Here is a 72,089-nt window from a genome sequence, read left to right as displayed (position 1 = left end):
CAATGATTGTCACATCTTCACAAATAAGATTTAATGGTCCTATTCTAATACACATTTCTCCTAGTGCTAAGTGTTTTCTAGATTATTATGACTTGTGTCAAGGTAATGGTGACAGAAGGAATAAATCTGTTCATTTGTTTCTGCCTACCGGTTGAAAATAAAGTGAATATCAGCCAACTTAATTCGGTTGACACTATTCTAAAATATCCTTCTCCCACACAAAGCAAGATTTCACATTTGCAGAAAATATTTGTCCCAAGCTGCAAGCAATGTTATACCGGCTCTTTCAGACTACTAAATCACCATATTTAGTAGTCTGCTTAAGCCAAGTCAGGTATCTTTTCAAACAAAATGAGAAGGAGGAGTGTGGTGGGAAGTATCACATACTCTTAAAAGGACTGCATTTGGTTTCATCAATCTGTGATGGGTATCCATATCCATGGAGATGGTAACACAATGTGTATTGAATGACAACTTTTGGCCAACCAGATAGTCACCGGCATTAGCCCACTGGGTGACATCCAGTGGCCAATGTAGACCCGTGACAGTGTGGTCTGACCAAATTTCTCAAAAGAAGCTGAGAGAAGTGGGGCACTCAGTTACCTAGACTTCACATTCACTTGACTGCCAAGTGAAAACTATAGACATTTCCTTGTCTGGACTCTGATTGTGTCCTGTACTCTAGAATAATATTCAAAGTCAAATGACAATTTTCCTCTTAACTCTCATCCCATCCTGACTGTTTGAATAAAAATAATCCTTTGTCTTTTTCCTTTTAGTTTCTAATGCACTCCATAAGTAAAGCATAAAATAATTAACTAGCAAAACCCAATAAAAACAGGTCTTTTGTAGAATAATGTTTTTAAGTCATTTATTCTTTTTTAAGCATTTATTATTGACAGCTACGATGTAGCTGTCACTGAGGTAGGAAAAAGGAATGCAAATATAAACATATCTTCTCTGTTTTCAAGTAAGTTTCAATTTTTGGGGGAGATGCATAAAAATAAGTGGGATATAATAAGTGATTTTGTGGTAATATGTATAGATTTATGGAAGACAAATATAGAACACATAAATTCTTAGGGTTTAGGTGACAGCTTCAGAGAGAGTAATCTGTGCCTTTATGTGTGAATCAGAGTTCACTCAAAAAGGGGGTTTGCCTTATACAGAAGTACAGAAGCACTGAATGCCAAAAATGTCTGATCTTTCAACTTCTGCTGCTGTGGAGGAGGGTGACAGTGGCATTGGGAAGAGTGAAAAATGAGGAGACTTTTTTATTGGATCAAAGGAAAAACATAGGGAAAATGACCTTGAGCTTCCATCTCAAAAGTCATTTTTATTTCATCTTAATTTGGGGAGGTTTATAAATCTCTACACATCACAGACTTGGAATTAGAGTGTATTTGCAAACATGTCAAGACACTGAAAAGATTTTGCTCTCTTTAATGGTTAGAAGCATTACTTAGATTGAGGCAATAGCAATTATGAATCAGAAGAATTATCAAAATGATATAAGGGAAGAATTGCATTCAAGAGAGATGTACAAGATGGAGTTTGAAGAACTGCAGATGCAGACACCGAGAGTGCTCCACCGTCATCTTGAAGGATTTCATCTCGTAACACAGTCTTTTACAGACAAAGAAGCTGGAGCCATAGAATTATAATGATGAAGGAAGATGTGAATGAAAGCTCCAGTCTGGATCCCTTGTCCTGTTGCTACCAGGTAAGATTATAAATACTATGATGAGGAGGCAATTCCATTTAATAGGCTGCAATTATACCTGCATATTACTTATTATTCATTTCACATATGAGCACAATGGCTAATGGTATAGCATTTAGTTGCACCTTTCTTGGCATGTGGGCAACTCCATATATGTATTTGTACAATGAATGAATTCATTGTAAATTGGTGATTCCATAAAGTAGTTTTGTTTTCCCCATATTAATCCTTTGTTGATTATTATAAAGTCCAATTTAAAGGAATCTCTTCAGTTCTTGTTAAGTAGGGGTCTTAGAAGCCAAAGGATCTGCCAAATATGTGTAGTGACTGTTGAGTTATCTCTGTCAGCTAGACCATGGTAAATGGTGGAAAAACAAGGGTTGTTTCAATTTAGAAGATCCTCCCTATAGGCTAGCTTCCATTTTACAGTTCCTGCCTTTCTATAAATATAGCTTAAATTGACAAAAATATAACAATCTGTGTTTGGTAGGTTCTTATGGTGGATGTGAGATTAATAATTCTTTTGATGACAGAAGAGTTTATCTGAGAGCCAAAAAGCTGTTGTGGGCAATATATTTATAATGACTTTTGAAAAAAGTATGCTTCATTTTTGTTAATTACTGCTAGAAATGTTCCTCAGAGCCTGGGCCATGTAAAAGAACAAGAAAGGTATTTTAAGCTATTTTATGGAAAAGGAGAGAATTTGAAAGCTTTTAATGTTCTCCAAATACCATCAGAAGATAACTTAAATTTTCCAGTAGTCATCAAGAGCCCAGATAACCAAGAGCTACATTAATCCAATTCGGATTGGCATATCTACCGTTATTCACACCATTGCATACCATTGATTTAGGGCCAGCAATAACATCTGAGTCACAGAATAAAAACTAAATTGAGAAAAATTGTCTTGTAAGCCTATTTGATAATGTTCTCCTTATTTGAATATTGAAAAATTACATGAATATTATATATTTATCCATACACTCAAAAAAGCACTTCATTTTTAGTATTTGACAGTATGCTAGACAGTAGGGTTACAAATAAGTTGGTTTCTACCCTCAAGAAGCTTAAAATCGATTAAAGCTGGGACTTTTTGCTTGTTTTGTCATGTCACTAAGGCCCATTGACTTTCACATTCATCTATGATGATGGGTTTACAGCTATTTTGCAAAAATAGATAGAGAAAGGGGCACTGGAAAAAAATGGAAGAACAACAAAAAGACATTTACCACATCTTGATAGCAGCACTTTATTCATTTTACAAAAAAGTGTCATTTTTTTCCCCTTAAATGGAAAAACTATTAGGATATTCAGGTCAAAACTCATTAAAAAAATAACCATAGCCACACAATGGTAAAGAAAATTTAAGATTCAAGGCAACTGAAATCATAAATAGCTCATTGCTCAACTTAATTGTTCTTTCTCCTCTTAATACTGCCTGTTAACATTTTGCAATTGGAATGTTTCCCATCTGTGCCTTTACTTGAATTGTGTGAATATAGCTGATGAAAACTATTATCACTCTGTCTTTTAGTCTTCGATCTGCTTTGTGTTGACACGATCATGAGCAGAAAAATGTTAGCTCAGTCATACACTTGATGTTATATGTGCTTTATGTCCCATGTTTAAAATGTCCCATCTGTACTTCAAACTGCTTTAGTCATTCTTATTGGGAGAGAGAATACCTACGTACATACCATGGAAATATTATCCATAGGATTGATAATAATTGTGAAAGTTGTGTTGTGGTCTTTTAAATATCCAGGGTAATATTAAATGTAAAGACTCTTTTGTATCAATAAATGAAAATAAGAGAATGCATTAATTTAGCAAATGCTGGTTCTTGATATTTTTCCAATGCAGTGCTTTATTGAATCTTCTCTTTTACGTATTCTTACATGTTCTTCTCACACATTCTTTCAGCACTACAATAATGGCTAAGTACTGCTCCAGAGGGCACCATTCACCATTCACATATACACACACACACACACACACACACACACACATATATAGGGACATATATATATGGATATATATATAAGGACACATATATAGGGACATATATATGGACATATATAGGGACATATATATGGACATATATGGACATATATATATGGACATATATATATGGATTGCATCCCTACGACTGTGTAATCCACAACCTGCCTGGGTTTGAGCAGTGGCCCTGGGGTAGGAATCACATGATTGTACTGCCATGTTGGTTTCAAACCAGAGTGAGGCCAAGTGAGATCAAATTCATATTGGAAAAGTCAAAGGACATTAGAATTCGTATTTTATGCAAATTTATCAATTGTGAGGTTGGAGAAGAAAATGAACCACTGGAGTAAATGAGAAAATCAAATGCTCAGACACAAGAGAATGTGACCCAAAGGTGAACTTGAAATCTGAGAAGTGTAATGGTTGTTCTGCAGGGGGTTTACTTTGTATTTTAAATATGAAAACTGTACAAATTATTTGATTGCTTGTATATTGATATTGTCTACCTTCTTTGTAGTTAACATGATTCGAAAAAAATTGATTAGGAAAAAAATCAACAAATGCTGTTTTACATTTCTGTATCAATAAATATTAGTACACAATTTAGATGAAAGTTTCTCTAGCTTAGATGATACTCAAAAATAAGCCTGCGAAAAGTTTTATTTTTTCAGTTTCTGAGGAAATGCGATAGGATCGTGACTGTTTCCTCCTCTATGACAGATAATGCCACTATCTCTCCCTGAGCCAGTGTGAGAACTAAGTAATGAAGTCTCAAGAAGAAAGCAAGATTTCCTCGAAAATCAGAGTTCTTCATTCGATTTCAAATGGAAACCTTGGAAGCACAGTATACAATGATATACACTGCTATAAAGAACTACCTGAGATTGGGTCACTTATGAAGAAAAAAGGTTTAATTGACTCACAGGCCTGCAGGCTGCTCAGAAAGCACGGCTGGGAAGCCACAGGAAACTTACAATCATGGCAGAAGGGTGAAGGGGAAGCAAGAACCGTCTTCTCATGGCAGCAGGAGAGAGAGAGAATGAAGGGGGAGGTGCCACACACTTTTAAATCATCTGATCTAATGAGAACTCACTGTCATGACAGCAGCATGGGGAAAATCTGACCCCATGATCCAATCACCTCCCACTGGGTCTGTCCTTCAATTCAACTTGAGATTTGGGCAGGGACACAAATTCAAATCATATCAATGCTGAAAACATGACACGTTTGAAATCCAGTTTGTCTTTTTTTGAGTAATCGCATTAGAAGAAATATGCATTGGCTACTTGAGTAAATTAATTGTTATGGGAATTGTACTTGCTACAGAATGAATGTATGCATCCCCTCCCAAATGTATACATTGAAGACCCATCTACTAGTATGGCTGCATTTGAAGTAAGAAAGTAATTAATGGTAAGTGAGGTCATAGGGGTGGGGCCCTGCTGTGATGGGATTAGTGTCCTTGTTAGACGAGACATGGGAGGACTTGCTGTCTCTCTTGCCCCACAAGCCTGTGCTCACACCAAGGAAAGCCTATGTGAGGATTTAGTGAAAAGACGGATGTCGGCAAGCTAGGAAGACAGCCCCCACCAGAAAGAAATGTCTGACCCTGTCAGACATTGATCTGTGACTTGTAGCCTCCAGAAATGTGAGAAAATAAATTTCTGTTGTGTAAGCCACTTAGTCTATGGCATTTTGTTATGGTACCCAGAGCAGACTAATACAGTGTTTTACAGAACAAGCTAATTATGTTTATGGATGTCCTTTGTTAAAACCTCCCTTTCAAAAATGACTCATGGAGAGCTTTCATATACATTAGTCTTAGGTGTCCTTAATGTGGGTATTGCTCACCTATCCCCTTCATTTTTGTAATTCCCTGCCACAAAAGAAGCTATGTAAGATACCAGAAGTTACAACCAAAAAGACTGTTACATATTTGGTCCTCCCAGAATATAGCTCGGACTCCTGAGTTTCTCTTTTTAATTATTATTTTTATCCAAGGTGAGATAACAAAATGTTTACAGTGGACAGTGTAGATACTTAACTCAAATGATCCAAATATTCTACAGGAACATTTAGTGGTGTCAGTGGAACATTTGTGCCGTTCAGTCAGTGGCAGATGAGCCATTTCTATGCTTGAGTAGATTCGTAGCTGATTAAATTCATGGCACATGATACCTCTTCCTTGGAAATATGCTAATTGCACATAGCTGTTTTATGATGGTGAGGTATAAGCATGTGTATACATGTGTGTATGTGTGCTTTCAACACACCTCTTTCTCCAGGCTTACTCAGGAAAGCATTTTCCAGAGAGCCTTCTTCTAGGTTTCACATGCACATCTGCAGTTTTCAAGGTGAAAATGATTCCTCACGGATTGGTTTTAACAACAAGCCGGGTAGTGCAAAGTGAAGGGGATTAAGGCAGACAATGTGACCACACACCAATTTCCTCCCTTACAAACCTTTTATATCACTTATCAGGATTTTAATTCCATCTGCTAAGTCATGCAGGTCCCCGGAGCAGAGGTTATGCATGCAGCAGCCACAGGTTAAAAAATCTTCAGCTGCTTTTTCATTATATTGTGCACTGCAATTTCTGTGGGCTTCTTTGGTGAGGGGCGAGTGCTGTTTGAATTAAATAGTGAATTCCTTAATTCATTAATTAATTTTAATAGGAAAAGAAATCATGGACTCTAAAGAGTATTTACCCACTGCAGTACAGGGATATCCGTATAATACTTAGACCCACATATCCTCAATCTATTGATTGGCATCAAATTTACAACAGTCACTGGTTCTTTCTACGATGCTTTTTTAGAAAGATTTAAGTTCAGGCATTTAAATATAATTCTTTTCTTGGAAGAGAGAAGATCTTTCTTTAGCAAGGCTGGAGTACTCGTTGGCAGGCAGCAGAGACAGGTTGTGTTAATGTCAATTTCTTTACTTTTTATAAATGCCACCTGTGTTACCAGCATTGATTTGAAGGTGATGTAATTTTCTTGCAAATCCATTAGTTTTATAGGTTTTTGGCAAGCCCTACTGCTGTGTTGATTAGATATAGTAACTGTGTCTATTTAAACAGGATTTTAAATGCTTGGCTCAACTCTGTATTGGCTGGATAACAAGACATACAGTAGATGCTTTACCTTCAGGTTGTGCTAAGCAGTGATTTGACACACAGCTTAGTGTTTAGCCATTTGTGATAATAAACACTTTAATTGTGGAGTTAATTGCAGGTACCTGCCAGACATACCTTTAAGTGATCCTGACAAATAAGATACAGACTCTCCACCCTCTTTATGTGGATCTATTCTAACAGTGTTTTTCAAAGTGCAGTCCTCGGAACAGAAACATCAGCATCATCTAGGATCTCGTTTGACATGCAAATTGTTGGCCCCACCCCAGATCTACTGAGTTAGAGACTCTGAGCATGGGGCTCAGCAATCTGTGCTTTAACAAGCCCTCCTGATGATTCTTCCCCATGATAGTTTGAGAACCATTGGTATAAAAGAATCTCTGACACAGGGGTGCTGCTACGTTTTGGTGCAGAACAATTCGATGTGAAACACTTCTAAATTATGTTTAATGAATTAACCTTCTATATCCAAATTAGTTAATGCTGGAAAATTATTTAATAACAATGAAAAACTGTCAGACATCTCTTAATTTTTTAATACGTATTTTCACACGGATAGATTTTGGCTTATTCTGGGTGAATTAGGATTGAGGTTTAGGGTAACGGAAAGCAGCTAATCTTTTTTTCGTATCTCTCCTTGCCTCCCCATTTTCATTATCTAAAGAAGTTAACATCACATGCTCCACTAAACAAGATGCAACTTTTATTATCTTTTATCTCCTCCTGCAGCCTTTCAATAAATACTACTTGATTACTCTTGCATGTTGCAAGAGACATTTAGAATAATCAAAACATCAAGTGTGAAGCTTGGTTAATCCAGGGTAGTACGGTTTCCTCGGCACCAATAAACAAGTGGACACTGACACAAACACGTTTTATTGGGAGACCTAAAATGTTTTGTAGGAGGGGTAAGGTAAGAGAATGGCTGCTAACAATAAACAAACAAAACAGTGATAAATACATCTTCCAACAAAAAAGTGTTAAATTCTCCTAGGGAAAATACTAACCTTGATAATTTAGAGATCTGAAATTCACTGCAGTTATATCTTAAATGTGATTTAATTGTTCATGTGTGCATCTATTCATTCATCAAATTTTAATTGAGAAGTTTTCATGTGTTCTACTGTTGACTCATTTTAGCTGGGTGGGAAATACATTTCCAGAATTCCCTTCCCTGCATAGTTTCAGGTTAGTGTAGATCACAAGGCATTTTGTATGAGATCTGAATGGCAGAGTGAAGCACAGACATATTCTCTCCAGGGTGCTCCTGTCACTAATCTTTTGACTCACCATGTTGGAATAGGGCAACAGCCAGACCCACAGTGATTCTAGATGCTGTTAGATCCCCTCCTTTAACTTTCCAGGTTCCTGATCTGTGAGTGAGTTTACTTCTCTTACAAACGATACCAGCTTCTCCTTCCAATCCAACTGTTATCAAAGATAGATTCATAGAGGTTGTTTAAAAACAAATACGAAATCCAGACTATTCTGTGGATTCCAGCTTGTCTTCAGTTTCTGAATCTGTCCTTGCTCAGTCCTCCTCCCTACAATTTCATATCCATCTTTCCTTCAGAACTGGTAGCCCTGCTTAAGGTGGGTCTTCTTATCTCATACTTCAGACACACTCTTTAACCAGTTCTCACTGTTTCATAATGTCAAAGCTCCACAGTAAATCCTATGTTAGTGTCTTAGTCTGTGCTGCTGTTACAAAAATACCACAGGCTGGGTAATTCATAAGTAACAGAACTGTATTTCTGACAGTTCTGGAGGCTGGGAAGTCCAAGGTCAAGGCGCTACACATTTGGTGTCTGGTAAGGGCTGTTCTCTGCTTCCAAGATGGCACCTTCTGGCTGCATCCTCCAAAGGGGAGGAACCACACCGTGTCTTCACCTGATGGAAGGTGAAGGGCAACGAGGGCCTAGCTAGTACCCTCTAGCCTTTTTAGAAGCACTAGACCCATCTATGAGAGCAGAGCTCTCATGGTCTAATCACCTCATAAAGGCCTTTCCTCTTAATATGTTGCATTAAGGATTAAGTTTCAACATGAATTTTGGAGGTGGCACAAACATTCAAACCATAGCAGTTAGACATCACTCCTAATGGTCCTCTTTCTATTAGAGAAACATGATACAATATTTTGTACTTGAAATGGTTCCAGAGGAACTGAACCTTGATGACGGTTTCTCCAAATTGGTTCTTAGTTTTCTGGAATGAATTCTCTGCTTTGTTTATATTGAAAGGCATTGCTGGCTCTGTTTCCAGTGGTAAAGGGGCCAAGGCATATAGTAGCAAAACATTTACTTAAATTATGACTTGTAAATACTTGCAACCAAATGCATTTAGAAGGCAAGTCTTTAGTGACAAATGATGTGGTTTCAAAAGCCCCAAATCTCTGTGACACACAAGCCACAAAGATTTATTTCTGGCTCTTAATGCACAGGGGCACCTGCATGGGAGCTGCAGCTCCACTCCACCTGTCTTCCCATCTTGCATTCCATTTAGAAGGAGCAATCTAGAAAACTCCCATTCTCATGGCAGAAGGGACAAGCAACAGTGCTGGTGAGAGCCTATTCCCCTCAAAGTCTAGGCTTGGATGTGCCGTTGGTCACATGCACTGATATTCCGTCAGGCCAATATGTCACATAGCAAAACCTGAATTCCATGAGGCAGGGGTGTATTATCCTCTTACAATAAAGGTGGAGTGAATAGTGGCTGACAACAATGCAACAAATCACAGCAATTTATTAGATGACTCAAAAGGGAGATTGGTTATTATTTATGAGAGGCCCAGAAAATCATCTTAAAGCATGGAGTGAAAAGATCACGCTATAAAAATTATAGTGAATACAGAATGTAAATAAACAATAGCAGTTCCAGATAGGGGGAAAAAGCAATTATGGGAGAGAAGCATGAGTTAAACAAATAATGAAATTTTCTTGAAATAAAAAAGCTCTGATTTTGCTCCAGGTTAAATCAATTAGAAAATGATAAAACTAGGAAAATATTGGTAAAATTTCCAGCACTTAAAACTGATCATAAACAAAACAGTATACTTTCCCAATCAAAAGAATAAAATATCCCCCAAGGGAAAAAACATAAGGCCATTATCAGGCTTTTCATCTTCAATACTCGAGCTACAAAAGAATGAAGTAACAATATGAATAGCAGTGGAAGTGAAAAGGGCTGTTGTACAAGAATCCTCTACCAGCCAAGACCTTATTCACTGGTGAAAATGAAAGAGAGAGAGAGAGTAGAGCTCATGCAGGAATTCTCAGATCTTGTTTATCACAATAATCACAACTATCCAACAACCACCACAAATAAATAAAACTAGAAAAGAAACCTGAAATTTTTAAATAAGTAGAACAAGATGTAATAAAAACTTGGGAGGGCGGAGCAAGATGGCCGAATAGGAGCAGCTCCAGTCTCCAACTCCCAGCGCCAGCGACACAGAAGACCGGTGATTTCTGCATTTTCAACTGAGGTACTGGGTTCATCTCACTGGGGAGTGCCGGACGATCGGAGCTGGTCAGCTGCTGCAGCCCGACTAGCGAGAGCTGAAGCAGGGCGAGGCATTGCCTCACCTGGGAAGCGCAAGGGGGAAGGGAGTCCCTTTTCCTAGCCAGGGGAACTGAGACACACAACACCTGGAAAATCGGGTAACTCCCACCCCAATACTGCGCTTTAGGAAACAGGCACACCAGGAGATCATATCCCACACCTGGCCGGGAGGGTCCCACATACACGGAGCCTCCCTCGTTGCTAGCACAGCAGTCTGCGATATCGCGGCAAGGCAGCACCGAGGCTGGGGGAGGGGCGCCCGCCATTGCTGAGGCTTAAGTAGGTAAACAAAGCTGCTGGGAAGCTCGAACTGGGTGGAGCTCACAGCAGCTCAAGGAAACCTGCCTGTCTCTGTAGACTCCACCTCTGGGGACAGGGCACAGTAAACTAAGACACACAGACACCTCTGCACAGACGCAAACGACTCTGTCTGACAGCTTTGAAGAGAGCAGTGGATCTCCCAACACGGAGGTTGAGATCTGAGAAGGGACAGACTCCCTGCTCAAGCGGGTCCCTGACCCCTGAGTAGCCTAACTGGGAGACATCCCCCACTAGGGGCAGTCTGACACCCCACACCTCACAGGGAGGAGTACACCCCTGAGAGGAAGCTTCCAAAGCAAGAATCAGACAGGTACACTCGCTGTTCAGAAATATTCTATCTTCTGCAGCCTCTGCTGCTGATACCCAGGCAAACAGGGTCTGGAGTGGACCTCAAGCAATCTCCAACAGACCTACAGCTGAGGGTCCTGACTGTTAGAAGGAAAACTATCAAACAGGAAGGACACCTACACCAAAACCCCATCAGTACATCACCATCATCAAAGACCAGAGGCAGATAAAACCACAAAGATGGGGAAAAAGCAGGGCAGAAAAGCTGGAAATTCAAAAAATAAGAGCGCATCTCCCCCGGCAAAGGAGCGCAGCTCATCGCCAGCAACGGATCAAAGCTGGACGGAGAATGACTTTGACGAGATGAGAGAAGAAGGCTTCAGTCCATCAAATTTCTCAGAGCTAAAGGAGGAATTACGTACCCAGCGCAAAGAAACTAAAAATCTTGAAAAAAAAGTGGAAGAATTGATGGCTAGAGTAATTAATGCAGAGAAGGTCCTAAACGAAATGAAAGAGACGAAAACCATGACACGAGAAATACGTGACAAATGCACAAGCTTCAGTAACCGACTCGATCAACTGGAAGAAAGAGTATCAGCGATTGAGGATCAAATGAATGAAATGAAGCGAGAAGAGAAACCAAAAGAAAAAAGAAGAAAAAGAAACGAACAAAGCCTGCAAGAAGTATGGGATTATGTAAAAAGACCAAATCTGCGTCTGATTGGGGTGCCTGAAAGTGAGGGGGAAAATGGAACCAAGTTGGAAAACACTCTTCAGGATATCATCCAGGAGAACTTCCCCAACCTAGTAGGGCAGGCCAACATTCAAATCCAGGAAATACAGAGAACGCCACAAAGATACTCCTCGAGAAGAGCAACTCCAAGACACATAATTGCCAGATTCACCAAAGTTGAAATGAAGGAAAAAATCTTAAGGGCAGCCAGAGAGAAAGGTCGGGTTACCCACAAAGGGAAGCCCATCAGACTAACAGCAGATCTCTCAGCAGAAACTCTACAAGCCAGAAGAGAGTGGGGGCCAATATTCAACATTCTTAAAGAAAAGAATTTTCAACCCAGAATTTCATATCCAGCCAAACTAAGTTTCATAAGTGAAGGAGAAATAAAATCCTTTACAGATAAGCAAATGCTTAGAGATTTTGTCACCACTAGGCCTGCCTTACAAGAGATCCTGAAGGAAGCACTAAACATGGAAAGGAACAACCGGTACCAGCCATTGCAAAAACATGCCAAAATGTAAAGACCATTGAGGCTAGGAAGAAACTGCATCAACTAATGAGCAAAATAACCAGTTAATATCATAATGGCAGGATCAAGTTCACACATAACAATCTTAACCTTAAATGTAAATGGACTAAATGCTCCAATTAAAAGACACAGACTGGCAAACTGGATAAAGAGTCAAGACCCATCAGTCTGCTGTATTCAGGAGACCCATCTCACACGCAGAGACATACATAGGCTCAAAATAAAGGGATGGAGGAAGATTTACCAAGCAAATGGAGAACAAAAAAAAGCAGGGGTTGCAATACTAGTCTCTGATAAAACAGACTTTAAACCATCAAAGATCAAAAGAGACAAAGAAGGCCATTACATAATGGTAAAGGGATCAATTCAACAGGAAGAGCTAACTATCCTAAATATATATGCACCCAATACAGGAGCACCCAGATTCATCAAGCAAGTCCTTAGAGACTTACAAAGAGACTTAGACTCCCATACAATAATAATGGGAGACTTCAACACTCCACTGTCAACATTAGACAGATCAACGAGACAGAAAGTTAACAAGGATATCCAGGAATTGAACTCATCTCTGCAGCAAGCAGACCTAATAGACATCTATAGAACTCTCCACCCCAAATCAACAGAATATACATTCTTCTCAGCACCACATCGTACTTACTCCAAAATTGACCACGTAATTGGAAGTAAAGCACTCCTCAGCAAATGTACAAGAACAGAAATTATAACAAACTGTCTCTCAGACCACAGTGCAATCAAACTAGAACTCAGGACTAAGAAACTCAATCAAAACCACTCAACTACATGGAAACTGAACAACCTGCTCCTGAATGACTACTGGGTACATAACGAAATGAAGGCAGAAATAAAGATGTTCTTTGAAACCAATGAGAACAAAGATACAACATACCAGAATCTCTGGGACACATTTAAAGCAGTGTGTAGAGGGAAATTTATAGCACTAAATGCCCACAAGAGAAAGCAGGAAAGATCTAAAATTGACACTCTAACATCGCAATTAAAAGAACTAGAGAAGCAAGAGCAAACACATTCGAAAGCTAGCAGAAGGCAAGAAATAACTAAGATCAGAGCAGAACTGAAGGAGATAGAAACACAAAAAACCCTCCAAAAAATCAATGAATCCAGGAGTTGGTTTTTTGAAAAGATCAACAAAATTGACAGACCACTAGCAAGACTAATAAAGAAGAAAAGAGAGAAGAATCAAATCGACGCAATTAAAAATGATCAAGGGGATATCACCACCGACCCCACAGAAATACAAACTACCATCAGAGAATACTATAAACACCTCTACGCAAATAAACTGGAAAATCTAGAAGAAATGGATAATTTCCTGGACACTTACACTCTTCCAAGACTAAACCAGGAAGAAGTTGAATCCCTGAATAGACCAATAGCAGGCTCTGAAATTGAGGCAACAATTAATAGCCTACCAACCAAAAAAAGTCCAGGACCAGATGGATTCACAGCTGAATTCTACCAGAGGTACAAAGAGGAGTTGGTACCATTCCTTCTGAAACTATTCCAATCAATAGAAAAAGAGGGAATCCTCCCTAACTCATTTTATGAGGCCAACATCATCCTGATACCAAAGCCTGGCAGAGACACAACAAAAAAAGAGAATTTTAGACCAATATCCCTGATGAACATCGATGCAAAAATCCTCAATAAAATACTGGCAAACCGGATTCAGGAACACATCAAAAAGCTTATCCACCATCATCAAGTGGGCTTCATCCCTGGGATGCAAGGCTGGTTCAACATTCGCAAATCAATAAACATAATCCAGCATATAAACAGAACCAAAGACAAGAACCACATGATTATCTCAATTGATGCAGAAAAGGCTTTTGACAAAATTCAACAGCCCTTCATGCTAAAAACGCTCAATAAATTCGGTATTGATGGAACGTACCTCAAAATAATAAGAGCTATTTATGACAAACCCACAGCCAATATCATACTGAACGGGCAAAAACTGGAAAAATTCCCTTTGAAAACTGGCACAAGACAGGGATGCCCTCTCTCACCACTCCTATTCAACATAGTGTTGGAAGTTCTGGCTAGGGCAATCAGGCAAGAGAAAGAAATCAAGGGTATCCAGTTAGGAAAAGAAGAAGTCAAATTGTCCCTGTTTGAGGATGACATGATTGTATATTTAGAAAACCCCATTGTCTCAGCCCAAAATCTCCTTAAGCTGATAAGCAACTTCAGCAAAGTCTCAGGATACAAAATTAATGTGCAAAAATCACAAGCATTCTTATACACCAGTAACAGACAAACAGAGAGCCAAATCAGGAATGAACTTCCATTCACAATTGCTTCAAAGAGAATCAAATACCTAGGAATCCAACTTACAAGGGATGTAAAGGACCTCTTCAAGGAGAACTACAAACCACTGCTCAGTGAAATCAAAGAGGACACAAACAAATGGAAGAACATACCATGCTCATGGATAGGAAGAATCAATATTGTGAAAATGGCCATACTGCCCAAGGTAATTTATAGATTCAATGCCATCCCCATCAAGCTACCAATGAGTTTCTTCACAGAATTGGAAAAAACTGCTTTAAAGTTCATATGGAACCAAAAAAGAGCCCGCATCTCCAAGACAATCCTAAGCCAAAAGAACAAAGCTGGAGGCATCACGCTACCTGACTTCAAACTATACTACAAGGCTACAGTAACCAAAACAGCATGGTACTGGTACCAAAACAGAGATATAGACCAATGGAACAGAACAGAGTCCTCAGAAATAATACCACACATCTACAGCCATTTGATCTTTGACAAACCTGAGAGAAACAAGAAATGGGGAAAGGATTCCCTATTTAATAAATGGTGCTGGGAAAATTGGCTAGCCATAAGTAGAAAGCTGAAACTGGATCCTTTCCTTACTCCTTATACGAAAATTAATTCAAGATGGATTAGAGACTTAAATGTTAGACCTAATACCATAAAAATCCTAGAGGAAAACCTAGGTAGTACCATTCAGGACATAGGCATGGGCAAAGATTTCATGTCTAAAACACCAAAAGCAACAGCAGCAAAAGCCAAAATTGACAAATGGGATCTCATTAAACTAAAGAGCTTCTGCACAGCAAAAGACACTACCATCAGAGTGAACAGGCAACCTACAGAATGTGAGAAAATTTTTGCAATCTACTCATCTGACAAAGGGCTAATATCCAGAACCTACAAAGAACTCAAACAAATTTACAAGAAAAAAAAAAACAACCCCATCAAAAAGTGGGCAAAGGACATGAACAGACATTTCTCAAAAGAAGACATTCATACAGCCAACAGACACATGAAAAAATGCTCATCATCACTGGCCATCAGAGAAATGCAAATCAAAACCACCATGAGATACCATCTCACACCAGTTAGAATGGCAATCATTAAAAAGTCAGGAAACAACAGGTGCTGGAGAGGATGTGGAGAAATAGGAACACTTTTACACTGTTGGTGGGATTGTAAACTAGTTCAACCATTATGGAAAACAGTATGGCGATTCCTCAAGGATCTAGAACTAGATGTACCATATGACCCAGCCATCCCATTACTGGGTATATACCCAAAGGATTACAAATTATGCTGCTATAAAGACACATGCACTCGTATGTTTATTGCAGCACTATTCACAATAGCAAAGACTTGGAATCAACCCAAATGTCCATCAGTGACAGATTGGATTAAGAAAATGTGGCACATATACACCATGGAATACTATGCAGCCATAAAAAAGGATGAGTTTGAGTCCTTTGTAGGGACTTGGATGCAGCTGGAATCCATCATTCTTAGCAAACTATCACAAGAACAGAAAACCAAACACCGCATGTTCTCACTCATAGGTGGGAACTGAACAATGAGATCACTCGGACTCAGGAAGGGGAACATCACACACCGGGGCCTATCATGGGGAGGGGGGAGGGGGGAGGGATTGCATTGGGAGTTATACCTGATGTAAATGACGAGTTGATGGGTGCAGCACAGCAACATGGCACAAGTATACATATGTAACAAACCTGCACGTTATGCACATGTACCCTACAACTTAAAGTATAATAATAATAAATAAATTAAAAAAAAAAAATAAAAACTTGATATGCAGGTTATAAAGATAGGGATATAGTTTGCTAGCTAGATATAGGTAGATATAGAAATGTGTGTATATATAGGAATAGAACTACATTTAGCCAGTAACTATCTGTCCAACCAGATTTGCAGTTTATGAATAACATCTTTTCTGAAAGTTTAGTGTTTCAGCTGATTAGGCTGGTTTCTACGCCATACAAATTATTACATTTTAAATATCTCCCTTGAAATAGAAATAGTGGCATTTAAATTTCCTGAAAGGTTTTAAGAGAATATTTGAAATGGAAAGGATATACTGGCCTTGGCTTCTCTGCATGATTTTAACTGCAGCTTGGTGGAAAAACAGCAATTACCTTTAGTTTCAATAAATAGACTATATGTAAGTATCTAGTAATCACAATAACTATCTCGACTGGAGAATTTCAGGAGAATCCTCAAATTAACAATGAGAAAACAATGAAATGAATGGAAACTAAAAGATGAGAACAAAATAGAAAAACAACAATGTATAATGAAGCATAAGATAAAATAACAATGAATGAAATCGTTAACTGGTTTTTAAGATAAATAGGAATGGTAATTAAGAAACCTTGAGTCAACAAGAAAACCAAAAGTGAAATGACAAACTAGAAAATAACAAAAGGAACACTGCATAAGACTATCTATATGTAACACAGCAAAATAATATCCACGTATAATTTCCCTCTTTTCTTGGGTGAAATAAATAGCCTCAACAGCTTTTGATATTAAAGAAAAGAAGGAGGTCGGACGCAGGGGCTCACACCTGTAATCCCAGCACTTTGGGAGGCCAAGGTGGGCAGATCACCTGAGGTCGGGAGTTTGAGACCAGCCTGACCAACATGGAGAAACTCCGTCTCTACTAAAAATACAAAATTAGCCGGGCATGGTGGTACATGCCTGTACAAATCCCAGCTACTTAGGAGGCTGAGGCAGGAGAATCACTTGAATCCAGGAGGTGGAGGTTGTGGTGAACCGAGATTATGTCATTGCACTCCAGTTTGGGCAACAAGAGCGAAACACCATCTCAAAAAAAAAAAAAAAAAAAAGAAAAGAAGGAATTTCAATATCTATTTTAAGAAAATAGACTATAAAAATGCAAGAAGTAGAAATTAGTACAGATACATTTAAATTGAAATAAAAAATAAAATATCAAAACTTTCAAAGGATAAACAGGTCAATTATCTAGGAAAAATGGTAAAATATATAAACCCCTTGGAAGTCTGAATATATAATAAAAGAGAAACTATGAGAAAGGAGAAATAACCACAAGAAAATACTGAAAGACTAGAAAGAGCCTGCTACTTGAATAATACAATTCACAAGATATGGCAGAGTAGAAAAACTGATTAAGGTCAACTACCAGAGAAGAGTTTGGAAAGGTGAGGCACCTACAATGAAAAAAATGTCAAAACAACGGCTTGCAACCAAACATTCTATAATTTTTAAAAAACAGATAAGTAAGTTCAATATTATTTAAATTATGCAAGCCTATACAAAATAATGGAATTTTATAATTGCTTTCGTGAAATTGGCATTATTTTGATATCAACACCTGATAAAGATTCTATATAAAAGAAAACTGTGGACAAATCTTAATGGTGAGGCAAAATTCTAAATAATATCAATAGTATTCAGCTTTGTATCAAGGGATGAATACACTGACTAACCAGGGTTTATTTTAAGAATTGAAGAATCATTTATATCAGGATATTTTACCAAAGATTATTATAACCTGATAAAGGGAGAAAAGTTTGATTGTTATCAATAAATGCTAAAAAATATTTGGTAAAATTCTGCAATTGGTTCTAGTTAGAATTAAAAATAAATTGAAGACAAAAGAAAAATACTGAAACATCACAAAGGCTACTTACCAATATTAATAAGCAAATCTTGTTATAAATTATAAAAATAAAAAACACTTCATTAAAGATAAGGGACTAGGTAAGGCTGTCCACTAACACTATTTTTAACAGGTATTTTTTCAAGATTTAAACTGAAGTACTAAGATTGAAAAATAAAATAAAAAAAACATAAACCTTTGGTAATAAGCTGTTTTTGCTAAAGATATAATTGGAGGTGGGGAAATCCCAAGGGATTCTTGTTTAAATTTTTAAATAGTTAATATGATTATCTGAACCCTTTAATCTATGGCTGTTTTTTCTAATCTAGAAGCACCGAGTAGAGATGGAAAGGCCATGAATTATTGGATATACAACAGCATCAAAAACAAAAGAATGCTGAGAAAAGAAATTTAACAAGAATGCTATGTTAGCTAAATGAAGAAAATAATAAATATCATTACATGACTTCATACATGTTGAACATCTCTAATCTGAAAATACGAAATCCAAAATGCTCAAAAATTCAAAACTTTTTCAGTGCTGACATGACACTGCAAGTCAAAAATTCCACAACTGACCTTATGTGATGGGTCACTGTCAACAAGCAGCATTGCCAAGAGAAAAAACAAAAACCCTTCCCTTTTCACTTCAGTTGCACTGTATCTGTTCTATGCCCGCCCAGATTCCCCTGTGCAAGCACTCCCATGAAGGGTAATAAAATGGCACGTGTGCAGGCAAGATGCACCAATGGCAGGTTCCCCATGATGCCCTGCATGGAGCCAAGACCTATGTGCATTACACACTGAGGTTTTTGTTTTGGCTTATTCTCTGCTTGTGGTGTAAAGATATCATTGAAAGTGTCAAAAAGGCCTGCAGATACCCCTACAGGTAACTCTGGTAAGAAAAAGAAGCAGCATTTATGTTTATCTATAGTACAGAAAGTTAAGCTGTTGGAGAAACTGGAATGTGAAAGGTCTTACAGAAGGTTGGAATGACTACCATATATGACCAGAAGAAAGAAAAGGATAAACTGTTCAAATTCTACATGGCAAGTGATGAACAGAAGTTAATGAAAAACATAAAAATGCTGCATAAAACTAAAAATAAAGATCTCTGTTGTGTATTCAAAGAGTGGATCCATCAGTGTGACAGTGAGTACAAGCCACTTGATGGTATGCTGATCATGAAATGAGCAAAGATTTATTACAATGAACTGAAAAGGGAACTATGGATATTCAACAGGCTGAAGTTTTGTTTTTTTTTTTTTAATAAAGGCACAGTATTAAGTTTTTAAGAATTTGTAGTGATAAAGCATCTACTGATCAAAAAGCAGCAGATATATTCATTGATGAGTATGTCACGGTCAACACTGCTGAAAATCTGATGTCAGAACAAATCTACATTGAATAAACATTACCGTTTTACCACTATTAACCTAGAAAGACACCAACTACAGTTGATGAGACAGCTCATGCAGGAATTAAAGATGCCAAAGCCGGAATAACTGTGCTTGGATGAGCTAATGCAACAAGCACACCTTCGTGTAAACTTGCTGTGATAGGCAAAAGCTGGTGTCCTCAGTGTTTTCAAGGATTTGATTTCTGACCAGTCTGTTAGTATGCTAACAAAAAGGCATAAATCACCAAGGCCATCTTTTCTGATTGGTTTCACAAACAGTTTGTGTTTGTACCAGTGGTTTGTGCTCACTGCAGGCAAGCTGGACTGGATGTTAATTGTAAGATTTTGTGATTCCTTGACAACTGTTCTGCTCATTCTGCAGCTGAAATTCTCATCCAAAATAATGTGTATGCCATGTACTTTTTCCCAAATGTGATTTCGTTAGTTCAGCCTGTGACTACATATCCTTAGATCAATGAAAATAGATATAAAAACACTTTTTTGAACAGTATGCTACCGGCAATGAACACAGGTGTAGGTGTGGAAGATTCTCAAATGGAGTTTTGCTTTTGCCAACTCTAGAACACAGAGACTAAAGACACGGTGGTGTTGCGTGACCTGTAGGTATATTTAGTGATGATGATGAACAAGGTGGTGTTTTTGTTTTGTTTTTTAAGACAAAGTCTACCTCTGTCACCCAAGGTGGAGTGCAGTGGCACAATCTTGGCTCACTGCAACCTCTGCCTCCCAGGCTCCAGTGATTCTCATGCCTCAACCTCCTGAGTAGCTGGGACTCCAGGCATGTACCACTGAACCTGGCTAATTTTTTGTATTTTTAGTAGAAATGGGGTTTTGTCATGTTGACCACACTGGTCTTGAACTCCTGGCCTCAAGTGATCCTCCTGCCTTGGCCTCCCAAAATGCTGGAAGGTGGTGGATCTTTGAAAGACTGTATATGACAAGTCAGGAAAAAAAAAAAAAAAAAACTTGACAGCTGATCCCCTTACATGTGCGAAAAGAAACGTGTAGTCCACCAGTAAGTTGAAAGCAATGGCTATTAAAGAAGTTTTTAGCATCAATAATGAGGCCTCAGTTGTTGATTCATTGATCTATGATGAAATAGACAAAATCTCTCTGAATCAAGATGATCATGATAATAGCAATGAAGATGATGTTTTTAACATTGCAGAAAAATTGTCTACAGGCCTACAGAGGACATGATGAAAATGTGTGATGGGCTTATTGAAGGACTACAGCACTGTGCATCTGTAACTGAACAAGAAATCATGTCAGTGTGTACCATCAGACAGACTTCTAAGACAAAAGCAGGTTGATAATGAGGCAGGTGACTCTGGAGGAAACGCTGAGAAAAGCCATACAGCAGAACGCCACATCCTCTGTAGTACACCCACTTCCAGGTTCCTTAATTCCATCTGATGTTTCTTCTCACTGCCGTCCCCCACCCCCAAGTACAGTGGACAATAACTTTTTAATAAAAAACAGCATCATAAAAAAGAAAAAAAATACACCCAGCATCATAGGTGGAGATTGAAAGCCTGCTCTTGTTTGTTGTAGCTGTTGCTTAACAGCTGATTCAGGTATTTTGGTGATGATACTGTGCTGCTCAGTTACCCTGAACACATTATGTTTTCACTGTATTAGTGGTATGTCATTTTTACTGTGAAATGCTTCTGTGTGAATAAGTGCAAGAAAATGATTCCGTATTGGTAGCATATAAATTCAGAGTCAGGAATGATGATGATGACGCCAAACAATGACAGATTGCCTGCCTGGGTGGCTAAGATAGTGACACCTTTGCTTTCTGATTGCTCAATGTACACAAATTTTGTTTCATGTACCAAATGATTAAAAATATTATATAAGATTACCTTCAGGCTACAAGTATAAGGTGTGTATTAAACATAAATGAATTCTGGGTTTAGACTTGGGTCCCATATCCAAGATATCTCATTATATATATGTGAATATTCCAAATTTTGAAAAAATTTGAAATCCTAAATACTTCAAGCATTTCAGATAAGGGATATTTAATCAGTATTTGAACATATCCCATTTTCCTGGATAGGAAAATTTAATGTTGTAAAAAATTAAAATAAATGTATACATAGTTACATGCATATATTCCAATTATAATCTCTAACTTACAGGGTGAGTTTGGTGTTGGCTTATTAAAAAGAAAATGGGTAAAGGATACTAGCCTTATCGCATATCGGGCACACCTTAATATCAAATAATGCATATTGTATTGGTGTAGGAATAGGCAAATAGATTACTCAAAAAGAAATAGCATGAACATCTCAGTTTGCAGATCTACAACACAGGACAAGGCAGTAGTGAATATAATGTGAAAAGATTTTTTTTTTAAACAAATGGCACAGGTACCACCTACCAGCCATCTGAGGGGTAATAAAAATGGAACATGATCTAATATCATATTTAAAAATATATTCCAGATGGACTAAATAAGGCCTTAAGTGAAAAACAAGTGAACAAATGAACAATAAACTATGGACATTTTATTAAGAAGTTAGGAGGTTATACGTCCTTATAAATCAGTGGTTGGGTGACTATCATAGTAAGTTCTGAAAATCTGGAAGATATTACATATTACAAAAAAATGTAGTTTATTGCATATAAATCAAAACTTTTATGGAAAATACTTCATGAAATTAATAAACAATGATTCATTTACAACATGATTTCTAATCTGATGACATACATTAACTACCTGCCAATATTTACAAAGAATGAGTTCTTACATATAGAAAAATGAACAGTTTAATAGAAGTTTGGTAAAAACATGACTAAATAATTCACACAAAACTAAAACTTTAGAGGAGATAAACACATGAAAAGATGCCAAAATTTTCTAGTAATCTGAGAAATGCAAATATACAAATTAAAGTGACAAAAGAGTATATGCATTACACTAGAAACAATTAGAAGGTAAACAGCTATATATCAAAGTTGTAGGCAAAAGAGTACTCCTGGCCATAGATTGGAGAAATGTTAGACATTAGAGTGTTCCTAAGAAGCAATTTAACAGCATTGATTAAAATAAAAATACAAATGTCCCTTCAATCAAACAATCTCTCAATGCTATGGAAATGTAGCATATAAGCGACTAAGTACTAGGGTGTCAAGGGTGGCATTACTTACAGTGATCAAAACTTAAGACATTGTAAATGCCCATCAGTAAGGGAAAGAAGCCTCTGAAAGTTAGTTTTCTGTTACATCTTTAAATAATTTTTTTTAGTGTTCTTATATGCTGGGATACTTTTTATCCAGCAAAGAAATATATAGCACTCTTTTTATGCACACATGGGATACTTAAAAAAGTGAGTACATGTTAGGCTACAAAGTTGATCTCCAAATTGAAAGGGGTCAGAGAGATATTCCAGAAACAGTAAAACTCAGCAATCAGAAGATAGCCAGACAGAACGACAACAAGCACAATGATGGCAACAATAACAATAAATTATAAATAATTCTTGGATTTAAGATATAATGATAATTAAAATTAAAAATACCTATAATTTAAAAAATGATGAAAATGGTTAACCCCGTTGCCTTCTGATTTTTTGTAGCATTATTCATATTGCAATAATTTGGCAATAACAACATTCCTATTGTAATATTATGATATAAATTGTGTTCATATTGCAGTAAGATGTTATTCATGTGGCAACAAAATTAAAAATCAACAAACAAAAGATAGCCAACAACAACACTGCCTAAATAATTCATGGGTTAATGGCAAAAATAATTAAAAATTATAAAATATTTATATGTAAAAAAAGAAAGTCTTTAACCTTTTTTCACCTCTGCACCTCCTCATTTTTATGAGACATTCTTATACATGATATTAACGCATCAAGGTTTACAGTATTTTATCACATTTGCATTCTCTTATGAACCAAGCTCCTCGGTTAATTGTCCTTAGTTGTGTACTTAAATGAACTTGATGCTTGCCACTAGTTATTTTATCACAGCTTCTTTATGAATCTGTTGGTTGGTTAAATTGCAACCCCAACGAGTTTCCTCTGAACTTCCTTCCAGGCTTATGGCTACAATCTACTCTGAGATTTCATATATTTGAAAATATTTTTCTCTTACCTTCATATAGCAACAGCCAGTTGACTGTGTAGGGAAACATCTTGCTTCTCACATTCTTTCTCCAAGGACTTTGTATCTATTGATTGTTTCACTCTCTTTTATCATTTAATATTCCTATGGAGAAGGCTGAGGCCAACCTTATTGATTCTCCTTGCTGATACCTTGTTTTTTATGGCTGGATCACCAAGGAAATATTTATTTGCCTTAAAGTCTAGTTACTTTAAGGACATGACTTAGTATTAATTGCTATGTGCTAGGAAAATAGTATGTATTTTCCTAGCACATAGCATAATATTCTTATGTACAGATTCAGGTATTACTTATTTTTGAAAAGTTTACTGCTTCTATAATGGTGGACGATATAATTCAACTCCATTTTTTTCAGAAGAAGAGTTTTATTCTGACAGAAGAATAGTATGTGTGCTAGATAACTTTTATAGTTATCATTTTCTACTTAATAATTAATTTTGCTCATTTTATCATTTATACTATTGATAATGTTTTCTGTCATGTCTTTTAAATTTTTGCTTTCAATATGCCTTTCATTTTCCTCTCTGTAGTTTTTCTATTACTTTCAAGGAAAACAGTACATTAGAAACACTATATTTTTCTGAAATAGTTAACCAGAAGTACCAATTTATGATATTAAAATCCTTTGATCGTCTACACAGACAATCAAATTAATTAGGGCACATGGAAACAAAATGTCTAGCAGGCACCTATTGTATGATTTGCAGGAGAGGTGATTGGTGCTTAGAATGCAAACATCAGCTGTAATGGAGAGAAGTAGATATGATTTGGAGTAGAATACATGGGAATTGAAGATGAGTTAGATATAATAGGTGACATTTGGGAGGTGATTCTTAACTGTAATAGATTCATCCATATCATGCCTGATGACATCATTAAGATCACATTGAAATCTTCCACTCTTTACATATTTGCTCAAGATTATATAATCAACAAGAAAATCAATCAATAGCAAAAATCAGCAACACATTTTCCTAATCCAGTCATCAGTACCAGAAAAAAAATATAATCCTAATATTACACAAGCCTTCCAGAATATTGAACTACGGGGAACCTTCCTAATTAATTTTATCAAGCTTATATAATCTTGACTATAAAACCTGACAAGAACTATAGGTGAAAAGAAATTCCCAAGCTATTCTCACTTATAAACAGAGGTTCAAAAATCTTAAACAAAACTATCTGTCTGAATATATAATTACATAAACATGTACAAGATGATCAGCAAGGTGAATTTAATTCCATGATCTAAAGTTGAATTTGTGTTTCAAAATATCCTTAACTATTTTAAAAGATAAAAGAAAACATGTAATTGTCTTATTCAATGTATATACAATGCTTAATAAAATCCTTCTCTATTCATGTAAAAATTTTGTAAATTGGCAATAGAAGAAAATTTACTTAACCCGGTGTATGATATATATCAAATGAGTACAGCAAATATCCTACATCATGGGAAAACACTGATCCTGGAAAAAGACAGGGAGTATCCCTCTCACCACATTATTTGATTTTGGGAAAAAGATCTTAGAAAGGAGCATGCAGGAAAAATAAATGACTGAGATTGGAAGAAAAAAAAACTTGTTTATGGGTTATTTGATTGTTTATGAAGAAAATACAAAAGAACTTCCAAACTAATTTTGAAAATTATTAAATGACAAACATTGCTATGTTCAATATTAACATATAAAAGCAACTGCATTTCAGTAAGTAACCAACAGAGGCAGAAAATAAGACTAAAATTTACAAAAGCAACAAAAGTTTAAAGCTATGAGGAAGAAATCTTTAAAAGATGTACAAGTCCTTTAGAGAGACTATAAACAATGTTTCCTTTACAGTAAGGAGACTTAAATAAAAGGAGAGATAGATCATGTTTATACATGGGAATATTCAATATAGTTAATACAATTATCCTCAAATTCACCTTAAGATTTGTTTAAAACCCAAATCAAAATTCTAAGTTCTTCATAGAGTTTGAGAATCTAGCTATAAAATTTATCTGAAATTGCTAATGAGTCAAACATAGGCACAAAATACTCAGAAAATAAGAACACAGGGGGCGGGTCCAAGATGGCAGACTAGAAGTTGTGGAATCAAAGGCTCCCTCCAAAAGAACCAAAATAGCATGTGAATCCTGCACCAGCAACCAAGGTATCCACGTTCTCTCTTCAGAACTGACTAGGCGGCTGGCATGATCCACAGAGAGGAAGGAAGAGCAATGTGGTGTGGTGACCCACTTCAGAGCCACACAGGGCAGGGGAGCCCCCACTCCCTAGCCAAGGGAGGTGGTGAGTGAGTGTACTACCCAGTTGGGAAAACCATGCTTTTTCCACGGAAGCGTGCAACCCACAGATCGGAAGATCCCCCTCACAAACTCACATCACCAGTACCTATGGTCCCTATCCCAGAGCCACACAGATAATCAACAGCCTCTCTGCTAGAATCTCCTTAAGCCTACCGAGTTTCTGTGGGGAGGGGCAACCAGCACCACAGCTGCAGCTGCCTGCTGCTGTCTAAGCCAGTAGAGCTCCTTGGGAGAGGGGCAGCAGCCAACACTGGGGCTCATAACTGCCTAACATGCTAAGCTCCCTGGGTGGGAGAAGGGCAGCATCCATCTCTATAGCTCCAGGCCACACATTTCTCCTGCTGGAACCAGGGAGTCTGGAAGACTTGCTCCCAAGAGGTATCCCTACAGCCCAACACACCGGCAGTGTCAGACTGTGGCCAGAGCACCTCTTCAGGCCTGACCCCGACTCATCCTTCGTCACTGGGTGGGGCCTCCCTGCAGGAACTACAACTCCAGCCAGAGGCTCAGGGACTGAACCCTGATCTCCCTAGACCTGAGCCCGTAGGGGAAGGGGTGGCCACAATCTCTGCGGACCAGTGGACTTAGCCTTTCCTCCTAGTAGTTCTGAGGAATCCAGGCAGCCCAGACAAGTGGGTTTCCCTGCAATGAAGCACACTCTCTTTACAAGGAATAGTCAAAGTGCTTTGTTAAATGGGTCCTGTTTCCCGTGCCACCCAACTGTTTGAGACCCTCCAACAGGGGTTGTCAGACACCCTATACAGGAGCGACCCTACTGCCATCAGGTTGGTGCCCCTCAAGGCCAGAGATCCCAGAAGGAGCAGGCACCCATCATTGCTGTTCTCCAGACTCCTTGAGTGACATCTCCAGGCACAGGAGTGAACAAGATGAATCAGGCTTGAATTGAACCCCCAGGAAACCACAGCAGTCCTACAGAAGAGGGATCTGAACATTGAAAGAAAAACAAACAAACATAAAGCAACAATAGCATAAACAACAAAAAAAGTCCCCACAAAAACCTCATTCAAGGGTCAGCAGATCGAAACTAGGCAAACTCATGAAGCTGAGAAAGAATCAACAACAACAAAAAACACTGAAAACCCAAAAGGCCAAGTGCCTCTCCTGCTCCAAATGATCACAATGCCAATGACTCTCCAGCAAGGGTGCAGAACTGGAAGGAGAATGAGATAGACAAATTGACAGAAGTAGGCTTCAGAAGATGGGAAATAAAAACTCCCACTGAGCTAAAGGAGCATGTTCTAACCCAAATGCAAAGAAGCTGAGAACCTTGATAAAAGGTTAGAGGAGCTGCTAACTAGAAAAACCAGTTTAAAGAGGACTATTCATGACCTGATGGAGCTGAAAAACACTGTACGAGAACTTCATGAAGCATACACTAGTATCAATAACTGAACTGACCAAGTGCAAGAAAGAATATCAGAGTTTGAAGACCACCTTGCTGAAGTAAGGCATGCAGACAAAATTAGAGAAAAAAGAATGAATAGAAATGAACAAAGCCTCCAAGAAATATGGGACTACATAAAAAGATTGAACCTATGATTGACTGGAGTATCTGGAGTCTGGGAGAATGGAAACAATCTGGAAAACACACTTCAGGATATTATCCAGGAGAACTTCCCCAACCTAGCAAGACAGGCTGACATGCAAGTTCAGGAAATACAGAGAACACCACTAAAATACTCCATGAGAAGATCAACCCCAGGACACATAATCATCAGATTCTCCACGATCGAAATGATGGAAAAAATGTTAGGAGCAGCCAGAAAGAAAGGCCAGGTCACCTACAAAGGGAAATCCATCAGACTAACAGTGGACCTTTCAGCAGAAATCCTACAAGCCAGAAGAGATTGGGGGCCAATATTCTTAAATAAAAGAATTTTCAACACAGAATATCATATCCAGCCAAATTAAGCTTCATAAGTGAAGGAGAAATAAAATCCTTTCCAGACAAACAAATGCTGAGGGATTTCGTCACCACCAGACCTGCCTTGCAAGAGCTCCTAAAGGAAGCACTAAATATGGAAAGGAAAAACCAGTAACAGCCACTGCAAAAACACACCAAAATATAAAGACCAATGACACTATGAAGAAACTGAGTCAACTAGTGTGCAAAATTACCAGATAGCATCATGATGACAGAATCAAATTAACACATCAGAACACTAACCTTAAATGTAAATGGGCTAAATGCCCCAATTTAAAAGAAACAGACTGGCAAATTGAATAAAGAGCCAAGATTCATCAGTGTGCTGTATTCAGGAGACCCATCTTATTTGCAGTGACACACATGGGCTCAAAATAAAGGGATGGAGAAAAATTTGCCAAGCAAATGGAAAGCAAAAATGAAGCAGAGGTTGCAATCCTAGTCTCTGACAAAACAGACTTTAAACCAACAAAGATCAAAAAAGACAAAGAAGGGCACTACACAATAGTGAAGGGATCAATTCAAAAAGAAGAGCTAAGTATTTTAAATATATATGCACCCAATACAGAAGCACCTAGATTCATAAAGTAAGTTCTTAGAGACCTACAAAGACACCTAGACTCCCACACAATAATAGTGGGAGACTTTAACACCATACTGTCAATATTAAATCAATGAGACAGAAAATTAAGAAGGATACTCAGGACTTGAACTCAGCTCTGGATCAAGTGGACGTAATAGACATCTACAGAACTCTCCACCCCAAATCAACAGAATATACATTCTTCTTAGTGCCACATTGCACTTATTCTAAAATCAACCACATAATTGGAAGTAAAACACACCTCAGCAAATGCAAAAGAACTGAAATCATAACAGTCTCTCAGACCACAGTGCAATCAAATCAGAACTTAGGATTGAGAAACTCACTCAAAACCACACAACTACATGGAAACTGAACAACCTGCTCCTGAATGAATATTGGGTAAATAATGAAATTAAGGCAGAAATCAAGAAGTTCTTCAAAACCAATGAGAACAAAGGGATAATGTACCAGAATCTCTGGGACACAGCTAAAGCAGTGATAAGAGGGAAATTTATAGCACTAATTGCCCACATCAGAGGGCTGGAAAGATCTTAAATTGATACCCTAACATCACAATGAAAAGAGCTAGAGAAGCAAGAGCAAACTAATTCAAAAGCTGGCAGAAAACAAGAAATAACTAAGATCAGAGCAGAATTAAAGGAGATAGAGACAGAAAAATCCCTCCAAAAAAAAAAAAATGAATCCAGGAACTGGTTTTTTGAAAAAATAACAACATTGATAGACCACTATCTAGACTAATAAAGAAGAAAAGAGAGAAGAATCAAATAGACACAACAAAAACTGATAAAGGGGATATCATCATTGACTCCTCAGAAATACAAACTACCATCAGAGAATACTATAAACACCTCTATGCAAATAAACTAGAAAATCTTGAAGAAATGGATAAATTCCTGGACACATACAATATGCAATACCCTTGAAGAGGTCCTCCACATCCCTTCTTAGTTGTATTCCTAGGTATTCCAGCTTTTGCTCATTCAATATGATATTGGCTATGAGTGTCATAAATAGCTGTTATTATTTTGAGATATGTTTCAATACCTAGTTTATTGAGAGTTTTTAACATGAAAGAATGTTGAATTTTATCAAAGGCCTTTTCTGCATCGATTGAGATAATCATGTGGTTTTTGTCCCTGGTTCTGTTTATGTAATAGACTACATTTATTGATTGCATATGTTGAACCAACCTTGCATCCCAGGGATGAAACTGACTTGATCGTGGTGGATAAGTTTATTGATGTGCTGCTGGATTTGGTTTGCCAGTATTTTATTGAGGATTTTTGCATCGATGTTCATCAGGGATATTGGCCTGAAATTTTCTTTTTTTGTTGTGTCTATGCCTGGTTTTGGTATCAGGATGATGCCGGCTTCATAAAATGAGTTAGGAAGGAGTCCTTCCTTTTTCATTGTTTGGAATAGTTTCAGAAGAAATGGTACCAGCAGATGCAGTCATAAAAAGGAATGAGATCATGTCTTTGCAGGGAAATGGATGAAGCTTGAAGCCATTATCCTCAGCAAAGTAATATAGGAACAGAAAACTAAACAATGCATGTTCTCACTCAAAAGTGGGAGTTTAACAATGAGAACACATGGACACAGGGAGGGGAACAACACACACCAGGGCCTGTTGCAGGATTGGGGGTGAGGGGGGGGAACTGAGAGGACAGGTCAGTGGGTACAACAAACCACCATGGCACACATACACCTATGTAACAAACCTGCATGTTTTACACGTGTCCCAGAACTTAAACTAAACTAAAATTAAAAAAACACACATACGAGGCTTGCCTTATAGATACTGAGATTTATTATGAATTAGAGTGTTTAAGGCAGCTCAGTACTGGCACAGTAATAGACAACCCCTAGAACTGAAAAGAGAGTCTCCAGACCCAGAGTTGTACACGTATGCACCTTTGGTATGTGATGGAGCTGCACTGCCGATCAGTAAGAGAATGCTGAGCCCTGAATGAAGAATCATCATAGGACAATTCAGAATTTTATTGAAGTAAATATTTAACTGTAGTCTCACTGCATTTAATATATAGAAATCAATTTCAGATGGATTAAATACTTACTAAATGTTAAAAGCAATACTTAAAACACTTAAACGAAAATTTGGAGAATACTTTTATGACCTTAGGGCACAAAGAGATTTCTTTAAGACTCAAAAAGAACAAACCATAAGAGATAATACAAATATTAAATAAGACAAAATTACAGACCTTTTTCATTCACAGTTACCATGAAGAAAAAAGACAGAGAAAATATTTTCAGCACAAAAAATAAACATATTAGTACTCAGAATATATAAAGCAATCTTTAAAATGAATACAGAAATGATAATCAAGAAAATTTGGCTGGGTGTGGTGGCTCACACCTGTAATCCCTGCACTTTGGGAGGCCAAAGTGGGTGGGTAACCTGAAGCCAGGAGTTCAAGTCCAGCATGGCCAAGACAGTGAAACCCCTTCTCTATTAAAAATATAAAGAAGAAAAATTAGCCAGGCATGGTGGTGCACACCTGTAATCGTAGCTACTCAGGAGGCAGAGGGAGGAGAATTGTTTAAACCCAGGAAGCAGAGGCTGTAGTGAGTCAAGATCGCACTACTGCACTTCATGCTGGGTGACAGGGTGAGACTCTATCTCAAATAAATAATAACAATAAAAAAAATTAAAGTGAATATCATCTTTAAACAGACGCTTCAAAGAAGAGGAAACTTGAATGACCAATTAGCCTCACTTTATCATGGTATGTAGCTCTGTTTACATTCATGGGTTTGGTGTGCAAATATTTTGTTGAGTATTTTTGCATTTAAATTAATGATAGATGTTTGTGGGATTTTTTGTTTTATTGTGGTCTTTGTTTTGTTTTGTTGAGCTGTCATTTTCTGGTTTTAGTATTTAGGGCAATAATAGACTTATAACATGAGTTGAGAAATGTTCCCTTCTTTTCTATTTTCTGGAAAAGATTTGTAAAATTGGTATTAATTCTTCTTTACATTTTGTTAGATTTCTCCAGTGAAACCATCTAGGTCTGAAGATTTTTTGGGGGAGGGGGGTGTTGGGGGGTCGCTTTTAAATTACAATTTCAATTTCTTTGTTAATATGAGATGGTTTATACTGCCTACTTCCTCTTAGAGGTTTGTAATTTTTGAGGAATTACTCCATTCCTTTTATGTTTTTGAACTTAGGAGTATATTATATATTATGTTTTAACAGTACTAGGATCTGTAGTGATGTGTCCTACTTTATTCCTGATTTGACTATTTCTATTTTCTCTCTATTTTTGTCAGTCTTGCTGTAAGTTTTTCAATTGTATTATTTATTTTAAAAACCATATTTGTGTTTCATTGATTTTTTTACTACTTTTTTTTTCTATTTTCGTATCATTGATTTCTGCTCTTATCTATTATCTCCTTCCTTTTACTCACGGTAATTTGTTCTATTTTTCCATGATTTTTTGAGATTGAAAAATAAGTTTTTAATTTGAGATCTTTTTTGTTTCTAATGTAAGCATTTAATCCTATAAATTTACCTCTTAACATTGCTTTAGACACCTCATTCATGTTTTAATCTGTTGTGTTTTTGTTTTCATTTAGTTATTTTAAAAAATTTCCCTGAGACTTAGATATGCCTTGTTTAAATCCCACATTTTTAGAGATTTCTTGATTTTTTCTTTTATTGATTTCTAATTTGATTCCATTATGGTGTAAGAAAACACTCTGTAAAATTTCAGTTTTACATTTGTTGAAGTTTATTTTATGGCTCCAAGTATAGCCTATATTGGTAAATATCCTTTAAGCACTTGGAGAGATAGGTGTATTCTGCTATTGTTGGGTGGAATGTTCTATATATGTCCATTAGATTCTGCTGATTGTGTTCTTTAGATCTTCCATATGTAAAGATTTTTTTTTGAGAGAGGTCCCTACTATTATTATATTGCCCAAGCTGGTTTTGAACTCAACTCCTGGGCTCATACTATCCTCCTGAATAATTCAGACTACAGGTGCCTGCCACTGTACCCAGCCGCATCCAGCTAGATCTTCTGTATGCTTGATGGTAATGTCTAGTTCCAGAGGAAGAGATCATCATTGAGGTTCTCATATTTAATTGTGGCTTTTTCTATTTTTACTGAGGTTCTGTCGTTTGATGCATACACATTAAAGATTTTTATATAGAAGTTTAATTCTTTAATCATTAACTAATGCCATTTTTGTCCATACACACACACACACACACACACACACATATACATATATTGCTCTTCAGTCTGCCTCACTAGATATTAACAGAGGCACTACTGCTTTGCTTTTTTAAACATGTTTTCATGGTATCTTTTTCATCCCTTTACTGCCAATCTATCTATATTATGGAGATGAATTCTTGTAAACAGTATTTAGCTGTGTAGTTTTTAGAAATCCACACTGCCATTCTCTACTTTTTGATTGGTATACTTACACCATTTGCATTTGAATTAATTATTGCTATGTAAGAACGTAAGTCTGCCAATTCTTCTTTCTTATTTGTTTCACCTGTTTCTCCCCTCACTGTTAAACTTGTCTTGCCTTCCTGTAGGTTACTTGAATATCTTTAAAGGTTCTATCTGGATTTATTTATAGTGTGTTTGAATATTTATCTCTCTGTAGTACCTAGAGGAATGGGTATTAGAGTAAATACATATAACTTATTTTATTATTATTATTATTATTATTATTATTATACTTTAAGTTCTGGGATACATGTGTAGAACGTGCAGGTTTGTTACATAGGTATACATGTGTCATGGTGGTTTGCTGCACTCATCAACCCATCATCTACATTAGGTATTTCTCCTAATGCTATCCCTCCCCTGCCCCCCACCCCCTGACAGGCCCCCATGTGTGATGTTCCCTTCCCTGTGTCCATGTGTTCTCACTGTTCAGTTCCCATCTTTGAGTGAGAACATGGAGTGTTTAGTTTTCTGTTCCTGAGTTAGTTTGCTGAGAATGATGGTTTCCAGCTTCATCCATGTCCTTGCAAAGGACAATAACCCATTCTTTTTTATGGCTGCATAGTACTCTATGATATATATATATCATATATTCTGTATCCAGTCTAACATTGATGGGCATTTGGATTAGTTTCAAGTCTTTGCTATTGTGAATAGTGCAGCAATAAACACACATGTGCATGTGTCTTTATAGTAGAATGATTTATAACGCTTTGGGTATATACCCACTAATAGGATTGCTGGGTCAAATGGTATTTCTAATTCTAGATCCTTGAGGAATCGCCACACTGTCTTCCACAATGGTTGAACTAATTTACACTCCCACCAACAGAGTAAAAGTGTTCCTATTTCTCCACATCATCTCCAACATCTGTTGTTCCTGATTTTTTTTTTTTTTTTTCCTGAGATGGAGTCTCACTCTGTCACCCAGGCTGGAGTGCAATGGCACAATCTCGGCTCACTGTAAGCTCCGCCTCCCAGGTTCACGCCATTCTCCTGCCTCAGCCTCCCAAGTAGCTGGGATTACAGGCGCTCGCCACTGCACCTGGATAATTTTTTGTATTTTTAGTAGAGACGGGGTTTCACCGTGGTCTCGATCTCCTGACCTCGTGATCTGCCCGCATTGGCCTCCCAAAGTGCTGGGATTACAGGCATGAGCCACCATGCCTGGCCTGTTTCCTAATTTTTTAATGATTACCATTCTAACTGGTGTGAGATGATATCTCATTGTGGTTTTGATTTGCATTTCTCTAACGACCAGTGATGATGACCCTTTTTTCATGTTTTTTGGCCACATAAATGTCTTATTTTGAAAAGTGTCTATTCATATCCTTCACCCACATTTTGATGTTTTTTTTTTTTTTCTTATAAATTTGTTTAAGTTCTTTGTAGATTCTGGATATTAGCCCTTTGTCACATGGATAGATTGCAAAATTTTTCTCCCATTCTGTAGGTTGCCTATTTACTTTGATGATAGTTTCTTTTGCTGTGCAGAAGCTCTTTAGCTTAATTACATCCCATTTGTCAATTTTGGCTTTTATTGCCATTGCTTTTGGTGCTTTAGTCATGAAGTCTTTGCCCATGCCTATGTCCTGAATGGTATTACCTAGGTTTTCTTCTAGGGTTTTTATGGTTTTAGGTCTTACATTAAAATCTTTAATTCATCTTGAATTAATTTTTGTATAACATGTAAGGAAGGGGTCCAGTTTCAATTTTCTGCATATGGCTAGCCAGTTTTCTCAGCACCATTTATTAAGTAGGGAATACTTTCCCCATTGCTTATTTTTGTCAGGTTTGTCAAAGATCAGTTGGTTGTAGATGTGTGTTGTTATTTCTGAGGCCTCTGTTCTGTTCCATTGGTCTATATATCTGTTTTGGTACCAGTACCATGCTGGTTTGGTTACTGTAGCCTTGTAGTATAGTTTGAAGCCAGGTAGCATAATGCCTTCAGCTTTGTTGTTTTTGCTTAGGATTCTCTTGGCTATATGGGCTCTTTCTTGGTTCTATATGAAATTTAAAGTAGTTTTTCTAAATCTGTGAAGAAAGTCACTGGTAGCTTAATGGGAGTAGCATTGAATCTAAAAATTACTTTGGGCAATATGGCCATCTTCATGATATTGATTCTTCCTATCCATGAACATGGAATGTTTTTCCATTTGTTTGTGTTTCTCTTATTTCCTTGAGCAGTGGTTTGTAGTTCTCCTAGAAGAGGTCCTTTGCATCCCTTGTAAGTTGTATTTCTAGGTATTTTATTCTCTTTGTTGCAATTGTGAATGAAAGTTCATTCATGATTTGGCTATTATTGGTGTATAGCAATGCTTGTGATTTTTGCACATTGATTTTGTATCCTGAGACTTTGCTGAAGTTGCTTATCAGCTTAAGGAGATTTGGGGCTGAGATAAGGGGGTTTTCTAAATATATACAACCATGTCATCTGCAAACAGAGATAATTTGACTTCCTCTCTTTCTATTTGAATATTCTTTATTGCTTTCTCTTGCCTGATTGCCCTGGCCAGAACTTTCAATACTATGTTGAATAGGAGTGGAGAGAGAGGACATCCTTGTCTTGTGCCAGTTTTCAAAGAGAATGCTTCCAGCTTTTGCCTATTCAGTAAAATATCGGTTGTGGGTTTGTCATAAATAGCTCTTATTATTTTGAGATACGTTCCATCAATACCTAATTTATTGAGAGTTTTTAGCATGAAGGGGTGTTGAATTTTATTGAAGGCCTTTTCTGCATCTATTGAGATCATCATGTGGTTTTTGTCATTGCTTCGGTTTATGTTATGGATTCTGTTGATTGATTTGTGTATGTTGAACCAGTCTTGCATCCCAGGGATGAAGCTGACTTTGATCGTGGTGGATAGGCTGTTTAATGTGCTGCTAGATTCAGTTTGCCAGTATTTTCTTGAGGATTTTCACATCAATGTTCATCAGGGATATTGACCTGAAATTTTCTTTGTTTTTTTTTTTTTGTTTTTTTTGTTTTTTTTTTTTTTTGTGCGTGTGTGTGTGTGTGTGTCTGCCAGGTTTTGGTGTCAGGATGATGCTGGCCTCATAAAATGAGTTAGGTAGGGAGAAGTCCCTCTTGCTCTATTGTTTGGAATAGTTTCAGACGGAATGGTACCAGTTCTTCTTTGCACCTCTGGTAGAATTTGGCTGTGAATCCGTCTGGTCCCGGGCAATTTTTGGTTGGTAGGCTATTAATTACCGCCTCAATTTTAGAACTTGTTTTTGGTCTATTCAGGGACTCAACTTCTTCCTGGTTTAGTCTTGGGAGGCTGTATGTGTCCAGGAATTTATCCATTTCTTCTAGATTTTCTAGCTTATTTGTTTAGAGGTGTTTATATTATTCTTGATAGTAGTTTGGATTTCTGTGGGATCAGTGGTGATCTCCCCTTTTTCATTTTTTTATTGTGTCTATTTGATTCTTCTCTCTTTTCTCCTTTATTGATCTGGCGAGTGGTCTATATATCTTGTTAATCTTTTCAAAAAGCAACTCCTGGATTCATTCATTTTTTGAAGGTTTCTATCTCCTTCAGTTCTGCTCTGATATTAGTTATTTCTCCTGTTAGCTTTTGAATTTGTTTGCTCTTACTTCTCAGTTCCTTTAATTGTGATGTTAGGGTGTCGATTTTAGATCTTTCCCACTTTCTCCTGTAGGCATTTATTGCTATAAGTTTCTCTTTAAACACTCTTTAGCTGTGTCCCAGAGATTCGGATATGTTGTGTCTTTGTCCTCATTGGTTTCAAAGAAATTATTTATTTCTGCCTTAATTTCATTATTTACCCAGTATTTATTCAGGAGCAGGTTGTTCAGTTTCCATGTAGTTGTGTGGTTTTGAGTGAGTTTCTCAATCCTGAGTTCTAATTTGATTGCGCTTTGGTCTGAGAGACTGTTTATTATGATTTCCATTCTTTTGCATTTGCTGAGGAGTGTTTTATGTCCAATTATGTGGTTGATTTTAGAATAAGTGTCCTGTGGTGCTGAGAAGAATGTATATTCTGTGATTTGGGGGTGGAGAGTTCTTTAGATGTCTATTAGGTCCACTTGATCCAGAGCTGAGTTCAAGCCCTGAATATCCTTGTTAATTTTCTGTCTTGTTGATCTAATACTGACAGTGGGGTATTAAAGTCTCCCACTATTATTGTGTGGGAGTCTAGGTGTCTTTGTAGATCTCTGAGAACTTGCTTTCTGAATATGGGTGTTCCTGTATTGAGTGCATACATATTTAAGATAGTTCTTCTTGTTGCATCGATCCCTTTACTATTATGTAATGCCCTTCTTTGTATTTTTTTATCTTTGTTGGTTTAAAGTCTGTTTTATCAGAGACTAGGATTACAACCCCTGCTTCTTTTTTGCTTTCCGTTTGCTTGGTAAATCTTCTTTCATCCCTTTGTTTTGAGTCTATGTGTCTTTGCACATGAAATGGGTCTCCTGAATATAGCATACCAATGGGTCTTGACTCTTTATCCAATTTGCCACTCCGTGCCTTTTAATTGGCAATTTAGCCTGTTTACATTTAAGGTTAATACTGTTATGTGTGAATTTGATCCTGTCATTATGATGTTAGCTGGTTATTTTGCCCATTACTTGATGCAGTTTCTTCATAGTGTTGATAGTCTTTACATTGTGGTTTGTTTTTGCAGTGGCTGGTACCACTTTTTCCTTTGCCTATTTAATGCTTCCTTCAGGAGTTCTTGTAAGGCAGGCTGGTATAGATATAACTTATTACAGCCTACTTGTATCAACATCTAACCATTTCTAGTGAACACTGGAAACTTCATATCAATTTAGGTTTCTTTACCCACCTCAGTTTCCTATATCATCAGCTTGAGCATCACATGGTATTATAATTTTTGTTTCAGTCATCAAATGTTATTTATACAATGCAGGAGAGCAAAAGTAGTATATTTTATGTGGCCATACTTCCTTACTGCTTTTCCATTATTGCATCTTCCTAATGTTCCAAAATTTCTTCTTTTATCATTTCCTTTTGGTTTGAAGAATTTCCTTTAGCCAGTCTATAAAGCTAGATTTGCGAGTAACAATTTGTTTTAGATTTCCATTGTCTGAGAGTGTTGTTTTACCACCTCATTTTTAAAGAATAGTTTAACCCGATATAAAATTCACAATTTACAGTTACTTCACAGCACTATAGAATCTTTTCCTTCAGCACTAGATTCTGCTTAGAAAAATGTTGTACCATTTCCTTCTGGGTTTTTTTTTGTTGTTGTTGTTTCAGATTTTTTAAAAATCTGTTATTGGAATTGGTGTTCCTCTATAAGTGCTGTATCTTGTCTTGGGGCTTTCAATATTTATCTTTATTTTTCTAAAGATTACTTACCAGATTTCTTGGTATGGATTTCTTTAGGTTTTTCCCAGTTGGGATTCCCTTAGCTCTTTGGATGTGTAGGCTTGTGTCTTTCACCAAATTTGGGAAGTTTTCAGCAATTATTTGTACAAATAGTCTTTCAGGCCTCCTCTCTTTTTCTCCATTTCTGTGACTCTGATGAGTGTTGACCTTTTATTATCCTATAGGACCCTGGACTTTTGTTCAGTCTATATTTTCTGTTTTTCAGATTACATAAATTCTAGTGTTCTGTCTTCAGGTTTACTGATGCTATCCTCTCTTCACTTCCACTCTACGGTTGAGTCCATTCAGTGAGTTTTAAAATTTCCATTATTGTGTTTTTCAGTTCTGTAATTTCAGTTCAGTTCTCTTTTATAACTTCTATTTCTTTGTTAAGTTTGTATATTTGTTTCATTTGTATTAAGATAATTTATAATTAATCAAAGTGTGTTTATGATGGCGCTTTAAAATTCTTTTCAGAGAATTCTAACATCTTGAGAAAAATCAGATGTTGCATCAACTGATTGTCTTTTGTTTTTCAAATTGTCCTTTTTTGGTTCTTGGTATGACAGGTGATTTTCTACTGTACACTTGGCCTTTTGCCTATTATGTTAGGGGACTCTGGATCCTATTTAAATCTTGCATTTTAGCAGGTATTGATCTAAGTTTATAATGTTCTTCCCCTATTTTTGCAGACTATGGTTTCAGTGGCAGTTTATAAAGAGGTCTTATAGTGTTATTTTTATCTGCTCAATTTATCTAGTGCTGAGTCTCTCATTGTTCTTCACTGGACCTCTTTAATATTCTTGGGGTGGGTGGGGAAATATTTCACAGGCCAGGATACTGAGTATTTCTTAATGGTGGAGAAATGTTATAGGCTCCTCTCCTGAACCTGGCTGTTCAGTGTTTCTGGGGAGGGAAAAATCATCTCTTAGTTCATGGGGACAAAAACATTCTCATGACCAGGCGACTTGGTTTGGTGGCATCCCTTTGTTGGTTCTACACACCTGAACTGGTATCTGTGGGTGAAGAAAGAGTGCCTTGGGTCCATAAGTACAAAGAGGCTTTCCTGTACCAAGCTGCTTTCAGTATCTGGGTCTCTTTGCCAGGGCAGCTGCAACTCCTTGGTATCTCTTGGTGAGATTCCAAGAGACAGGTGAGTCTCAGGCCCAGTGGAGGAGAGTGCTTCCCCAGCTGCTGACACTCAGTGGGAGCTTAGAATATATTGCTCTTGTTTATGTTGTTGGGCTCTCTTGATGATATCAGAAGGATGCTCATTCAATCTGGAGGGAGAATGAACCTACCTGAATTGTCTTCTTTTGCGAAGTTAGGGGTTGAAAATGTTAGTGGGTGGGCTTTCTCTGTTGAGTAGTTTTCCAAACCAGCTCCCTTCTTCTTAGCACCTTTCATGGTTCATGTGATTTCCAGGGTTTATAGTAATGTTTAATGGGAAGAAGCAAGGAAATGAATTCTTGTCATCTTGTCCAAACTGGAAGTATCTTTATTCTTTTTTAACCTGTACATATACTGTTTAAGTACCCTCCTATTGTTTAGGTAATTTAATAATAAATTTTAATTTTAATTATCTTAGTAGGCTTAATATTTTCAGTCAGTTTGGTGCTACCTTATAACTTAATCTTGCTGGGTGTGGTAGTTCATGCCTATGATCCCAGCACTTTGGGAGGTGGAGGCAAAAAGCAAGAGATTGAAACCAGCCTGGGCATCATAGTGAGACCCCATCTCCACAACAAATATTTGTAGAAAACTAAAAATAAAAATAGTACTTTTGGATAACCATCTATAGGAAATACAAAAAGTGTCTATACATAAGTACATTTTTTTCTTACTGTAAAATGAGATCCAATAAGCACTGTCAGCAAGCTGTGGTCATTCATCAAAACCACTACTTTATGCACAGTTTATGTGCAGTGTGTATCCTACTTATTGCATTACTTTTATTGTATTCTGAATCTTATAATTTGGTTAAAAACATAGATTGATGCTATTTGAGAACCATACTATAAACTGTAATATAATTAGTAGGGTCTTTTTGTTGAGCACTTAATATTTATTTGTTGTTTAAAATAGATCATTCAAGTTTCTCATCATAACAGACCTGCACTGCAATCATAGTATTATTATCCACATTATACGAATGAGAAAACTGTTAATTTTTCCCATAACTTGTCTCTGATCACATAGTTATAAAGTGACATGACTGAAATATGAGAACATATCTTCTTCCTAAATTTATGTTCTTTGCATATTACTTCCCTTGCGCAAAGTGACAATATCAAGTCAATGATATTTAGAAAGAAAAATGTGTTAATAGGCTGACCTGATTATCTCATCCTTTTTTTTTTTTTACAAATTCCATAATAGAATTTATAGTTTCATTTTATATTTAATTTTTAAAATTTTTGTTTCAAATTTGCACATAATTGTACATATTTATGAGGTACACTGTGATGTTTGGATACATATATACATTGTGTACTAATCAAATTAGAGTCCTTATCATATCCTTGCCTCATAAGTTTATTATTTCTTTATGGTAAGAACATTCAAAATCTGCTTTTTTGAGCTATTTTTAAGTATAAAATACAATATTGCTAATCATAGTCACAGTCACCCTACTGTGCAACAGAACTAGAAATCAGAATTTAGTCTTCCTATGTAACTGTAACTTTGTATTTTTTCACCAACCTTTACCTGCCCCCTCCAATACTTTCCCCTTCCCAGCTCCTGGTAATTATCATTTTACTAGAATTTATATATTCTTATTGAAAAGTATAAATGGCGAATAAAATGCTCCAGAACATTTTTTTAAATGGAAAATATAAATTCCTGCAGAAACCAAGATTCAAAACATGTTTTTCTCTTGTCTTTGCTTTATTTTAATTTTAAGATTCTACTAGAATCAGAAATACTTACTGAAAATTGAAAACAGATATCTGATTGAGGAAAGTATATATCCCATTACATTTAAAGGATCTTTTCCCATCAAGCTTAATAGGTGTAAGTGGACAGTAGAAATGGATTTTCTTCATTCCAATCGGGTTCTGTTACTCAGCTTGCTGTAAGTATTTTAGGGAAAATAAGATTAATTGAATACTTGGAACTATTTATGATAGTAACTGTTTTGTCAGTATATTCATAGAATTGATTTGTGGTTTATTATCATAAAATGTTTTTTCTTAGTGTAAAAAAATTTTAAGTGCCTTATGTGAAGCAGTTTCATTCTGAGATGAGGCGTTGAAGGCAATTTACTTTTTTATATTCTTTCAAGTCACAAATGATGCTGTCCCTGAGTAAAAAGAGAGTGAATCCTATTCTGTCATCTCACAAACTGCCTTTCATTTAGTGTCTGAGCTTTGACTTCTTAAAGAGTTTCCACACACATTTTACTGAAACGTACAAACATTTAAACAAAACTGGGTGCACATTTCACTTGGAGAACAAAGCTTAAAAACCAACAGACATACTTTAGCTTTTATATCTATAAATGTCATCATTTCAGCCCAAGAAATAACTTCTTGTGAAAAAAGGTTAATAAAAGTACATCTGATATATTTTTATCATTTTCTTTCTTTAAAAATTGGAATAACTCCTCCCAGCATAGTATACCCAATGAAATAAACCTTGGCCAGATGTTTCTATCTCTTTGGGTTATAAGTATCCAGCCAAATCTCATTTAGAACTTAACTTGTGAAAATGCTTGCATGATAATTCTTCCCTACAAAATTATTTCTAACCTTTTTAAGGTTTATGATTTTTATTTTTCTTTCCTTCATAAATTAACATTAATCCTTGGGCTCTAGAGCTAATGCCTTTGCATCCCTGGCCTTTTGGCTATTTCTGTTCCTAGGATTTACTGCCGCACTCTGCCATAGGATTAATTTGCATAAGTACTTACCGCTTGGGTATAAATTAGCACCATTCAAGGAGAGGGCACAATCATTTACTGAATTCTGAGTTGTAATCTGAAGTCAAATATCATCATTGATTTGAGTATAAAATTAAAAGCCAAGACACTGACTTGCCTCTTGAGGCTGGCACCTACAACCTCTTGTAAAGCAATTTACAAAAAAGAAAAGGAGAAAGAAAGGAAAAAAAAGACTGACTGATTTTCACTCTTTTTGTTGATGCTCACTGAGCGATTCCACGAACAATCCTTGAACTTAAAACTACTCTGTTTTTTGTCGTAATTATATACTTCTGGGCTCTTTCCTACAGCCAAACAACAGGTAAGGAGGTTTGGTGGTACAGGGAGCAACTTTATTAAATAAAAGACATGTAAAGATATTTCAGTTTTCCCTGCTGCATACCATTCACAGATATGGAAATAATGTTATGTTGTGAATCTAGTTTCATGTTTTGTTTTTCTTATATATTGCAATTCAAGATTTCATTCTTCATTGTCATAAATAGCATTCCTATATGTGGCCTATTGCTGTGCATAAATACCAAGTTTTTCTCTGGCTCTTCCTGAAAACAGCTGGGCCTGGCTGACATTTTTGGTGTATAGTAAATCTATCATTCTCTACATAGACATTTTCACTTCAATCTAACAGACATTTATTAGGAATCTGATGTGTGCCAGGTCACTGGTGTCAGAGTTCTCTCTGATCCCATCCAGCCTCAACTAAACACATTATAAAAGTCAGAGTGAGAGCTGATAAAAATAAACCCAACTCTATTCCTATTCTCTACACTTTTCCTATTCTCCTCCTCCTGTAGCCGACAAATCACTGAACAGTATATCCATCTAGTACTTCACTTAATTACAACACTGATTATACTTTATTTAGTTACAGATGAATGACGTCTCCCCAACCTGTTTTTGTTTTTATTTTGCACACATTTGTTTTAGAAGCAAAAATATAAAATATAAATATAGTTACAACATAAAATAAATAAAATAATTTTTTGGACCTTTCCTTATTATTATTAGCCATGGCAGCTAAAAACTGAACATTATCTGGCAATAATTATTGTTTGACAACAACTAATACAGGACAACAGATACAAATCTGGTTTTTGTTTTCCACTGGATGATGTGACTATACACATCTGCTCTCCTTGTGAGCTTTATTTTCAATTGTTTTATTTATTGTAGTTAAAAAGATATATAGTAAAGATGCCCACTATAATACTGTAAACTTAATATATTAGGCACATTCCAGCAATTCTCTGCAAAGTTTATCTCATTAAACAAATGCCACTGACATGTTTATGTGTGTTCTAATTAAAAGCCATTATTAATGGGTTATAACTTGCTTTAAAAATATCTCTGGCAACACTAGGACACAGGAAGGGGAACATCACACACTGGGGCCTATAGTGGGGTGGGGGGAGGGGGGAGGGATAGCATTAGGAGACATGTCTAATGTAAATGACGAGTTAATGGGTGCAGCACACCAACATGGCACATGTATACCTATATAACAAACCTGTACGTTGTGCACATGTACCCTAGAACTTAAAGTATAATAATTTAAAAAAAAAAGGACCCTAGGAGCTAGCCCAATGTGTCTAATACAGGAACATAAAACCTCTGAGCTACCTAAAAATATCATTTCCACCAGCCTGCCAGAATGTCTAGAACTTCTGTAATTGTCATTGCCACGCATTAAGACAGTTTTTGGTCAGGCATGGTGGCTCACCCTGTAATCCCAGAATTTTGGGAGGCCGAGGTGGGCAAATCATTGAGGACAGGAGTTCGAGACCAGCCTGGCAACATGGTGAAATCCCGTCTCTACTAAAAGTACAAAAATTAGTTAGGCATGGTGACGGGGGCCTGTAGTCCCAGCTACTCTGGAGGCTGAGGCACGAGAGTCTCTTGAACCCAGAAGGCAGCGATTGCAGTGAGCCAAAATCATGCCACTGCACTGCAGCCTGTGTGACAGAGGGAGACTCTGTCTCAAAAAAAAAAAAAAAAAAAAAAAAAAAAGGACAGTTTTTAACAGATGCCCATTAAAATGCTGACACAATACATTTACCCAATAATATCCATTTTCTCTCCAATATGTATTAGCCAAGAGCAAGACATGGTCCAGAGCACATTGTTTGAACCAAAAGAAAGTACAGTCTTGAGTAAACAGTAGGATGTGAAAGAAATTCTGAGAGCCAGGAGGCCCCAAAGACAATGGCTGTGGGAAGGAAGACCCAACCTAGGAGAGGGGGGTTGTACTGAAGACTTTGCCTTCTTTGAAATTGTCCATAACACCTGGTTATGCCTATTAATAAACTGTTTCTAAATGTTTCCCTACAATTAGCAGCTCTTTAAGGAATTCAGATTTATACTTCCTGGCTTAAACATACAGAGGGGCAGTTTTTATTCTAAAAGATGTGTGTGGGTCATTTCTTCTGATATACTTTTAGAAATGAGACCCACACAGATGTCAGAAAAGATGTACTCCCACTTCCAGCTAAGACGGAGTAATAGGGACCAAATTTATCCTCCTATCAGACACACACACATACACACACACACACACACACACACACGAAACAGTGATTTTCAAGACATTTAACTTCAGGAAATGAAGGACAGTGATGACTGAAATTGATTTTTAACAGAGTTTATTTTTAGAGCAGTTTTAGGTTCCTAGCGAAATTGAAAGTACAGAGTTCCATATACCCGCTACCTTCCCCAACCTCGCGCCTGACAGACACACACTGTCAACATCCCAAACCAGAGTGGTACATTTATTACCAGCAATGAACCTACACTGACCCATCATTATAAATCAGAGTCCATAGCTCACATTGGAGTTCACTCTTGGTGTTTTATATTCTAAGAGTTTTAACAAATGTATTAATGACATGTATCCACTATAACAGTATCACAGAGAATAGTTTCAGTGCCCTAAAAATCATCCCTTTCCCTACTCCCTGGCAACCACTGATCTTTTTACTTGTCTTTATGATTTTGCCTTTTCCAGAATTTTATCTAGTTGGAATCATACAGTCTGTAGCCTTTTCAGATTGACTTCTTTCACTTCATAGTATGTATTTTAGGTTCCTCCATGTCTTTTCATGGCTTGATAACTCATTTCCTCTTAGTGTTGAATAACAGTCCATTGTATAAATATACCACGGTTTATTTATTTATTCACCTACAGAAGGATATACTTCCAAGTTTTGGCAATTATGAATAAAGCTGCTATAAACAACAACAACAAAAAATCTCTAGCGTGTATTTCAGAAGTTTGGTTTTATTTTAATCCAATGGCATGTTTTCCATATTATTTTCCATGTAATTAAAGAGATGCTACTCCCATTTCCTCTCCAGTGCACTGATGTTTTAACTACTGAAATTTTAACTGATATTGTTCATGTGTTAGATTGTAACTATTAATTTTATATGGCTGGCAAGGCATTTTCCTAATTAAAGTACCTGGTGTTTAATCTTCACTGAGGTCACACAACTATTTATGGAGATATTAGGAAGTATGAGTTGTTTTCATTTTTTTTTCCTAGGGGCTTAAGTTAGTGCAATGCTCTTAGCACCCTATAAATGATTGTTGGATTAGTGAGTGGTGGTTATAGGGATTAAGACTATCAAACCTTTCCGATCTTTTGGTTCTTCATTCTGCTTTCCATTAGATTACCAGAAATGCTGTGTTTCTTCTCTGCTTGAAAATGCAGCTGTATTAATCCATCTGGTTGCCTTCATACAGATATATCCATAACCTACTCATTCTTTAAATCCATTTTTAATTAATGATTGTGGACATTTAATTTTCAATAAAGCCTCAGCAAAGCTCAAAGCACTTCTTCTTTGCATTTAGAAACTCAAATGGTGGTAAGACTATTACATTCATTCAATTAGATATTAGTGGATTCATTAGAGGTTATTTAAATAAAACAATTGCATTTTGCAATACTAAACAGTGTCAGTGATGGAACTGATGATTTTTTTGTGTGTACAAATTTGTTCTTCTCATGAAATGCTATGGTTCTCAGGGAGGAAGTCACGGGAAGCCATGCCTATGCAGACAGGCTCCATTATCCTTGCAGCGGGAGTTCTCCATCTACGTAACTTTATCTGTTCTGAAGATTGGAAAAGCCAGGATGCAGTGGATTTTCAAAGAGCCCATCTGTGTTGTGTTTCAGCTCTCAGTCGCTGGCCCCTCTGTCCCCAGTGAAAACTAAATCTCCATGATGTGCTAGACAGCACGGGCTGGATTATTTGTATTACAGGTAATTTTCTGGTCACCCACAGGTGGCCAGAGCATGGTCAGCAAGCAGTGGGTTGATTCTGTAAGCATTTTAGTAAGCTGAATATTAGCCGTGACTTAAAGCTGATAGGGTTGTTGGTGGTGGTAGTGGTGTGTTTTTTGTTTTTATGTTTGCACGTTTATTTTTTATCACAACCCTCTTCCTCTGTTCCATGTGCATGTCTGTAATTTATTGCAAGGGAAATACATGCGATTCTGGTAGAAACCAGATATCCCAGTGAATGTCAGCTTGAATGGAATTAAAGTTTTAAAAATGATTTGATTATCATAACATTTATTTCCTTCCCCCATTTCAGACTCTTAAAAACTTATTAAGAGAAGATATTTTCAGCTTATTCATAGTCTGTTACTATGAAGTCAGGAGGAGTTGGATTTTCAAAATTATGGAATTTCAGATGGAACAAATTTAATTGAAAAAAATATGCATCTGTCTGCAAAGAATGTAAAAGAAAAATGAATGCTCACTATTTTGCTGAAATGTCACAGGAGGTGTCCCATGAAAAGATCTTGCTCTTGCTATATTTGACAACATTTAATTTGTTCGAAGGCAGTTTTTTGAAGTATAAAGTTTAAAAGTTCAATAAAATGCATCATCATTTTAGGTACGCAGTTTTATAAATTTTCACAAATACATATTGTCAGGACCATCCAAATAAAAATATAGACCATTTCCTTCATACCAAAAAGTTCCCTCACTGTTCTCTACCTTTTCTTCAGTTTACTCTCTCCACTCACAGACCCTGGCAACCAGTGGTCTGCTTCCTGGCCCTATATTTTTGCTATTATCACAATATCATATAAATGGAATTATACAGCATTCAACATTTTGGGTTTTGCTTTGTGCACTAATCCTGATATATTTGAAATTCATAAGTCTTTTTGCAAGAGGATAAGTTTGCCTTATTGCTAAGTAGTATTCCTTTATATGGAGGTAACAATATTTGTTGATCTCTCCAACTGTTGGTTGACATTTGAGTTATTTCCAGCTTTTAGTGATTATGAATAAACTTCCTATAAACATATGGATACAAGTTTTTGTATGGATATATGTTTTCACTTGTTTTAGATAAATCGAATTGCTGAGTTGTATGGTAAGTATATATTTAAATTGATGTGAAACTGCCAAACTGTTTTCCAAAGTGGTTGTACTGTTTTTCATTGCTACCAAGAATTCATGAAGTTTCTGTTGCTCTATAGTTTTAGCAATATTTGAAATTTTTGTCTGTATTTTGCTATACTTATAGGCAAGGTAATATCCAATTGCAGTTTTAATTTGCATTATATTAATCACTAAAGATGTTGAGCATCTTCTAATACCTATGTAGAGTTTTTGGTAAGCATCTGTTCAGACCTTTTGCTTGTTTTTAAAATTGTATACAAAAACAGGCACCTAGACTGATGGAACAGAATAGAGAGCCCAGAAATAAGGTTGCACACCTACTACCATCTGATCTTCAACAAAGCTGACAAAAATCAAGCAATGGGGAAAAGTCTCCCTATTCAGTAAATGGCGTTGGGAGAACTGGCTAGCCATATGCAGAAGACTGACCCTGGACCTCTTCCTTATACCAGATGCAAACGTCAATTCAAGACGAATTAAAGACTTAAATGTAAAACCCAAAACTATAAAAACCTGGAAGACAACCTAAGCAATACTATCCTGGACGTAGGAACGGGCAAAGATTTCATGACAAAGACACCAAAAATGATCACAACAAAAGCAAAATTGACAAGTGGGATCTAAGTAAACTGAAGAGCTTCTGCACAGTGGAAGGAACTATCAACAGAGTAAACAGGCAACCAACAGAATGGGAAAATATTTTTGCAAACTGTGTATCCAACAAAGGTCTAATACCTGGCATCTATAAGAAATTTAAACAAATTATATAAGAGAAAGACAACCCCATTAAAAAGTGAACAAACAGACTTTTGGACAGATACTTTTCAGCAGCTTTTCTTTTCTTTTCTTTCTTTTTTTTTTTTTTTGAGACAGAGTTTCACTCTTGTTGCCCAGGCTGGAGTGCAATGGCATGATCTCAGCTCACTGCAACCTCCACCTCCTGGGTTCAAGCGATTCTCCTGCCTTAGCCTTCCTGGTAGCTGGGATTACAGGTGCCCACCACCATACCCAGCTAATATTTTTGTATTTTTAGTAGAGATGGGGTTTCACTGTGTTGGCCAGGTTGGTCTTGAACTCCTGACCTCAGGCAATCCACCCACCTCAGCAGCCTCCCAAAGTGCTGGGATTAGCCAGGCATGAGCCACCGTGCCTGGCCTGGACAGATACTTTTCGAAGAAGACATACATGTGGCCAACAAGCATATGAAAAAAAAGTTCACTATCACTGATCATTAGAGAAATGCAAATCAAAACTACAATGAGATAACATCTCACACCAATCAGAATGGCCATTATTGAAAAATCATAAAACAACAGATGCTGACAAAGTTGCAGAGAAAAGAGAACACTTATACACGGTTGTTGTAAGTGTAAATCAACCTAAATGTCCATCAGTGATAGATTGGATAAAGAAAATGTGGTACATATACAACATGGAATACTATGCAGCCATAAAAAGAATGAGATAATGTCTTTTGTGGGAACATGAATGGAGCTGGAGACTATTATCCTTAGCAAACTAATGCAGGAACAGAAAATCAAATACTGAATATTCTCACTTATAAGTGGAAGTTACATGATGAAAACTTACGAAAACTTATGAACTTAAGAAACAACAGACACTGGGGTCTATTGAGGGTGGAGGGTGGGAGATGGGAGAGGAGAGAAGATAAGTATTAGTAGTAGGCTTAATACCTGGGTGATGAAATAATTTGTACAACAAACCCACATGACATGAGTTTACCTATGTAACGAACCTTCACATGTACCAATGAACCTAAAACACAAGAAATAAAAATAAAATTTTGGTTGTATATTATTGAAATATTAACTAATTAATTGACTATTAAGAATTCTTTATTCTGGAAGCAAGTTATTTATCATATATTTAGCACATAGGTGTTTTATAAATATTTTCTACTAGTTTATGGTTTTCTTATTTTGTTTATGGTTTCTTTCAAAGGGCAGAACCTTTTAATTTTCGTAAAGTATAATTTGGCAAACTTTTCTTTTATAATTCATGTGTTTTGTCTCCTATCTAAGAGATCTTTCATTTTTTCCTAACCCAAGATCTCAAAGAGCTATGAAAAGTTTATATTCAAAGCCTTGAGGAGAGTTTGCAAGGTACATTGATCATGGATACACAGCAAGCCTGGAGAAAGTGGGCTCTGGAACCTGGCCTATGTCACCTACTAGGCCAAGAGAGACCATGGTGGAACTGACTAGCCTCCAGAGTTTGACTGCCCAAGGAGAAGCAGATAGGTAGACACAGTGTCCAAAAAAGACAGAGCAAGTTCATATGTGATTCAAGTAATGGTCAATATCAAGGAGTCAAAGGACAGAAGGATGGGGATGGGGTGAGCATGGAGTAGTAATGACATTACTCAAAAAATGTGCCCCCTGTGGTCAGGAAACCACATGGCCTTATGAAACACAGCAAATATCCATTCTTCAAAGAGAGAGCTGAGAAATAGTTTCCTAGCATTCACTTCTGGGGAAACAATTCCAAGACCATTGGGATGCAATAGGAGAGCCTCTGATTCACTCTCCTTTACAAGCTCACAGGTCTTAAAGCACCATTTCTCAAAGTGTGATTTCAGGACCATCTGCCTCTGAATTACCTGGGAGGTCAATTGTTATGCAGATTCCTGGGCTGACTTGCACTGGCTTGCTGAATCAGAATTGTTTGGAGGATGGCAAGTAAGTGTCTGGACTTTCTACAAGCTTTTCAGGAGACTGCTAAAAAACTCCAGTAACTGAAGGTATAACAAATATTAAAAACTAAAGGAATGGGACCGAGGAAAGATGTGAAAAGAGGCAGCTGTGTGTTTGTATGTGTTTCTTGGTTTTGGATGAATTGTCACAGGAGCTGAAGCTGTGTCTGATCTAGAAGTAATATAACTTAGTAGTATTTCTGCAAGGCAGAAAATGGGAAGGGGAAACTAATACTTTGAAGTATACATAAGCTAGCAATATATTATGAAATATATATTAGCTAGCTGTATAGATGTAGATATAGATGGGAAAATAAATGAATATAGACAGAATAATTTGCACCAATGGAGGAGTCAGTAACCACTGAAACAATATAAATATAATAGTCAGAACAATATTTTAACTGAAAGACTTTAGGTTTTGTTTTGAAGAAAATGCTTCCTTTCATCATTTGAAGTGGCAGCACCTCTCAAGGTATATTAAAAATTTATTAGGTATTTATGTTATATATAATATTTAATTGCAACAACAAGAAAATAATAAATGTATTTCAGTACCTGACATCTGGCACATTAATTCTTAATCAAAACTCCTAAAGGCTATTTTAAAATTTTTCTCTTTTACTTTGATTATTATACAAGACCTATTTATAACAACTTTGGTTTTAATTTCCTGATTTTACACATATAAAATGAATCACTGTAAAGCAAGTGAGAGTTTATAAACATGAATAACAATATGAGTAGAAATATGCTGTGTGAAATAAAATAGCAAGCTATTTTAAATCTAAGTTATCACCTAAAAATATCAATTATTACAAGTCATTTTTGTTTATATAAAAAGCAAAAATAACCATAGGTGATTTTCTTTTCAGTGCAAATCCATGAGGACATCAGGCCCTGATTTCTGGGCTAGTTCCGACTATTTCACAAGTGAAAAAAAAGGACCTTTGCCCTTGTAGACTGTTTTGTTTCTAAGTCCTACCCCAGTAACTCACCCAAAATGAAAAACAGATTTTGGGGCTGTTTTAGCATTATTTTAAGCCACATTACTGCATACAAATGAATTTTGTTTTGCTTTGGTTTTGCTGTAGCATAAATTAACAAGGTGTCAAGTGAACATCGTGACCCCATTTTTATCTCCAGCAGACTAAATTCAGAACTGAGAACAGGGCCGCCTTCTGCAGCTCAGCGAAACTGTACGTGGAAAATTTCACAAGCTCAGCTGGTTCTTGGGGACAGCAAATCTCCAGTATCCTGATGATCATCTGGTAAGAACATTTCCACACTTTGTGACTCACGCGAGCCTTGATCTCATGGTGCTTTCACTGCCCACTAATCATATTTGAAACCTGTGCTTCCTCTGCCGAGTGTGGAGAATCTACCATAAAGAAAGTGCCCTTTCAGCTGTAGTTTTTCTCCACACAGCACTACCCTGATTTTGGAAAGAGCTCAACTCTTCATCTCCCCTGGGCACATAGAACAGCAGAATGGAAGAGTGGAAACTGCCAAAATGCTAATCATGGAAAAAAAAAAAAATAACAAGATCCAGATGGGACAAAATGGACATATTTCATTTATCCTGGGAAACTCTACAGTATATCATTTGAGATGCATAATACACCCAGCCTTGGCCCTTTATAAACAAACACTACAGAGGCATATGCCACAAGATTATAAACAGAGTTGGCCATAAATTTCATAGGACCATACATTCAGCGTTGCACACATGGCTGCGGCTTATTCAGCGGGATCCGGAGGCTCAGTCTGTTCCCTTGGCTGCTAATCAATTCTGTAATCTCAGCTCACCCAAAGGGGCAGAATCCCAGAGGACCAATTCACCCTAATGAAACTCCGAGGCATTTCACACCAAAAGAAACTACAGCTCACTTTGACTCGGCCCATGCCTGTGCTAGGAAACCATGTTTATGATGCCAAGGTTTTTGAGGGGCTAGAAAAGCTGTTCTTAACCTTTAGTGGGCAGAAGTGGGTTGCTTAAAAAAGCAGAGATTCCTTGGTTTCCAGTTCTAGCTCTCAACTTCAATCCGTCTCTACTAATTCAGTAGATTTGGGCTCGAGGTTGACATTCACTTTTTGAACAAGTGCTTCAGGTGACTCTGAACTAGTGGTTCTAGAAAATGCACTTGGAGAAACACTGAAATAGATCAATTATTAGGAGACTGCTTTTATGGTTATGGAAGATATTTCTAAGAATCATTCCATTAGCCTTATTCAGGAAGGAAACCGCCCTCCATTTTGAAGGAATAGCACAAATATAAGGTGATAGGCTATGATCGACCGCTTGATCAGAATCCCAACGATGTTTTCCAAATTATTATATGCATTAACTAGCACTATGCACAAAGAGGGATTTTTAATAACTAATTTCTGATATTTTATGTTCCCTGCTTCACCCCTACATTGCCTACTCTGTGACTTCCATGTAGTTGAATTCTTTGTATGCTAATTCTCAGAATCATGTTTTCTCTGTCCCTACAGGAAAGAACAGTGGACCATGAGGAATCCCAGCTCAGGGTAAGTTAGCTAAAGATCTCTCTTCATGAAAATTACTTCGTCACTCCCTTCCAGATCAATCATTCTGAAACTCAAGGGCTACGTACATCTGCATGCAATTTGAAGCATAGGGTGGGGAAATACAAGGAATTTGAAGTTCCAACAAGCTTAGAGCTGTGAGTCAGTGGCCCTTGGTGGCAATGGACTCAGGAGGGCAGGGGCTAACTGGTGGCAGAAGGTATAGAGGCTACACTACCCACTCCTCCCCAGGAAAACTCAGAATACCTGGGTGAGATGGAAGCAAGGAAATGGTCCTGCATCTTCACATAATTTGTTTTAGTCTTGGCTTTGCCTCTTCATTAACTTATAATTTTACTTTTGTTTTTGTCAAAGATGGATTCATATCCTTTTAATGTGCCTGGCCTGTATTATTTTTGGACTTATAAAGGCATTGCCTACTTAGTTACCTTCTGTTTCCTTGACTCTTGGCTCTTCAATCCTGTGGACTTCCCAAAACAGTGATTATAAGAATGCCAGAATACCATAGGTGCCTATGTCCCATCCGTATGGAACTGTCTAGAAGCCTCAGCAAATAGAGCATAATGATCACATGGAATGATGATACATCCGTGTCAACTTTTCTCTGCCTCAGTTTTTTTTTTTTTTTTTAATTTTCTATTATCTGTTATCATGGCTCATTATAGTAAAGTCCTAGATGAATCCTGGCTCATCTTAATAAATCTTAGTATCCTCATCCAGAATAGAGTTCATAATTGAGACAGCAATCTTTTTCACTCATTTTCTAAGTCCTTGAAATCAAACTGCCAAAAGTTCTGTGGTGTAAGAAATAACATATTTTAATTTTTCCATACATTAGCTTAACTTCTACTTTGTGCTCACTTTTTCTTTGGTGGGAAAAGTAAACTATGGTCAACAAATTACTGTATCTACTTCCACTTTCTCGGCATGGCATCTATATTCCAGGGGCTTTCATGGTGCCATGCTTGGGGGTTAGAAGCATCTGATTCTTGGTTATCATCACTGCCAGCTGGTGTCTTTTCAGCTGTATTTCATCTCATCACCTCCCTAGATTACAACCCATGCAGGGACCTGAGGATATATCCCTTGCTTCTGACTGTAGGAGTTCTCCGGTTCCAACTCTCTGACAACTGCTACCATCCATCTATCAGCCATTGGGAATGCTTAGCTGATTTCATTTACTAGACTGGGACCTGGGAAACACCTTGAGCTCTCAGGGCCATCAAGGTTCTTTAACATTTTTTTGCTCTTCTAGGGTACACAGGAAATCTGTCAGATAACATACAGAACTTGCCAGTTTCTTAGAATGTTCTCTGTGGCTGGTAGACACATTTCGTGTGTGCTTTTATTTCCATACCAATCCAAGAGTTCCAATCCTTGGGGAGAGTGAGCTTGGGGAGAGGGGTAAGGTCCAGGGACTTTTTTATACCTTTTTTTCCGTTTCTCTTTTTCCTCCTACTCTTTCTTTCCTTGTCAGAAAATTTTATCTAGACTCTAGAGATTACAAAACATTATTCTGATTTTGTATTCTTGTATCCTTTCAAATCTATTTTGTTCCTGGGTAATAGGGGCTTTTTTTGTTACTGTTTTTGAAATTTAAAAGCCCGAACTTTTTTGCTGCAACCTTCAGCATGATACCTCTCCTAAGGCAATGCTGGCAGAATGCCTGTGTTCTAGTTGGTTGGGATCAGGGTGAGGCATAGGTGGGGAAAGATGAGAGGTGCAGAAATAGTAGAAAAACCATACTGGCTAATAAACCTAAATATTTTCTCATTACCCTTATTTGTGATCTCATCTGAACATATTTTTAGGTTTACAGGAAAAGCACAAAGAATGGTAGAGTAGATGGGCTGGGGGTCAATGAGCATGTGACCCAAATTAATGAGTTTGATTTTTTTAAATGTGCTTTGAATTTAGGTTTTCATTCCGTTTCCATAAACAAATTACATTTAATTTCACAGAGGCATAAACTACATGGAATGTTGAACAGACTAGATCATAAGTATAAGAAAAAGTGCTTTGTTTTGGAAATTTTGAAGTTTAAAGGTGTATAAATGACACTTAAATACCAGCCATGACTCTTTGTCATCAGCATTTGTCTTACTTTGTGGTCTCCTAATTGATTTTGATTTGAGGCATCACAGTTTATTTTCTTTAGAAATACTCTCCTCATCTAAGTCCCTAAACTCATGGAAGCCTATGGTTCCATTTCCTCCTCGATGAATCTGCTAGGAGTGAGCATGAGGTTGGCCATGCATTTGGTGTAACAGAAGACTCAACTCCCAGAATGAGAGAGAAAACAAGAGTTGAGATCTGGACTAAGTTTACCCAAAGCTAAGGATAAGAAAATGGAAGCAATTATGTCAAGAAAATAAGTCTCCCATTTCATGTTCCATTTTAGGCACATTAGAATTAGAAAGGGAAATTCCAAGATTTACTATGTAATTTGATTTTTGCTCCTAAAACTTTCAGGTAATGAAAATTATTGATACGTATTGACTAAAGTATTTACCTATCTAGAGAATACATACATAATAGTGTGTGTGTATATATATAGAGACACTGAATAGCATATATACTAAATAGTATAGTGTACTAAATAGTATACACATATATATACTTAGTGTTATTTATGCATATATTCTTATACTTATTTAGCATATATACATATATATATACATACACACACTTATTATTACTATCTGCTACATGCCAGTATTTACACTTAGATGAAGCCTACAAATAGATCTTGACAGTACTCTTAAGCAACCCCATTCTTGGAACACATTATTATAGAACATGGGTGTCCAAAATATATACTTTTTTGTTCTTGGAGGTAAAAAGGAAGGAAAAGAGGAAATTAAAATGTGTTGCATACTATAACTACACGAAAGGCATTAACATTCATACTTTCAGTAAATATTGACTTCAGTATGCACCATGTATTTTTGGGAGAGGTTATTCTATTAGTCCATTTTCACACTACTATAAAGAACTGTCTGAGACTGGATAATTTATACAGGAAAGAGGTGTAATTGACTCACAGTTTCACATGGCTGGGAGGCCTCAGGAAACTTACAATCATGGTGTAAGGTGAAGGGGAAGTGAAGCACCTTCTTCACAAGGTGTCAGGAAGGAGAAGTGTCAAGCAAAGGGGGAAGGGCCCCTTATAAAACCATTAGATCTCATGAGAATTCACTCACTATTATGAGAACAGCATGGGGGGAAATTACCCATGACTCAATTACCCCCATGATTCAATTACCTCAACCTGGTCTCTCCCTTGACACATGGGGATTATGAGGATTATGGGAATAACAATTCAAGATGAGATTTGGATGAAGACACAAAGACTAATATTAAATGTACACTGGTGAACAAATATAGATATAGTCCTTCCTCTCACTGAATTTACAGTCTTGCAGTAGAAAGTTCAATCGAATTGTCTTACAAGTTAAATTAAAATTATACTTGTGGGAAATGTAGGGAAAGAGAAGACATGGGGCTATACATTCTATAACAAGCTTGTCCATGGCCCATGGGTCACATGCAGCCTAGGACGGCTTTGAATGTGGCCTAACGCAAATTCATAAACTTTCTTAAAACATTATGAGATTTGGTTGTAATTTTTTTTTTTAGCTCATCAGCAATTGTTAGTGTTAGTGTACTTAATGCGTGGCCAAAGACACTTCTTCTTCTTCTAATGTGACACAGGGAAGTCAAAAGATTGGACACTCCTGTTCTATAATAAAGAGTGGGGTTGCTTGAGAGTACTGCCAAAATCTATATGTAAACTCCATCTAAGTGTAAATACTGGCGTGTAACAGATAGCAAGTAATAATAGTAATAATAATAATAGAATAATTTGGGGGTACTTTCAGCAGCTGTACTGATTCTCTTAAGGCTTAACTGCTGGCTAACCTGTTCTCCCCCCAGGAATATTCTAGATCATCCCAATCTAGAACAGACCATAATTCAATAGTGAATGTCTTGGGTCTCTAGGACACTGATTCAGGGGCTAGCATGCATTCTGGCTGGTTGTTCCCCATGCCATAGTTGCTGAACATCTTTATGTCACCCTGGCCATATAGAAAGTTTATAGAAAAGTTTAAAATACAATTTTCTGAAAGGTCATTATCACTACTAAGCAGAAAAGCTAAAGTTTCTAAAGAGGGAAGCTATAATTAGGCCTTACCTTAGAAAGTAGGAAGAGTACATTGAGGAAATAAATATGCACAGGCCCTCTTGTGTGAAGGATCAGAGCACACAGATCTGCAGAATAATTAGGTCAGTGTGGCTAAGGCACACAGAGGAATATGAAATATGATGCAATATGGCTTGAAAGCAGATGGGAGTCTTATAAGCCCTTAAAAGTCACAAAGCCCTTAAAAGTCACACACATATTTTTGTGTCTTGAGAGAAAGAAAAGACAATAAAAGGATTTGTGTAATGGGTGGTATGATGGTCAATTTTATGTGTTGACTGAGCCATGGGGTGCCTAAATATTTGGTTCAATGTTATTCTAGGTGTGTCTTTAAGGGTGTCTTGGATGAGACTATTATTTGAATTGGCAGACTGAGTAAATCAGATTGCCCTCTCTAATATAGGCAAGCCCTTGTTATAAGTAAGAGGAGACTCCTCTTCTTGATTGCTTTATGCTAAGACATTGGTCTTTTCTTGCCTTCAGACTTCAACTGAAACATGAGATCTTCTGGAGCCTGGAGCCTGCTGGCTTTTGGAATGGAGCTACGTCATCAGCTCTCCTGGATCTCCAGCTTACTGGCTGCAGATATTAGGTCTTCTCAGCCTACAGAATCACATAAACTTTTCTTAATAATAAACCTCTTTTTATCTCTCTCTCTCTCTCTCTCTCTCTCTTTCCCTTTCTTTTTCTCTCTCTCTCATCTTCTATTTGTTCTGTTTGTCTGGAGAACTCAAAGTAACCCAGGTGGCATAATCAAGTTGGATTTGGTAAACAGCTTTGACTAAAGTAGAGAATAAATTAATGGAAATAAGAGGGAAACCAAAGATGGTTAGGATGTTAATGAAGTATGAATACAAATACTTTAGTCTACAGTCATAGTTGTCTACGGGAGTAGCATCCACTCAGACAATATTAGAAATTTATAAGAATGTTTTGTCCTGTTTGTTTTGTTTCAGAGGAGCGGCTATTGCCACTTATTGTTTGGTGAGGTCCAGGCCTTTTAGGCATATTTTGCAATGTGCAAGACATTCAAACTTAAAGGGAGAATTGTCTGTGTCTCACAAGCTTTAGAATGTTTCACTCAAAAGCAGAGACTTAAATAAAAATAAAAAAAATTGCCTAGAACCTAGTTACCTTTACATATAAACACAATATTTTTATGTGATTTATGAACACACTGAATTTTCAAGGAATGTGCATCTACGACGTGAGTGGAGAGATGATTATATCAGGTAGGTGCAGTTTTTGCCATTACTTTTAATAGCCAAAACTGCAATTACTTTTGCACCAACCTAATACTTCAGTTTGGGAAATTACTAATGTTTCTGCCATTTTGGAAAATCATACCACTGAAGGTGATGCCATTCATGGTATCTGAGTCTAATACAATCGACCCGTGTGCCTTTGTAGCTGTCAAATTCACACAGATTATTTATGTAGGTAAAACCCTCTGATGATATTGTTAAGTCTTCCTGTCTAGCCAAGCCTGATATTCTCACATTGCAATACCTACTACTTTAATGTAAGTTATTTTCTTTATGTGCATACTTCACATTACAGCTAAATATTTTTATTTTGTTTTGAAATTGTATATGTAAGTTTGCTTACGTCATTTATGCATTTCCTTTTTAATATATTAAAGGATGCATTACAAAACGTCTGCTATAAAAAAAAAAGGCGCTGGTCTGAAACAGTTGGGATTCACTAGCATTGATTCAACTTTCCATCAGTAGAAACAGAAAAACATGGATAGAGTTCAAGGATATTTAAGAGGTGAAATTAAGAAGAGGTGCTGAGTGTTAGACATGAGGGTGGGATGGGTCGAGAGACAAGGAAGAGTCAGAGGACTCATGGATTATGGCTTGTGCAAATTAGCGCAGAGTCATTTACTGAGTTAAGGAATCCTAGAAGAGGACCCAGGTTAGGAAGACAACATGAATTCAGTTTTGGTGCACATGCCTGTGAAGTCAGATACAACATGTGGGACTAAGATTAGGGAAGAAGTTCAGGCTAGTGATATAAATTTGAGTCATCACATTTGGCAGAAGTTAGTGTGAGAGTAAACATGAAATTCCACATCTAGTCTACGTCTGAGCCTTGGAGACTCCCAGCACTTAATGATACCTTATATTAAATTCTCCCCACAATGTGTTAGAGAGGCATTACTTACTGGTCCTATTTTATGGTTGAAAAAATTAATACTGGTAAAGATTACTCTGGCTAACGTCCCCAAGAAGAAGGTATCAGATTTGGAAATTGTGGATTGATTAAACAAAGTCCAAGATCATTTTTCATGCTTTTTGAGTCTATCACTGAACAAATAAACTCTCTCTCTTAGGAAATGTATACTGTGAGAGGCATGTATGATAAACAGTAAACATTATTGTTGGGAGACAATTCTTCATGGCTCTTTCATGTGCACACCTTGCTAGCAAGGCACTGACTGCCCTTTTCCTGGTCAATTGTACAAGAGTAATTGCACAGTGAACAGCCTTGGAAGATAGATAGTATCTCCCTCTAGAGGGAGAGTAGGAATGTTTATTGCCCACTGCAAAAGAATCAGGTTTCCTAAACTCAGAGTTCATCTCCTGTAATACGGCAGTACTGTGGGAGTGCAGGCATCCCTCTGGGCCCATCCACCTTGCCCCCATGCTACTTGAGACAAAGGAAACTGATGCAAACATGGTGATGTCCATTCAGCTTGCTGTGTCATACATAATAAATCTTTTGTCTCTGACCTTGTGTGATGATTAATACTGAGTGTCAACTTGATTGGATTGAGGGATACAAAGTATTAATCGTGGGTGTGTCCGTGAGGGTGTTGCCAAAAGAGATTAACATTTAAGTCAGTGGGCTGGGGAAGGCAGATCCACCCTTAATCTGGTGGGCACAATCTAACCATCTTCCAGTGAATATAAAGCAGGCAGAAAAACGTGAAAAAGAGAGATGGGCCTAGCCTCCCAGCCTACACCTTTCTCCCTGCTGGATTCTTCCTGCCGTCGAACGTCGGACTCCAAGTTCTTCAGTTTTGGGACTCAAACTGGCTCTCCTTGATCTTCAGTTTGTAGACAGCCTATTGTGGGACTTTGTGATGGTATAACTGAATACTTAATAAACTCCCCTTTAAATATATATATATATATCCTATTAGTTCTGTCCCTCTAAAAGAACACTGACTAATATACCTAGTTTTATATTTTCTGCCAGAATCCATGAAATCGTGATAGTTTCATTTGTTGCCTTGCATGCCAAATTCTTACATAGTATGCTAGAAAATGGTAAGAGCTAAAGGAAAAAAAAAAAAAAAAGAGAATAGTGTAAGGACATCTCAAGGTGGAATTGGGTGGTCTAATTTTAAGTAGCCTAACTAGATATTTTCTATTAAGAGGTGACAAAGAGTTAAGGACTTGGAGGGTTTGCTGTGCAAACACAGAGGGGAAGAACCTCCCAAGCAGAGAAGTCAATGTAAGTATCCTAAAGCCATAGAAAGTTCATAAAGGGAAGAAGAATGGGAAGTGAGGTCAGAGAAACAGTGGAGAGACCACCTCAAAAAGCCTCATGTAGGGCATTTGAGAACTTTGTTTTAATTCTGGGTGAAATGTAGAGTCACTGTCCAGTAACAGCATTAGATGATCTGACTAATGTGTTAAAAGAATCACATTTGCTACTCTGCTAAGATTACATAATAGGGAAGAAATAGTAGAAGCAGAGAGCCTATTTAGAAGATACTTTTACTGCCTTGGCCAAAGGTTTTATTGTATTGTTTACCTACAGATATTTAGATCAGGGTAAGGCATTTCTGGTCTTTAAGAAATTATTACTATTATTATTACTGGAGTATTTGTTCCCTACTTCTCAACACAGATTGTGTTTAAAATCCCCTTTTCTTAAACTATGCAAAATTCAGCATCATGAGTGTCCAAAGCAATGACCATTTCTCTGAATTCTCAAGAGACAGTAAGATCAGAGGTGAAATAGACCAACAGCTTTGACGAGGGTGATGACAGATGCTAAAGAAACCAACCAAACAAAAACAGTATTTGTCAGCCAAGTTAGTAAAGTTAGTATTAACTGTAAGAGGTTATATTATGCCTTTATTAAAATACTAATTACTTTGGGATGCTAATAGACAACATTAACTCAGCAGATGCAATAGATGATTGTGAACAAGGGAATTATTTTAATACAATCTACTCTTCCATTTTTTGCTTATTTAGAGACAATAGGATTTTGACTCCATTTGTGTGTATTGGCACCTGCAACATTATCTTTTCTAAATACCACAAAATAGATTTCCTACACTACTCCAACCAGGAAACTTCATTAGGATGTCTCTGAGGAGCTTGAGAAGAAATGATGTTTGTCACTGCGTCAGCACTCTAACAACCTCTAAATAGGTGGTTCACTGACTAATTTGAACCAGAATTTCATTGCTGTCTTACAGCAGAGTTTGGGTAAAATGGTAATTGATATTAAATCTGTGCATGTTCTAAATGCAAGTCTGACTTTACCACAGAGGCAGAGCAGGTGGCCACCCTCCAAACGCAAAACATTACTGGGAACAAAACGCAAAATGACCGGTGTGTGAGTCAAAGAATGGGATTTGGAAAGAGTAGGCAATTTACAGTTTGCCTAGGGTAAGCAAAAATTCCACAGTCAACTGCTGACTACATGGATTAGCAAATTCAAACATTTTCAGGTTAGGTAGAGGGAAGAATTTGCAAATGAACTGACAATGGATTTAACAGGTTTTAGCCTGAGGTCGCTTAAAATTTTGAGCACCACTTGCTTAGGAAATGGGGGCAATCTGGAAGCAAGCACTAGTACAGGATCAGCTTTGCTAAAACTTACAGACCCTTGGGTTCACTGACTGTCCAAATGATTCTTGACTATTTCAGCATATTTCTAATTGGGTCACAAAAATCAGCACACTTTCTCAAAGAAAACATTGTATACACACAGCAGGTTCACACAATTCAAATATTCTGTTTTCTGTCTTCAGTTATTTAAAATATTGAAATATGCCATATTCATGACGCAATGAAAATATTCAAGCTGCAAGGTGAAACGCATTCAAATATGTCTTAAAATGTCTATTCACTGAAAGTGTATATTTCACCCAGAAATATATCCATTCAAATATTAATAAAACAAACTGGATATTCAGCATTGTGTTTGAGAGGCTTTTTTTGGCAGCCATAAACTATACACTGATCACTTTTGCACTAATATTATGAGTGAACATTCTACTCAAGTGATTCGATGAGGAAAGGCTCCAGTGCAGTTTTGTCTTGACTAAGTTTGGGTCACTCTCCAGAAGAACATGATATGTACTTTTCACCTCTAAAGCCAGGGAACCATGTGCTGGCCCACACATGGCCAGAGCTGCAAGATCTGGTAAAAATAGTCCTCAATACACAATCTCATACAGATTTCCATTTTGATGTATATACCCCATTTTACAATGAAAAGAGTTACAATTGAAAGCTTCCCCACTGTTTCTCTGGCCTCACCTCCTTTTAACTTCAAGCAGAGTAATTATTTTTGGCCAAGGAAGAACAGGTTGCCTTAGGTTTGAGTGGGAAATGGGAGGGACTACAAAATTTACAGAGATCAGCCTTGCAAGGTGAGGGGATACCATCAGGGACTCCTCTCCAGAAGGAAAGTCCTCTGAATCTTTCTCGCATCTACCACGTCACAGGAAGAAGTGGGAGGTGGAGGGAAGGGTTTTGGATAGGATGTAGGCTGCTTCCAATTATAGCAGAGGTTGCTGAGAGTCAAAAAAGCTGATATCTGAGAGTCTTATTTTTTCAGAAAAGTTGGAGGCAAAGAATTTGCCAGCAGTGAAGTAGGCAATGGGAAAGTCTTAGGTTTAAAACAAGAATTGGGAATCTAGCTTATAAAAACAGAGCATGAGATAGCAACCGTAAAAGGGAAATACAGTAAGATTTCGGGGAAGAATTAATGAACTAGATAGGTTTCTTTTGTGTTTTGCAAACAAATTAGATACGCCATTGCAAAAGAAGAGACCTTCAAAAGCATTTTGAGCACAATTTCCGTATTTGAAAGAAATACATTATGTTTTAAGGTAATTATCTTGAGGGACAACCCTCGTTTATATGTATGAGTATTGACACTTTTAACTTAGAGAATTACTACATCATATAAAAATGCATATCGGTGGCTACACAAATCTACATGTGATAAAATGGCATAGAACAGTAGAACGATGATGCGCGTTATCCCAACATCAAATTCCTGGTTTTTGAATTCTACTATATTTCTGTAGGATGTAATGGTTGGATGAAATTGGATGAAGGGATGCATGTATTACCTTGCAACTTCTTGTGAAGTCATATTTATTACAAAATAAAGAGCAAAACAAAACAAAAACACAAGCTTCTTCACAAAGATGAACATATGTTTTGGTGTATTCTGCAAGAGAACATGAGCGATGAGGGGAAACTGTAAATCAACATCTCCATTTCCAAGCTTTCCATCAACTATTATAAAAACAAATACTGAAATTATATTAAAAATGAGAACACTAAGTTACAGGCTAAAAATATGGTACCAGACTTTTGGTGGATGTCCCTACAGAGTTGTTGCCAAACGAAGCACATTGCCTTACTTTTATTAAAAGAGATTTACTTTATATATCACAAGTCATGTAACAAGGGCCTGTATCCACCTTTAATTGATTAGAAAGGAATTGAGAATGTTATTTCAAGTACATAGGGTACAAAAGAACATATACATTATTGCCTAAATACCAAAACCAACTATCCATTACTAACTACAGTTTGTTTTGGAACAGGAGAAAAGCCCAGCAAGGTATAACTGAAAAGCAAAGAAATCTCAAGTCATCTTGCTATAGCCAGTTCCTTCCAACTCTAAACAAGTGAAGAAACCTGAAAACAATGATGTCACCAAGACTTTGCTTTAGCATCATCAGCTTTACACAACTTTACACATCAAACCTGGAATAACACTACTGAGGAAGTTATATATGAATACTTTAACATTTAAGTCTCCTAGAATATGGCAGAAAATATTTCTTTTGTTTATGTTGGATGGTTAACTAAATTTAGCTATCATTGTTAGTATTGCTTTAGACATGATCAGTAAAAATACTGTTCCATGTTTATACATTATACATATTTTAAAGTATGTGATGTTTTTTCTAAGTACTAAAATGTTCTCTAGAGTACTAGATGCAAAATGGTTAAGTTGTCTCAAAGAACCCGTGGTTGGAAGGAATGTTTTAATCATCAAAAAATATAATTCATTTAAATTCATTTTTCTAATTAGTTTTAAAACCTTCAAAAATTGAAAATTATAATGGTTTCTTAAGTACTTTCTCACCCGTCAGTGTCATGCACATTTCCTGAGTCAGACATTTAGTGCCTCCAGATGTGCTGAGCTGGCAAGGTTGTCAGTTGTCATTTTATTCTTGGTTTTCTGATTTTGAGAGAGAGGAAGATACTATGAGGAACAGCTGGAATGTCAACAGATGTAATTGCTGATAAATTACCCAACAGTGTGCATATTTCTATGAAGTGGCATGAAAACTGGAAGGATTCCAAAGTGTGATGTTAAAAAGAAAAACCAAACAAAGACTAAACTTATGTTGATCGTAGAATGAAATAGTAAAGGAGTTTTATGGCTTTTAACAGTATTTATCCATAATAAATCCACTGTCTAGAACTTCTTTCCTGAACTTTAGACTCACAAATGCAATACCTCCTCACCCTAGCCACTTGGATTTCTATCCAACTAAACCTTTCTGAAAGAGATCTCCTGATATTCACCCTCAAAATTGCTCTACCTGTCTCAGTTGATGGCAAATCAGTCATTCAGGGTAAAATCTTGGATCATTCTTGCTTCTTTTCTTTCTCTCACATTCAACATCCAGTTCTACTAGGCCATTTTGCTGGTCCTACCTTCAGGTATCTTTAAAATCCTACCATTTCTCAGCATCGCCATCATTCCCACTTTAGTCCCAGCCACCATTTTTTCTTGCTGGATCGCTGCAATAGCCTCTGTCTGCCTGCCCTACTCTGCACATTCTATAATTTTTTCTCAATACCTCAGCCACATTGATACTTCCACTTCTTCTCAAAGGTTGTAATAGTCACTGTTTTCACTCCTAAGCCAACATTCTCCCTATGTCCTACAGCATCCTACAAAGTTTGACCTCTGTGTTACCTTGCTTTCCCTCAGTGAGTTCTCTCCACCCCAGTCATACTGGATTCCTTCTTACATCCCAAGTCTTTACAGTGGCTGTTCTCATTGCCCGCAAAGCTCTTCCCTGTGATACCCACATGAAAACTCCTTCATCTACTTCAAGTATATCCTCAATTTTTGTTCAGGTGAGTCTTTCCAGATCACCCTATTAAAAGCCTAAGAAAATACCAAGTATTCGTGAGGAATTAGAGCAGTTTTGAAAAATATAAAATGATTTAACCACATTAAAACACAGTTCTATGTGTGCCAAACATAGTTCTAGGTTGGCAGCTTCTCATAAAGTTACCCAAACACTAACCGTATTTCCCAGAAATTTCACTCATTAGTTATACATACTATGTAAATAAAAAGCACATCCACAAAAAAGGTGAATGTTTTTACATTTATTTATAACAGCCCAAAGCTGGAAATCACTTAAATACCCATCATTAGAGGAATAAACAAATTTAAACATATTCATATAACAGAATAATATTCAGAATGAGAAATGAATTAATCATAAGTACAAATAACACGAATGAATCTCAAAAGAATTGGGTCAAATAATTCATGCTGAAAAAGCAGAGAATAAATAATTTCATTTGCATGATGTTCTAAAAAAACAAGAGTAATCTATAGTGAAAAAATCCAAAATAGCAGTATTGGTACTCTGGGCTTGGGAAATATTGCCTGCAAAGAGGGATGAGAAAAATTTCAGTGATGGAGGACATATTTCTATCTTGATTGTGGTAGTAATTATAGGAGTATATATAGGTATCATAACTTGTTGATTTTCAAAAGGAAAAATAAGTTAACCTGTGATTTTTTTCATCATGCTCCATGAAACTAAGAACTCCAAAGAATTGATAACACATTGATCACAATATCTAAACTGATGACATTAATATAAAAATTGATACTGAAAAGATAGTTTCTAAAAATCCAATAAAATTAGGAAAGAAAATGTATACATGTTTTTCTTATTAATATTTATTTTACTAATTTACTGTTTAATACTTATTTAATGTACACACTATGAAATAAACTGTGAGCTAAGGCAGTTAACAGTTTAGATATTATAAAATATTTACTCACAGACAACAATAAATACATTATACATTACAAAGCATATGTAATGCCACAAAGATGGTAAAGATAAATGTATAGCTATAAATGTATTTATTTTATAACAAAAATTATTGAAATAAATTTTCAAATTTGTCAACTTGCAATTTGAAAATTTAAAGATAGTAAAAGGAAGAAAATAGTAAGCTTAAGAACAGACTGGAATTAGCAAAAACATAGAGATAACCAACAAAGTCAAAACTGGCACCTTGAAATACAAATATAATAAACACATCTCCCACAATGTTCATCAGGAAAAGAAAAGAAGGTTCAAATATATTGCAATGGGACAGATATAAAATAAAATAGGAAATTATATTTAATGATTTAGTTTCAATAAGTTTTTAAAACTTCATACAATGAACAAATTGTTTAAAATTACCAGTATTTAATTAAGAATAAGTAGAAAATATATATTATAAAATATTAAAAGGGAAAAAAGAAAAAAATTAAAAATCAAAACTAAAAAGATCAGATATCAAAAATCTCCTCCTACCTCTCCAAAAGAAACAGTTTTACAAATCTATGAAGGATCAAGTAATTTATATATTAAGCAAAAAGTCAAACTGGAAAGGCTTATACATTTATAAATAATTAGATATTCCCACTAAAATTAGATGCAAAAATTAATAAAACCCCAATAAACTGAATCTATCAGAATATTAAAATTATGACTTTTCAAAAAGAATGGAAAATAAGCAATAAAATAATGGTTAATATTATTACAGAAAGTTAACAGATTTTAAAATAGAAAAACATATAATCCCCTAAATAACTATAGATGATAGTCAATGCTTAATCATTACTGAAAAATATCTAGCAAGCTAGAAGTAGAAGCGACTGTCGATAACTTGATAAGAGGAAACTTTCAAAAACCCTCAACAAATACCATATTTTACACTGATATAGTAATGAATTCCCACTTAGGTCCAATCAAAACAAGGATGTTTAGTGCTTCTACCAACATTCAACATTGTACTGGTGGTCCTAGGCAATGACATAAGAGAAGAAAAAGAAAAGAAGCATCAACATCTATTATTAACAAATCCAAGAGTAATCTGCTTAGAGAATATATACAAAAATTATTAGAACAAATAAGAGCTCAGTAAGGTTACTATATAAAAGAGCATTATGCAAATATCAACAGATTTCCAAGGTACCTACAATGAACCATTAGAGAATGTAATATAAAATATACTATTAAAAATAATAACAAAAGTAACAAGTCAATAAAGCTTGTTCCTAAAAGTAATAAAAACTAAAAGTATCTACTTCGAAAATCTAAATGTATGGAAGGAATTGTAAAATATTACTAAAATATATTAAAAAGAATTGTTACTTGGAGAGCTATAGTCTATATATGACTATTTATAAATATTAAGAATCAGTATCAGACATACATAAATTCTTCACAAATAACCTATGCATTATAATTTATCATTAATAATCCACAAATAATGAAAGATGTTTGTATATTTACACACAAAAATATACAACCAAGATTTGAATATGTTCTATCTTTCCTGGAATCTAAAATTCAGAGAAAAAAATTAAAACAATCTGATACCATCTCATATTCACAAGTTGACCATGATTAAAATGATTCACTGTAATCTGTTACAGGAATGTGGCAAGGATATAATTGCTTAAAGCAAATAACAGAGAAAAACATTTTAAAAGCCATTTGGTAAAGATTAAAAATAGGTCTAGACAACAACCTATAATTTTGCTTTTATATAAATGTGTCCAAGAAGTTCCGTATGTAGGAGACATATGTATATAGGAATGTTAACTTTGCCATTGTTATTAATAGCACAAAAACAAAAGAAAAAACATAAAACTTGGAAAAAGCCTATGTGCTCATAAATAAGTTATAATAAAAATAAATAGCAAAAAGACTACTAGAATACTAGAAAGCAGAAAACAGATTATATGAATAAACTAGAGCTATACAAATTAAATAGATTTTTTTAAAAATGCAAAAAAGCAGGTTGTAGAAGGATTGAAATATGCATAAATGTATTAAAACATAAGCTAATGATTTATTTTGTAAATGATTACATATGTGTGTAGACAACATGTAAAAACATAATCTAGAGGAAAACAAAACTTATGACAGCAGTTGCCTCTATTTACAGAGGAAAGGAGCAAAAAAGTTGGACCACATAAGAAACTAAAGAACTATCAACTCCTTCTTTAATATTCTATGTTATAAAATCAGGCTCAGAATAAAAGATGACAATGTAAACACATAACATATTAGGTTGAAGGGTAGATGGGTATGACTTACACTACTCTCTTTGCCTTTTTTGGTAATGTTTTTATACTTTTTTAAAGAATTATTAAATTGATTAAATAGTTTATTACCTAAAGATCTAATAGCATCCATCAACACTTAATCATTTACTGGGATAGGCAATGATACTCTCCCTCAAACTAATAAATGGATATTTAAAATTTTACAGCTAGTGGTAGAACAGCTAAATTGGAGTAAAATGCTTGGCTTCATTAGTCATCAGGGGAATGCAAATTGAAACCTCAATGAGATACTGCTTCACATACACGAGGATGGCTAGAATAGCCAGATAATAACAAGTGTTAACAAGGATGTGGAAAAATCCACACACTCGTACAGTACCAGCTGGAATATAAAATGGTGCAGCCCCTTAGCAAATCAGTCTGGCTGATCTTCAAATGGTTATACATAAAGTTACCATAAGTCATAACAATTCCATTTCTAGGTATGTACCCAAGAAAAATGAAATCCTATCTCCACACAAATATTTGCAAATGAATGCCTGTAGCAGCATTGTTTATCACAGCCAAATATGGAAACAATTCAGGTGTCCATCAATGGATGAATGAATAGATAAACAAAAAATGGTATATCTCTAAAATGAGAATTTTTTCAGATGTGAAAGGGAATGAAGTATTGATACGTGCTACAATATAGATGAACCATGGAAACATTGTGCAAGGGGAAAGAAGCCTGTCACAAAAGACCATATATTATGCAATTCCATTTATATGAAATGTCCAGAATAGACAAACATATTGACATAGAAAGGAGATAGGGGCTGTTTATGGCTAGAGGAATTGGAAGAATAGGGGAGTTAACAGCTGAAAAGTACAGTGTTTATTTTTGAAGTTATGTAAATGTTCTAGCATTGACTGTAGTAATGGTCGCACATACTTATGAATACACTGAAAACCATTAAATTTTATATATATATATATTTAGAGACAGAGTTTCACTCTGTCACCCAGGCTGGAGTACAGTGGCACAATTTTGGCTCACTGCAACCTCCGCCTCCAGGGTTCAAGCGATTCCCCTGCCTCAACCTCCCAAGTAGCTGGGACGACAGGCACCCACCACCATACCTGGCTAATTTTTGAATTTTTAGTAATGAAGGGATTTCACCATGTTGGCCAGGCTGGTCTTGAACTCCTGACCTCAAGTGATCCACCTGCCTCAGCCTCCCAAAGTGCCGCGATTATAGGCATGAGCTACTGCGCCTGGCCAAATTATAACATTTTAAATAAGTGAATTGCACAGTGTGTGAATTATATCTCAATAAAGCTATTACCAAAAAGGCAATAATACTCTAACTATTCGTTCATTAAAAACAATTTGTTTTAAAAACTTAGAAAATACATACGTGAATTGCACCTGAATTGTGCCTGATCACAATGCTAAAGTGCTTCCTGTCATTATATAAAAGACGATGTTTTATACAGCACAACCATCAGCAAGAGATCATTACTACTGCACCTCCCATATGCTGACAGGTCATAACTCCACCTATCTGAGCTGCCAACACAGCGTCTGCTGCTTTATTACACATTACACATTACACTTCAGTTGCAGTTGTTTCTTTTTGCTTTTTCAATTATCACAAGATTGTTTAAAGAAGTTACAAGACCTGTGCAATAAAAACAGCCATTCAGAATTTTCATTCTCAATAAGAAATTAATTTATGCTTAGTCTTTTATTGTTATTTTTTGCTCATATTTGGCTTATAATCTTTTAGACAAATCTATTTCTAGTTCTGTATTGATTATATTATTGACAACCCATTATCTCTTATTGTATTTTCATTTAAATAGAAAATATTGTATTAAGATAGTTAATTGGGCCTCCTTACTCTTTCCTTAATCATATTAAAATAAAAGAAGATAAAAGAAGGCACAATTTAAAAAATCTGTGAATCAATATTAACATATGATTGTTTAGCTTTCAACCAATCAAACAAATGTCTTCCTTCATTATGTGAGGGCTCAAATGCATTGGTCACTTCGGGGCTTGTATACATTAAAGGAAGAAAGGGATGGGTGGATAAACGGATGGTGGGAGAAAAAGAGAGCTCTAGTTAAAGGAAGAATGATAAAGAGGTAAGGCAGGCAGCCACATTTAGAGGTTTGATGAGGCCTCTCAAGTTGCCAAAGAAGCATAGCCTAGTAAAAGTGTGACTGAACACAAAGTCAGAAGCCTTTGACCTTGAGTGATCCATATGAACTTGCTAGGTTCAGATCTCAGCTTCACCTTACAATGAGATGGCTGGTTTTCAACTTTTCAAACTCTGATTCCATCATCAGCACTGGCGTATCAAAAATAAGCTCAGAAAAATCACATTATTTCTATCAGCTCATGTGTACTGTCACCACACATTGGATTGATAGATTTTTGGTTTAAACAGTTTCTATTATGAAATTAACCAGGTCAATAAAATTTGATAATTATAAACAGCAATTTTTACATATTCCTCTCTCTATTCTGTTCTAAAATGTTGCCAAGCTCTATTTCTTTATGTATTCATTTTTATTTTTTTTAGAGACAGGGTCTTGCTCTGTCACCCAGTCTGGAGTGCAATGGCATGATCATAGCTCACTGCAGCCTCAAACTCCTGGGCTGGAGTGATCCTTCCAGCCTCTCAAGTAGCTGGGATTACCAGGTGTGAGACACTGCCCAGTTAATTAAAAAAAAAAAATTTAGAAGTGGATTATTGCTATGTTGCCTAGGCTGTTCTCCAGCTCCTGGCCTCAAGTGATCCTCTTGCTTCAGCCTCCCAAGTAACTGGGGTTACAGGTGTGAGCCACTGTGCCTGGCTCTACTTCTTCTTCTATCAAGATTTTTGTGCTTATCTATATGTGAACATTTTAATTAGTATCCGTTGGTATTTCTATGGTTGATCACTCATCCATTCAACACACTTTTTTTTTTTGCTAAGCACTTCTGACCCTAGGTAAATGCTTTCTATGTGTCAGGCATTTACCTAGGGTCAGAAATGCTTAGCAAATAATTAACAAAACAAAGAAATCCATTATGTTCTTGGAGCTTACAATTTTACCAGAGAGAGACAAAT

General features: G+C 36.5%; 1 long non-coding RNA gene across 1 annotated transcript; it reads left to right on the top strand.

Moving 5' to 3' along the window:
- Positions 1 to 51,613: 51,613 nt before the first annotated feature.
- Positions 51,614 to 60,076, top strand: LOC144340677 (uncharacterized). Its single transcript, XR_013416925.1, has 3 exons — positions 51,614 to 51,889; positions 53,118 to 53,153; positions 57,859 to 60,076. It is a non-coding gene; the product is annotated as an uncharacterized LOC144340677 (long non-coding RNA).
- The last annotated feature ends 12,013 nt before the right edge of the window (positions 60,077 to 72,089 follow it).

The sequence above is a fragment of the Macaca mulatta genome, chromosome 4, assembly GCF_049350105.2.
Source record: "Macaca mulatta isolate MMU2019108-1 chromosome 4, T2T-MMU8v2.0, whole genome shotgun sequence".
In the NCBI taxonomy this organism is placed as follows: Eukaryota; Metazoa; Chordata; class Mammalia; order Primates; family Cercopithecidae; genus Macaca; species Macaca mulatta.
This window is presented reverse-complemented; position numbering and strand designations above follow the sequence as displayed.